At 41.3% G+C, this 72089-nt stretch overlaps 1 protein-coding gene across 2 annotated transcripts; it reads left to right on the plus strand.

The window, feature by feature from the left end:
- Positions 1–41014: 41014 nt before the first annotated feature.
- Positions 41015–46358, plus strand: OEP37 (chloroplast outer envelope protein 37). Of its 2 annotated transcripts, none has more exons than XM_086497056.1 (7): positions 41015–41283; positions 41591–41967; positions 43123–43212; positions 44476–44643; positions 44764–44858; positions 45509–45629; positions 45947–46358. In XM_086497056.1, the coding sequence occupies exons 1-7, from the start codon at positions 41238–41240 to the stop codon at positions 46076–46078; spliced, it is 1029 nt and encodes a 342-aa protein (XP_086353182.1). In that variant the 5' UTR covers positions 41015–41237; the 3' UTR covers positions 46079–46358. The 2 variants fall into 2 exon arrangements, with proteins under 2 accessions (XP_086353182.1, XP_086353183.1); XM_086497057.1 differs by lacking the exon at positions 41015–41283 and adding an exon at positions 41301–41502.
- The last annotated feature ends 25731 nt before the right edge of the window (positions 46359–72089 follow it).

A 72089-nucleotide genomic window follows, 5' to 3' on the forward strand; every position in this document is an offset into this window, starting at 1 on the left:
GATACGCTCTTTTTGAGCTATCACACACTCTAATCCAAAAATCGATCATTAAAAAACATCAAAAAACGAGTGAAAACAAACGCCTAAAAAAGTAAGTGGTTAACCTTCGAGATTATTCGCCAATGCTTGTAGGGTGCCAAAGGCACATGCATCTGCACTCTGGTCGTGTGCTAGAGGCCGAGCAACTAGAGAGCATTTTCACTTACATGAGTTCTCAATATCCACCTACCTTAGGTTCTGGGCCCTTGGCGGGGACCCAAGGTAGTAGAAACCAAGACCCAAACATAGCGGCTAGTACTCTTCCTCTGACTACGATGTCATGGAGGGTTTCCCAATGCCTAATCTCGATAGCTCAAGCCAATATATACATGCCATGGGTCCACAGTCCGGGCCGATCTTGCTTAGCCGCTTGAAGGAAACCTTTAGTAGAGCCACTCGCTCGGAACATGGAGCAAACGATGTAAATGAGGGGGGTGGGGAAGTAAATTCGCCATTCATGACCAACATAGACCCTATGCTCTTAGAGAGTGTGCACGTGAATACTCCATTCACTGCACCCGCTGAATCTTCAGAGTTATTCCCCTCTGAGGTCATATTACCTGACGGTAGAAGCCTTGCCAAAGAGCAAGAGGTTGAGCGGTATATCCTTGCAACGAGGGAAAAGGAAATCGAGAGCTTACGCAAGGCGGAGCAACAAAGAGAGGTAAAAGAGAAAGCTCCTATGTCAATATCCTTTCTAGGAGAGCAATCGAGTGCTCTTGAATTAGCGACCACTAAGGGTCAACCCATAGAGAGCCACATTGCATCTAGTTCAAAGGACACCCTAGCACCTCAAGCTTAGATGGAGTGTTCCTAAATGAGAACTGGGAGTACGAACTACAAACGAAAACTCTAAATGGCCTATACACATTTCATACCTATCACGTGGGTTGGTTAAATGTCCTATAATCCACAACGGGTGCTACTAGTGTGGAGGATCAACAACAAAGAGTTTGTGAGGTCATCCATAGGGTTATTGAGCTAGAGAGACAGAACAAGGGGATCCACATGCCTTCAACCGGTCTCATGAGATTCTTGGATACAGGGAAGGCTAAACAACCAACTTTATCGCAAATGGAGACTCCCTCAGTAAGTCCGATGGATCCTGCATATGTTGTTTTGCCAGGGGTCTCAGTGCAATCTGAGCCCATAAGTGATAGCTTTACTTTTCCAAGTCTAGCTCATCTTTCCCTTGATGACACCACGGCTACCATGTCTACCCCAATGATGGGCATGCCGAGAAACACTCTATGGACCCTATTTGTTAGTAAAGCACTACTACATGGTAGCTTAATGCCTGCAACGGTACCTACAAGTGTGTACCAATTGTATACACCCATGGATTCTCATACTCATGTAATCCCTACCCCTCCCATTGTTTCAACTACCTATGCTCCACAACCACAACACCCGAGCTCTTATTTCCATGGGACCATACCGGCTAGCATTAGCATGTCACATCCGACGTCTGCTATGCCTAGGGCCACACATATGATCTTTGGACCGCCACATGGCACAACACCGTACCAAACGTGGAACCCAAGGGCTTCCTATGCACCAGTCCCAATGCCAATACCTACTCCACATGTAGTCTTTGGAGCACCTCCACCCACGATTCCTGCTCACTTAGGTGACTTGGCAACATTTGATCAAGCTATCGGTCGATCTATTGCTGAGAATATGTGTAATACGCCTAATAGAGAGCCTAGAAGTAAGGCAGTACAAATAGCCAAGCTCACACAACAATTTAGTCCAGACGGGGATGTGAGAAAGCATATCGAAGTGTTTGAACAAATATGCGATTCTCTAGGAGAACACAATGACCTACATAAGAGTAATGCTTTAAGCCTAACCTTAAGTGGGAAGGTAGGGGATTGGAATAAAACCCTAAGGGTGGAAGAAAAAACGATTTACCCTACTCTTAGGAGATTGTTCTTGAAAGAATACATACGAGAGGGAGTACTTTGGGGTGTAGCCTCTCAGCTCCAAAAAGCCCAACGAAAGGAAGGAGATTTGGTGAGAGACCTTATTAGTCGCTTAAAGAATTTGCATTCTCGTTGTAATCCAAAAAGTATGCTTCAACAATAACCAATTGCTTGATAGATTCATTAGGGGATTACAACATGAGGATATCTACAATGGCCTAGTCATTAGAGGTATCACCACTTGGGAAGCAGTCACCACCAATGCGATCCAATTGGAGGATAATTTAATGATTCAAAGAGAAAGAGTGTCTGTTGAAGATTCATTAGGGGATTACAACATGAGGATATCTACAATGGCCTAGTCATTAGAGGTATCACCACTTGGGAAGCAGTCACCACCAATGCGATCCAATTGGAGGATAATTTAATGATTCAAAGAGAAAGAGTGTCTGTTGAACCTAAATCTATTAGCTCGCAAGCATCGGGGCATCAGCCAATGACCCTAAAGCCTATTGCTAAGGAGCCAAAGATATCTGAAATGACTTTAGCAGATCTCACCAAGGCTATTCAAGAGACTCTTAGAGACAATTGTGCTCCGCAAAACAATCATATGTATCCAAGAAGGGAGCAACAATGGTGCTCATTATGCTATGGACCGTATAGTTCCAATGAATGCCCCACTTTTAGAGTAAAATTCAATGGGAACTGCAATGCCTGTGGGAGGTATGGTCATCAATCAAGCTAAGGATTGCATAGTATTTAAGCGCGCGATGGCCAATAGACCAACCTTAGCATGGACAGACACACCTCGAGTGCCTTCATTAATGCCGGCCCCACCTCTTGAACAAAAAGCACAATACATGGTCCATAGGGCCCAAAATGTTGTTCAAACAACACCCTTACCACCTCCAGTGCTAGGACCGCAACCACCACATCCGAAAATCACTTCTATGAATCAAGTGGGTTGTGAGTCATCTATTGTTTGGAAGGCTGTGAGGAAGATATAGATCCTAATATTGCCTATGGGATGGATGTGCTTAAAGAAAGCCCACAATACTACATGGAGGACTATTGTGGACAAGTTCATCGTGTCTATCAAGTAGCTGCTCTTGCTACAAGAGGCCAAATATCAATTACACTTCTAAGAGACCACCTCTTCAAGCTATGAGTGTGGAGGTCCGCATCGTGTGGCAGAGTGTCCTATTAGGCTACAAAATAACGCCACACTAATGCAAACCAATCAAGCGAGCACGTCTACAATGCCGATACTTATGTGTAATCAATGTGGCATAGATCATTTGATTGCCCAATGTCCAAATAATCCAAATGCACCGAAGATCACGCCATTAACTTGATTGAGGTTACCGAGGAGCCATCACAAAGTACACCTATGGTACCAGTGAACGTACTCACACGATCGATGCTCCAAAAACAAAATTATATTCTTGAGGAAAGAGACACGACATCAATTGGGCCAATCTCAGAAAAAGAAGAAAACACGAAGGAAGAGATCGCAAAAAGTAGCGAAGTCAGACCCCAGTTCAAAGACCAACATAGCGACTGGTGAAACCCCGTATATATGAACGACGCTGAAGAGGATTCTAATTCAGGTGAAACCATGGAGACCAAAACGACCACTAAGATAGAAACCAACAAGGAAGATCTTCATGAGCCACAATGGCCAGGATCCAAGAAGAAGATAGGAACTTATCCAAACCCTACAGAGGAGATCAAGCGAGTCAAGCAATTAAGGAGTTTGGTAGAAGATACCCAAAGGGATCTAGAACTAGCACCTAGGCAGATACAGATTACAGACACCAATGTAATATTTAATGGCCTAAAAACTTGTGTTTAGCGGAAATTAGCATGAACATAGTGGGCATTTCATTAGAATAGATTCCTAATGAGAATTACAAGAGTGCTTGGGTGGAGACAGAAACAAAAAGCATAACACCTAGTTAGATAGCATGAACAATACTTTCAAAAGAGAGAGAAATTAAGCTATTGACAACAGTTGAGCACCAAATTTGCATGGAGCCGGTCCCCCCTCCAAAAGGCTTTGTATTATGGTTTCTCCCATCAAGAGAGACATTGTACAATACAATTCTTTGTGTTCCTTCAAGACTAGCTAGTGCAATGAAGATGAAAGCTCCATGCACTAAGCAAAACACTTAGCAAACACAACAATTATCCCCGGTCTCAGACCCAAGACCTCACACACCTTTGAAGATGGTGAGAGCTAGCAGGGTATGAGAGTAGATTGAGAGAAAAAGGAGTATCTTACGAGAAAGATGTACATAATCACTCATATTAGCATAGCTTAGCTTAGTAATTAGCATGGTAGAGGAGATGACCATGCATTGAAGCTTGGCTCTTGGTTGGATTTGTATCCACATGCCAAGAGTGTGTTGATGTAGGCTTCTATCTCACAAGCTTGGAGTAGGTGATGAGCTCTCCATTAAAGCTTGGGAAGAGATAGTCTTTTTCTTGCTTCTCACATAGACTGTGTGAGAGTGTGTGTGTGATAATGCCTTGCAAAATTCAGCCCCCTCTCTCTCTTGGGCGAGCCCTCTTGCTAATTGCTCTTGCTATCCTCCCATTGGACCTTCCCAAGGCTAGCCAATGACTATTAAGAAGCATGAGTGATAGCCTTCTGACATGTGTCCCCCTTTCCCCTTTTGTGAGAGCTTTAGGTAATTTAATAATTCAACTAAACTCTCATTGGACCCCTTTGCCTCCTGGCCAATAGGAATCAGGCAAGCCATTGGGCTGTTGAATGCTCATTGGACCCCTTGGGAGACTGTCCAATAGTCTTCTAGAGGACTTAATTCTCATTGGTTCTTTTATTAAGTGTTTTTTAATTAATTAAACTAGATTTACTCTAGCCTAATTCTCATTGGTCCACCTCCAAGGCCATCCAATAGGAATTGGGTACACCTTGTGGGCATCTGGGCTAGGGAGCTGACATGTGTCCCTCATTCCCTTTGTGTAAAGGGAGCTTGTGTGTGTGTGTGTGTGTGTGTGTGTGTGTGTGTGTGTGTGTGTGTGTGTGGCTTTCTCTCTCATCCCCTACATGCAAGGCTCGCCCCCTCCCAAGTAGGGATTGCAAAGACTTTTTTCTACACACACAAAGCATCCAATTCCCTTAAGGTTGACCTTTGGACACAACCTTTGAATTTTGGAACCTTAGCATTTTGGAAGTCTTAATGGGCTGAACCTTAGGGTCTTTTTAGCCCATTGTTGCACATGGCTCTTTTGCAGATGGCCCCCCCTTTGGCTCCCTATTTTCCCTCCTTTGGATCCCTACTGTGGCCGGTCTGCTAGCTTAACCAATATTCTAGCTTTTTCTCCCCTGGCACTTCCCCATATTAAATGATCAGTTTAACATGAGAAAATCATTTAGGAGAATTATATATTGATTATTATGACACACCGTGCTCCCTACGCAACAACAACCTCACCAACTCCATAGACCCTTAGCCATACCTAGTGTCATCCAAGAAGAAAGTGACTTAAAGTCATGGGAAAGTGGGCGTACTCACTTCTTGATAGAAAGAATGTTTATAGAGGGACTACCTGATCCTATCGAAGAAATGGAGATCCCATCTTCCCCATGTCAAGGGGCTGAAGCCCAAAAGGTGCCGTTAAACATTGCCAAATTGATGGATTTCATGTCTTCAGAAGTTAGAACCACCATCATGTCCAAACTATATAAAGACCCTGAGCTAGTCTCCGCTCTTCGAGCCTTCCTCAATGGAGAACTGAAGTTTGGGCTACCACAATTTGCGCAGATGGATGGAGCTGGGGAGATGCCAATAGAGGAGGAACACTTAGATCCACAACCCAACCTAGATGAGAACCTTGTTACAGAAATACCAGTTAACAAATTGGGACATACTTTGAGGGTGATGAATCCAATGCGACCATACCAATCACTACTGAGGGATTAACTGTGAAGGGAATCCTTGATGGTGGCACTGGGGTTAGCATTGTGACTAAAAATTACTGGGAAACTATGGGAAGACCTCACCTTGCGACCACAACCATAGTAGTGAAGATGGCCAATGAGTCTATTGTTAAACCTATTGGGATGCTAGAAGATCTCAAGATGAAGGTATTTGGACATAAAATAAGAGTTACGTTCATTGTTATGGATTTCTCCAAGCACACTATGGCATCTGAGATTATCTTAGGATGTCCTTTCATGAGGGAAGATATGCTGAAAAGATATGCTTTGAAGACATGCTTGCCAAACATGGAAAATCTTTTGCATTTAAGCCTTATGACATAGGGTGTGTTGATCCATCCATTGTTGCTCTTATGGTGATCTTCACTATCCCTCATGTACCTTGGAACTTGAGGCCTATTCCCGTTCCAAAGGCTCATTTGCCAAAACTCATTGAGTTGCTTAATGAAAAGATCAAGATGGGTATCTTGGAGCCTTCTTGTGCTCCATATTCAAACAGGTGGTTCACTGTTCCGAAGAAAAATGGTTCTTTACGCTTTATTCAGGATATGCAACCTGTAAATAAGGTGACAATCAGAAATGTGGGTATAGGGCCAATTGTCGATGAGTTTGCAGAGGCATTTGAAGGGAGGGAAATATATTCTATGGGAGATTTGTACTCAGGGTATGATCAGTTCCAGCTAGAAATGGAAAGCAGGGACCTGACTACCATGAGGACACCCTTGGGTTTAGTAAGGATGTGCACCTTACCTCAGGGGGCAACTAATTCAGTTGCACATATGATGAATGGTATGAACAAAGTCCTACGTGACTTCATACCTCAAACTACAATGCCTTTCCTTGATGATGTGCCAATCAAAGGATGTGATGTAAGTGATAAAGATGTGGTTCTAGACTCGAGGGGGTGCAAAAAATATGTGGCAACCCATATCAATGATTGTGATAATATCTTGTCAAGGTTGGAAGAGGTGAACCTTACCTTGTCTGGCCAAAAGTCAGTGTTTGGTGTGAATGAAGTTCTTATTGTGGGACATATGTGCGGGCCATATGGTAGAAGGCCTTGTCCTACAAAGATTGATGTAATCCAGAGAATGAAAGAGAAATGTACAAATGTCACTGAGGGTCGAAGGCTCTTGGGTGCATGCACGTTTTATGTTATCTGGATTTCGCATTATGCACATGTAGCAGAGCCTTTGTATCAGCTTTTGAGAAAGAACCAAAAGTTTCAATGGGAAGAAGTGCATACACATGCCATGAGAAAATTAAAGAAGTTGTTGCTTATGTCTCCAACTTTGAGAAAAGCAAACTATGAATGTGGAAGATATGTAATTGTGACAGTGGATACTAGCCCCACAGGAATTGGATGGGCGATTGGGCAAGATGATAATGATGGCAAGCGATATGTGGTGAGGTTTGGAGCAAAAATCCTAAGTGCTCATCAAGGCAACTATCCACAGGTAAAAAGAGAGTTATGGGGAGTAGTCACAGCTTTGAAATGTGACAAAGATTATTTGATAGGAGCAAATGTAATAGTGGAGACTGATTGTCTACCCCTTCTTGGAATGATAACAAGTTGCTCAACTCCCGACATTGCCATGTTGAGATGGATTGCCTACATAAAGTCCTTGAATCCAGAATTTAAGCATATTGCAAGGAAAGATAATCCAGTTGCGGATATGCTTTCAAGAGCAAGGTATGAAAAAGAAGAAGACATGGTTGTCGAGGGCGATGATGTAGGCACACAGTTCTATAGTATCTCTCATGCCAAGGGTGATCATGTTTGCCTGTCAAATGCACTTGAGTCGTTTACAGAGGACCTGTATCAAGGTGACTGGTTGCTCATTGGACGCTATCTGAGCACTTTGACAAGGCAAGAAGGGGTGACTAATCAAGAGTTCAAAAGAATACGAAGAAAGGCCTGTGGATACTTTTTGAAAGATGGGTACTTATGGAAGCGTCCAAAACAAAGAAATGGAATGCCAATGAGAGTTGTGAATGATAAGGACGCTCAAAATGAGCTTATGAAAAAGTTTCATGAGAGTCTTTACCTTGGACATAGAGGTGTATGGGCCACCTTTACTAAAATGAAAGAGAGGTATTGGTGGAAAGGTATGTATAAAGATGTATCTCACTTGATGGAGTTCTGTGAAACCTGTCAAATGTATTCAAATGTACGTCATCGTGATGGGTTGCACCCTACTTACCCATTGGCCATGCATTACAAGTGGGTAGTAGATCTGGTTACGATGCCATTGGGCTTATGGAAAATGAGATACATAGTGCTTGCATGAGAAGACTTTAACCAACCAAGTTGAAGGCCGTGCTCTAAGAACAAAAAGCACAGAAGGGATATGTAAGTTCCTCTTAGATGATGTAATTAGCCGTTATGGCTGTGTTGGGAAAATAACAGCAGACAGGGGTGAGTTGGATGTTGACAAAGCAAGGGAGATTTTCTCTAGGTTGGGCATTAAACTTGCTCTCACTACTGCATATAATCCTGAGGGAAATGGAAAATCAGAGCGTGGGCATCCTCCTATCATTAAAGCTTTGGATAAGGTCTGCAAAGGTAAAATGGGAGAGTGGCCTAGGTTGTTGCCTTATGCTTTATGGGTTGATCGTACAACTCATAGCTCAGTTATTGGTTATATGCCTTTTGAGTTGATGTATGGTCAGAAACCTATAATGCCGATTGAGGATGTAATTCCCACATGGAATGTATTGCCTTGGGAAGATGGAATGAGTATGGAAGACCTTCTTGCTTTGCGCATACAACAGTTAGAAAGAAGGCCCCAAGATATTGAGATTGCAGTGGCACGATTGAAAGATGCAAGGTTAAAGAATAAGGACATATTTGATAAGAGGCATAGGCTTAGACCTAAAGCTATTGAAGAAGGTGATTGGGTGTTGGTGTATGACAGTAGTCTTGAAAACCAACATTCAACAATAAGAAAGCTTTCAAAGAGATGGTTTGGTCCTTATGTGGTTCAACATGTACATGGGAATGCGACTTATACCTTGCATGAATTAGATGGGACAAAAATGAGGATTCCCATTGCAGGGAAAAGAATTAAGTTATTCAAAAGAAGAGGTGATACAGATCCCTTTGATTCACAGGAAGGTCAAAATGAAGACTCTGATGAAAATGGTATGGATGTGGATGAAGAACAAGAGGATGATGCGTTAGAGTTTGTTGCAAGTGACGATGAAATTGATATGTATGTTGACTTAAATGAAGACTGAACCTGCAAAAGATATGTGTGGCACATGCCGGAGGATGTGCAGGTTTAGAGGGGGTGGATGTCGTGCGATGGCACGTTCATAATGTGAAATTAAAGTATCTACCTCACTCTTAATGTTTATGATGTGTGGGACCAAATTCTACAATGTACATAGTGTGATATATGCGAAAAAGAATGTCACAGTTGCAATCGTGTACATACCTTGCCGGGCGGGTGAGGCCCTACACGTGGCACCATGGAATGCTTTTACACATAAATATATGCCTAATTTTCTTTGGGAATGTACAAATGTCAAGTGTTTCGAAGTGACACGCTCGTTTTGCCTAGAAAGTTCAATGAGGGCAATCTCGGCCAAAAATAGCAGGTTTCATGCGCTGGCGTGAAAGACGTATCCAAAGTGCTTACCAAGTGGGAAAATGAGTTTCAACATGTAATTTGAGCCCAATGGGATTTTTCCACAATTTTAGGGATTTTTCTCAGGTCGTTTGGGCTTTTTACGGACAAAAAGTGATATTTTTGGGGTAAAAATGTCTAAAAATGGTCAAAAATAGCCTTAAAAATGCTCAAAATAGCTCAAAATGCCACATCAATGACGCTGGCATTGTTGGTCAAGTTGTGTGGGAGTTTTTAGAGCCAAGAATGAGCTCATTTTGGCACATGATCAAGGAGATACAACCATTCCTCTACAGGGTGCTAGTGTAGTCCCGTGCTGCTTCCACTACATGGTTGAGGCTCTGAGGCCTCCAATTAGGGTTTTCCCTCCTCAAATAACTACTTGGGCTTCTCCAATGAAGTACTGAAGCTTCCATGAAATGGTCACGACGAAGAATCGAAGCGTAAATTTAGGGTTTTTAACAGATCGAATGAGCACTTCATCTGTGCAATTGGGAGCGAGGCTACACCTAATCTTCACACACACGAGAGTTTTGAGTTAGTATTGGTTCTTTTTCAAAGTGGAGCTTTCATGGCTGGAGTTTTTTTCTTTTTTAGTGTGTTTTTGGCTTCAAATCGTCTACGCCTTGCTTGATTTTGCAACGAATCCTCATAGTCAGAGAGGCCCGGCGCTTTCCTAGTCGCATTGCGCACTTCTTGACACCGCTCCAGAGCTAGTTTGCGTACCGAAGAAAGAATGATTTGTTCCACCTAGCTCAGGAAGGGGGGTGTCCAGTGAAGCTTCTAGCTCCTCATGTAATGCATCCATAGAGGTAAAAGCTTCTCCACAGCCTCCACCTACAATAGTGGATCTCCATGAAGCTACAAAGGAATCCACACCTCCTAGTGTTCAAAAATCACATGATGAACCACTTCAAGTTTGATCCTGGAGAGTACCTTACCACCCTTGCAACTCGACGAGGCACCTAAGGTAATAGAAAACTAATGGCAAAAATCCTCACCTAGTACCAACTGGAACAATTGGTTTCAAAGAATGACGAGCACATTTCAAACGGTATGATCTACCCAAGGAAGGGGGGAGTGTTTACTGACAGTCATCATTCACTCACTCCCCTCTCAACCTTCCTCCCTGACCTCTCAACCTCCCAATCTTAGGGAATGTATATATAAAGCCTTATACTCACAAAAAACGAAAATAATAAAGAGGAAGAGCAATTAGCAAACGAGTATGCACAATAAAAGTCAAAACATTGACCAGACCTACACATTCACATCCGGTACACTGAAACAGAAACCTATGTCATCAAACACATTTGATCCTCATCACTAGCGTGATGGAGGGTATGCAAGATTAGTACGATAGGAGTGTTTCTTTTTTAGAGTTAGTGATTAGCAAAGTTCTTTCTTCCCACTGATGTGCCTCTTAGAGATATTCTTTGTGTTTCCTAGTGTGTGTACAAGAACGTGTTGCAGTTGTTAGGATTTGGACCTTCATGGAATCTTTATCTCGACTCACTCTTCAAATCAAGCGCGATCATCAACACAAATAGGTGTTTCTTGTCTATTTAGCATTGCCCCTTATCTCTTTTACATCCATGTTTGTCTGCTTTAATTGTGATTGGTAGCAAATATTCAACGCATTTGTTGATATCAAACATTAAATTCAATGTAATTTTTTGTCATAATCACTAGTCTAGGTTTTAAAAAAAACAAGCAGTCCGACTAAGCTAGTTCAACCAAGCTAGGTGTTAGAGATCTTCTCTTAATACCATGGGGAATGCCTTCCTAATAATCAATGGTTACTTAGGTTCTTAATCCGATTGAAGCAGCATTGTGTGCAATGTACTAGGGCTTTTTAGGTGGCTTAGTCCCTATTGACCTTTAGCTTAAGTATTATAACGGGAGTTTACTAGTGTGATGAGCCTGTGGAAGGTAACAGTGTTATATGAAACCCCAAAGTTACAAAATTAAAATGTTGAAAACGAACAAACAAAAAAATCAAAGTGCCACAATGTAAAATATTGAGTTGGAAGAGAAATCTCAGCTTGATTTGGTACTCCACTCACATGTATCGCCTATGGTACTAGAGCCCTAGAGGTTCACAGTGTGGGCGCTTTTCCTTGAAAAAGAAAAAACCCAAGGCATACAAAATAAGCACACACATCAAAAGTAAATCAATGAGAAAAGACTTTTGGGCGGTCAAAGAAAAGGAAATAAGTCAGGCGATGCTTTCATGAGCAATTCCTTTTATTGTAGCTTAACTACAAGGTCTTCTAGGTATAGCCTCTAGTCAGCCCTCGAACATGAAATACTTGGCTCTCGCGATTAAACAACTTAATTGACTAGAGAAAATTTAGAAGCTTGTCCATGGTATTAATAGTCGATCTTTAGTGCCTTTCGATCATTAAATTAGCGACCCCAGACTTGTCTAATTTTTTACCTTTACAACTGTTTATGCGTTTGATTATATTGCAATTTAATGTTTATTGCTGACAAATGATTTAAAATTCTGTTACCAATCAAATTGTCTGCCTACAACTGCATATCCTTTTTAATTGTATATGAGAATGCAATTACTGTGCCAATGTTGTTTGATTTTGTAGTGACTGAAGAAGGCTAAGGACATTCATCTCAAATGCTCTTCCACCTCGACGAACGAGCTTCAACTCAATAGATTCCGAAGATGGAATCTACATCAGGAAGGGGGGCATGTTAACCCTTACGCACATTCCTATCACCTAAGACGGATGCCGTATTATTTATTTGGTAGAGTCAGGTACCGGGCTTGTCGGTCCAATAGGAAAAGGGTAAGAGTGATCACCGATGAGAGGCGCACTCTAACTGTAACATTCAAGGGATTAGTTGGCTAAGCATGGGCGCCCAAGTGTGAATGGGGCGAGCTCATATAAAAGTCAACTAAACCTAAAATTCACGCGTTCTTTCATTTGTGCAATTGAAGAGTGCTCTTGCTCCATCTCCATCTTCTTCTTCTTCATCTCCTTGTGTATGTGTATGCGTGAGAGAGAGAGAGAGATCGAGCATTGCGATGGCAGCACGACGACGACGAGGCGGTTGAGCGCGCCATACCAGCATCTCCCTCTTCTTCGCGGTGAGGAATCCTCCACGACAACAAACATAGAGCGGTGAGTGACACACCATCGTCATCTTTGAGCTTACTAGTTTAGGCTAGTTGCGTGCTTGGAGCCATTTGTGGCTCGCACACAGTGTATTGGCAAGTTCCTTGCATTGACACGTGCGATAGACGCGCACACCAAAATTAGCACGGCTATTTGTAGAGCATGTATATAGACTCTATGGTCTTCCAGCTAGTATCATTAGTGACAAAGATCAAAATTTTGATAATCGCTTCTGGACAGTTGTGTTTCAAAAGTTGGAAACTAAACTTAATCTAAGTACGACTGATCATCCAAAAATGGATGGTCAAACCGAAAGAGTTAATCAAGTTCTAGAGGATATGCTACGAGCGTACGTTAGCAAGAAGCAAACCAATTGGGAAGACTACTTACCTATATTGGAATTTTCTTATAATAGTTCAAAGCATGTGACTACGGGCTTAGTCCATTTATGATTTTATATGGATTTCAGCCTAGATCACCCGTTATGGTGGGGTTGGCTAAGGAGAAGATACAACAAGCGAAGGATTTTCTCCAAAACCATTTTGATATGCTTCGAGTTGGTAGACAGAATGTTAAGCAAGCTCAAGGTCGATATAAGAAGTACGCATATGAGCATCGTCGTCTTGCTACTTTCAAAGAAGGAGACAAGGTTTTCCTCAAGGTTCCGGAGCATTCAGAAAGTCTGAAGATGGAAAAAGTTGCTAAACTTTTACCACGCTATTGTGGACCGTTTACCATTCTCAAACGTATAGGTCAAGTGACCTATAAGTTAGCTCTTCCAGAGCACTCATGAGTTCATCTTGTTTTTCATGTTAGCCATTTACGAAAACAGCTAGGACATAATATAATGTCATTGACACAAGTGTGTTAATTGACCTTGTTGAATCGCCAAGCATCCTTCATGAGCCCGAAAACATTTCGGATTCTCATGAGCTTCGCACTAGACATCATGTCAGATGATAGGTGTTGGTGAAATGGCTAGATAGACCTGAAGAAGGTTCTACATGGGAAAATGTCTCCGCACTTAAGAAACGTTTTCCTACGTTCGTTTTAGAGGACGAAAACGATTCTCCAAGGAGGGGGGACAATGTAAGGACATGGGTCCTATGGGCAAGGCCACCGGCACGGCCGGGCAGTGTATACGCTAGGGGAAGGCTATAAGATAGCACGGTTAGGTGGAGACTAGCACACACATTACCACCACCCTTTCAAAAAATATGGTATTTATCTTACTCTACGTAGCCATAAAGACTTGTATGACTCATGTGCGCCTTGTGGCTACACGAGTACACATAACAATCCACAAAAAATAAAAAAATTACTATCCAACTGCTAGTGGCAAAGATGAAAGCAATAACAAGACAATAATCAAAATTTTAAAGAAGATACTTGAAGAGAACAGAAAGGATTGGGTTCAAAAATTGGATAAAGTTATGTGTGGTCTTTCAAAACACCTCAAAGTGGCAACATTGCTAAAAACGATTCAAGTGGGTTTTCGAAGAACTACAATGCAATAGTCTCAATGGAGGTTGTAGCTACAAGTTTTGGAATATCAAAGGAGAAAAACTATCTCAAAATTTTTCAATGTTGGAGAGGATGCTCAAGCTAGAGCGAGACAATGTTTCTCATTACTAAATTTTACTTTTGTTGGGTAAGGAGAGTTTCTTCTTTTGTTTCATTGTTGAAGTTAGAGCGTGATATTGTTTTGTTTCATGTCCTTGCACACATTTGAAGTGAGATTAACACAAGCTTGCAGCTTTCACTTGTTTTCTGACGCTTCGAGAAACAATAAAAGAGTACCCTAGGTGGACTCCTTATTGATCAATGCAAAACACTAGCGTACTATTGGTCCTTGCCAACTTAATTAGCAAGAAAATCGAGCAAAATCGTCATGCATCCTCTCCAAAGCCTCCACAGTGAGCATCTAAGCAACTTGTAAAGTGAAACTTATTCATAGTTCGTTGACAAGTCTACCCTATAACTTTTTTTGTAGCAAATCGCACACATCTCGTGCGAATCGATACGAACGTCTTTATGAAGGCACAAGGTCGCTTGGCCGTCTTTGAACCCATGACTCGGATCACTAAAGAACAAAGACTCAGCCAACCAAGCTAGCTACCCTATAACTTCAAGCAATAACATAGTCTTAAGTAAAGGCAATAGACATTGATTCAAGAGGACACATTTCCTCTCAATTGGCAAGTATGATCATTGATCACAATGAAGCAAACTTTAGCTACTTTACTAGTAAAAATTATGTACCTCCCACAGGACCTAGATCAAGTAGGCGTTCCAAATTTTCCTTGAGGTCCTAATTAATGCGAATCAAAGTGCTTGGATTGGATTTGAGGTGAAAAAGGAAGGAGATGGCACGTGAAGAGAGAAAGAGAGACAGAGAGAGAGAGAGAGAGAGAGAGGTCTTATTGCACATCTTTCAACGGAGATTTTTTCAGCTTTGGATGGATTTGCGTCCTGGCCTATCGTGGCCATTTTTCCCTTGCTTGTGTATCGTTGCTCTCTCTCAATGCCATGACCAACTGGCCCTTGCATTACTGGTTACAAGTCGGTGCAGGCAAAAGATGACGGCCTAGTTGAATATGGTATGGATTGCTATGTGGCCATGCTGCAAACAAGTTGGGCTACAGGTCGAGCATAGATGCCCAATTGGAGACACACTTGAGCACAAAGTGGGAAGGCTGCAGATGACAGTGGTGGCGCACGTTGGCGCACGTCACAGATACATGAAAGGGGAAGCGAAAGGGGCAGATGGGAGGCCCGTGTGTACATGTGCAGAGGGGGCTATGGAGAATGAGTGTGCAGATGTAGAGGGGGAAATCACACATGCAAGCACAAGTGCACTTTTGTAACATTTAATGGCCTAATAACTTGTGTGTAGCGGAAATGAGCATGAACATAGTGGGCATTTCATTAGAATAGATTCCTAATGAGAATTACAAGAGTGCTTGGGTGGAGAGAGCAACAAAAAGCATAACACCTAGTTAGATAGCATCGACAATACTTTCAAAAGAGAGAGAAATTAATCTAATGACAACAATTGAGGACCGGATTTGCATGGAGCCGGTCCCCCCTCCAAAAGGCTTTGTATTATGGTTTCTCCCATCAAGAGAGACATGGTACAATACAATTCTTTGTGTTCCTTCAAGACTAGCTAGTGCAATGAAGATGAAAGCTTCATGCACTAAGCAAAACACTTAGTAAACACAACTTGAATTATCCCCGTTCTCAGACCCAAGACCTCACACACCTTCGAAGATGGTGAGAGCTAGCAGGGTATGAGAGTAGATTGAGAGGAAGAAGGAGTATCTTACGAGAAAGATGTACATCTCCTCACATAATCACTCATATTAGCATAGCTTAGCTTAGTAATTATCTTGGTAGAGGAAATGAGCATGCATTGAAGCTTGGCTCTTGGTTGGATTTGCATCCACATGCCAAGAGAGTGTTGATGTAGGCTTCTATCTCACAAGCTTGTAGTAGGTGATGAGCTCTCCATTAAAGCTTGGGAAGAGTTAGTCTTCTTTGCTTCACACATGAGATTGTGTGTGAGTGTGTTATGATAATGCCTGGCAAAAATCAGCCCCCTCTCTCTCTTGGGCGAGCCCCCTTGCTATTTGCTCTTCCTGCAGCCTCATTGGCCCTCCCCAAGTCAAGCCAATCACAATTAAGCAACATAAGTGATAGCCTTCTGACATGTGTCCCCCTTTCCCCTTTTGTGAGAGCTTTAGATAATTAAATAATTAAACTAAACTCTCATTGGACCCCTTTGCCTTTTGCCCAATAGGAATCAGGCAAGCCATGGGGCTCCTGAATGCTCATTGGACCCCTTGGGAGACTGCCCAATAGTCTTCTAGGAGACTTAATTCTCATTGGTTTCTTTTAATAAATGTTTTTAAATTAATTAAACTAGATTTACTCTAGCTTAATTCTCATTGGTCCATTTCAAGGGTCCTCCAATAGGAATTGGGCACACCTTGTGGGCATCTGGCCTAGGGAGCTGACATGTGTCCCTCATTCCATTTGTGTAAAGGGAGCCTGTGTGTGTGTGCGTGTGTGTGTGACTTTCTCTCTCATCCCCTACCTTTCGGGCTCGCCCCCTCCCATGTAGGGATGTGCAAAGACTTTTAGGGCACACACAAAGCATCCAATTTTCCCTAGGGTTGACCTTTGGACACAACCTTTGAATTTTGGAACCTTAGCATTCTGGAAGTCTTAATGGGCTTACTCTTGGGAAGCATTGTAAGCATTGACAAGGTTTATGTTATCCTTTAATTGTATGCCTTGCATCCATCTAGCATCTTCAAAAGGATAATTCTTAAACTTAATAAGATATCATCGGATAGTCTTACCGCCTCTTAGTACCTTGTCTTCATGTCGGAGAATGGACTCAGGCTGCAGCACCTCCTCTTGGTCCTCGATCTCCGGTGGGTCTTCAATAGTTGGTTCTTGAGGTGGCTCTCCTTTGTAAGGCTTTAATAGGCTCACATGGAAAGCATTGTGTATGAGCCAATGATTGGGCAGCTTGAGTTGATAGGCCATCTCATTGATTGGCCTAAGAATCTGAAAGGGACCATAGTACCTTTTTGCTAGTTTAGCATTGTACTTTTGGTGGCCCGTCGGATTCTTGCCCGTCGTGTGCCTTAATCGAGCCTTGGGAAACTTTAACAAGACCCAATCGTTTTCTTTAAAGACTTGGGCTCTTCTGTGCTTGTCAGCAGCAGCCTTTTGCCTTTGCTGTGAGATAGAGATAGCATCCTTAATCTTTTGAAAAGATTCTTGTAGGTCTCGGCTATACTCATCTGCAGCAAAGATCTTCCCATGTACCTTAAGTAGCAAGGGACCTTTTGATCTTCCCTCAATTACCTCGAAAGGTGCTTTTCCCGTGGAAGTATGTACAGTGTTATTGTAAGCATACTCCACTAAGGGTAAGTACTTCTCCCATTGGGATCTTTGATCTACTTCCGTTACATAGGCTTTTAGTAGATCGAGGATGGTTAGGTTAGCTATTTCACTTTGGCCATCCGTTTGTGGATGATAGGCCGAAGAGAAGTTTAGCCTTGTCCCTAAATTCTCAAAGAGACCCTTCCAGAAATTACTGGTCATTCTAGGATCTCTATCCGACACTATGGACATTGGCAAGCCATGGTACTTGAAAATTTGTGAAATGAAGAGGGTTTCCATTTGATGGGCTTTGATAGTCTTTTTGACAGGTATAAAATGAGCTTGTTTACTAAACCTGTCTACTATCGTCCATATTCTCGTATTGCCATGGATAGACTTAGGCAATCCAAAGATAAATCCATGGATATGCTCTCCCATGGTGAATTAGGGATTGGCAAGGGTTGAAGCAATCCAAGTTGCTTCCCTCTATCAAATTTTGTCTTTTGGCATACCACACATTTGGAAACATACTCTTGTATGTTCACTTTCATGGTAGGCCAATAGAAATATGTTTCAATTCCCTTTAAGGTAGATTGAATCCCTCTATGCCCCGCATAAGGTGGAGCATGAGATTCATACATTACTTTCTCACGTAGTGAGTTAGTAACGCATAGTCTATTGCCATAGAGAAGATAACCATCTTGTAAAGTAAATGGTTCTTCTTTCTTCCCTAATGCAAGGGCTAAAATCACATCTGTAAAATCGGGATCAATAGCATACTCATCTATCATTGAAGATAGATCATTGTGAGTTGCTATGGAAACCGCATTCACTCTCGGCCATCTTGAGAGTGCATCAGCTACTTGAATATGCTTGCCAGCAATGTGAGCAATATGAAAATGAAATTGCGAAAGGAAATTTGCCCACCTCATTTGTTTGTCGGAGAGCTTGGTCTGCGTCATGAAGTACTTAAGACTTTGGTGATCCGTTCGCTGAATGAAAGGAGTCCCCAATAAATAGTGCTTCCATGAGTCTAAGGCATGTAGAACTGCAAGGAGTTCCTTTTCGTATATGCCTAGAGCTTGCTCAACAGGGTCGAGCCTTTGACTCTCGTAGCCTATGGCATGCCCTTCTTGGAGCAAAATAGCTCCAAGGCAATCACCACAAGCATCACATTGGACCTCAAATGGTTTTGAGAGGTCCGGTAGTGTAAGCACAGGTTGAGAGATAAGATTTTCTTTAAGCTTTTCGAAAGCATTGTTCTCCTTAGCAGACCATGTGTACCTAACGCTTTTCTTTGTTAGGTCATGTAATGGTCCCGCAATTTGTGAGAACTTTTCTATGAAGCGTCTATAGTATGCACACATACCTATAAAGCTTCTTAGTTCATGAAGATTCCTTGGTTTAGGCCATCCTTTTATTACCTCTATCTTGGATGGATCCATTTGGATGCCATCTTGAGAGATAATATGACCTAAATACTGAATCTCTTGCAAGAAAAATTCACTTTTCTTTCGATTTACATAAGTTTATTCTCTCTCAAAACTTGAAATATTACCTGAAGGTGTTGCTTGTGTTCCTCCAATGAATTAGAGTAGATGATAATATCATCAAAGAACACTCCAGTGAAGGTTCGATGAGGCCTGAACAGCTTCTCCATCAAGCGGTTGAATGTGGCTGGTGCATTGGTCAAGCCAAAAGGCATCATAATGTATTCGTAAAGACCAAATGTGGTGCGAAATGCGGTCTTTACAATGTCTTGATCAATTATCCTTATTTGATGATAGCCACTTTTTAGGTCAATCCTACTGAAGTAGGTCGATCCTTGTAGCTTATCAAATAGGTCTTCTACCCGTGGAACGGGAAACCTATTTTTGATAGTGGTCCTATTTAGTGCTCTATAGTCGACACACATACGATATGTGTCGTCTTTCTTTTGCACTAGTAGCAGAGGTGAGCAAAATGGAGATGAGCTTGCCCTAACCATACCCTTCTCGACTAACTCATGCACTTGCCGCATAATCTCCTCTTGTTGAGCTTGAGAAACCCTATAAGGAGGGATGTTAGGCGGTGAACTTCCAGGAAGAGGTTCAATTGCATGGTCATCATTACCGTTTAGGAGGTAGCTCACAAGGGATGTCATCAATAAAAACATCTTGAAACCCCTTGAGAAAATTGGATAACTCTAATTCCTTTTGGTTTCTTTTATTTTCTTTTGTTAAAGCATGAGGTTCATTTTGAGAATCTTTAACAAAAATCAGGTACACGGAAATAGAGCTCTTTATTGACTTGTTGAAAGCTGGTGTATGAACAATGGGAATAGTGTTACCCATTTCCTTAACATCTATATACATGTCTTTTTCCCTGAACTTATGTAACATTTAATGGCCTAATAACTTATGTGTAGCGGAAATTAGCATGAACATAGTGGGCATTTCATTAGAATAGATTCCTAATGAGAATTACAAGAGTGCTTGGGTGGAGAGAGCAACAAAAAGCATAACACCTAGTTAGATAGCATCAGCAATACTTTCAATAGAGAGAGAAATTAAGCTAATGACAACAGTTGAGGACCGGATTTGCATGGAGCCGGTCCCCCCTCCAAAAGGCTTTGTATTATGGTTTCTCCCATCAAGAGAGACATGGTACAATACAATTCTTTGTGTTCCTTCAAGACTAGCTAGTGCAATGAAGATGGAAACTTCATGCACTAAGCAAAACACTTAATAAACACAACTTGAATTATCCCCGTTCTCAGACCCAAGACCTCACACACCTTCGAAGATGGTGAGAGCTAGCAGGGTATGAGAGTAGATTGAGAGGAAGAAGGAGTATCTTACGAGAAAGATGTACATCTCCTCACATAATCACTCATATTATCATAGCTTAGCTTAGTAATTAGCTTGGTAGAGGAGATGAGCATGCAGTGAAGCTTGGCTCTTGGTGGATTTGCATCCACATGCCAAGAGAGTGTTGATGTAGGCTTCTATCTCACAAGCTTGGAGTAGGTGATGAGTTCTCTATTAAAGCTTGGGAAGAGATAGTCTTCTCTTTCTTCACACATGAGATTGTGTGAGTGTGTGGGTGATAATTCCTTGCAAAAATCAGCCCCCTCTCTCTCTTGGGCGAGCCCTCTTGCTAATTGCTCTATCCGAAGCCTCATTGGCCCTCCCCAAGTTAAGCCAATTACAATGAAGTAGCATAAGTGATAGCCTTCTGACATGTGTCCCCCTTTACCCTTTTGTGAGAGCTTTAGGTAATTAAATAATTAAACTAAACTCTCATTGGACCCCTTTGCCTCCTGGCCAATAGGAATCAGGCAAGCCATGGGGCTCCTGAATGCTCATTGGACCTCTTGGGAGACCGCCCAACAGTCTTCTAGGAGACTTAATTCTCATTGGTTTCTTTTAATAAATGTTTTTAAATTAATTAAACTAGATTTACTCTAGCTTAATTCTCATTGGTCCACTTCAAGGGTCATCCAATAGAAATTGGGCACACCTTATGGGCATCTGGCCTAGGGAGGTGACATGTGTCCCTCATTCCCTTTGTGTAAAGGGAGCCTGTGTGTGTGTATGGCTTTCTCTCTCATCCCTACCTTTAGGGCTTGCCCCCTCCCATGTAGGGATGTGCAAAGACTTTTAGGGCACACACAAAGCATCCAATTTTCCCTAGGGTTGACCTTTGGACACAACCTTTGAATTTTGGAACCTTAGCATTTTGGAAGTCTTAATGGGCTGAACCTTAGGGTCTTTTTAGCCCATTGTTGCACATGGCTCTTTTGCAGATGGCCCCCCCTTTGGATCCCTATTTTCCCTCCTTTGGATCCCTATTGTGGCCGGTCTGCTAGCTTAACCAATATTCTAGCTTTTTCTCCCCTGGCACTTCCCTACGTTAAATGATCACTTTAATATGAGAAAATCATTTAGGAGAATTAGATATTGATTATTATGACATTACCTCTCTCTTGAAATCATAGTCGTCCTCGACTATGGTGTAGAGAAGATAAAGCATATTCATGAGTCCTTTTCTTAGCGGGTAGAGGATCCCTATGTTACCCTACGACATCATTCCACAATGGATGACTAGTCCATTTGGCGCTTGAGAGCCTGAGGGTACCGCAAGCATGTCTGCACATTAGTCCTATCAGTCTTCCATAGTAGAGTGACAAGCTCTACTTGGTGTTTGGGAGACGTCGTCTCCGCAAACTTGATCTAAGCATGCATACTACTTCATCTTTGTGCACAAATAAAGAAAAAGAGAGTCTTATAAGACAAAAACTTTGTTCATTTTTAACATTTTGTACATTTGCTTACTCTTGGGAAGCATTGTAAGCATTGACAAGGTTTAGGTTATCCTTTAATTGTATGCCTTGCATCCATATAGCATCTTCAAAAGGATACGTGTTAAACTTAATAAGATATCGTCGGATAGTCTTACCGCCTCTTAGTACCTTGTCTTCATGTCGGAGAATGGACTCAGGCTGCAGCACCTCCTCTTGGTCCTCGATCTCTGGTGGGTCTTCAATAGTTGGTTCTTGAGGTGGCTCTCCTTTGTAAGGCTTTAATAGGCTCACATGGAAAGCATTGTGTATGAGCCAATGATTGGGCAGCTTGAGTTGATAGGCCATCTCATTGATTGGCCTAAGAATCTGAAAGGGACCATAGTACCTTTTTGCTAGTTTAGCATTGTACTTTTGGTGGCCCGTCGGATTCTTGCCCGTCGTGTGCCTTAATCGAGCCTTGGGAAACTTTAACAAGACCCAATCGTTTTCTTTAAAGACTTGGGCTCTTCTGTGCTTGTCAGCAACAGCCTTTTGCCTTTGCTATGAGATAGAGATAGCATCCTTAATCTTTTGAAAAGATTCTTGTAGGTCTCGGCTATACTCATCTGCAGCAAAGATCTTCCCATGTACCTTAAGTAGCAAGGGACTTTTTGATCTTCCCTCAATTACCTCGAAAGGTGCTTTTCCCGTGGAAGTATGTACAATGTTATTGTAAGCATACTCCACTAAGGGTAAGTACTTCTCCCATTGGGATCTTTGATCTACTTCCGTTACATAGGCTTTTAGTAGATCGAGGATGGTTAGGTTAGCTATTTCACTTTGGCCATCCGTTTGTGGATGATAGGCCGAAGAGAAGTTTAGCCTTGTCCCTAAATTCTCAAAGAGACCCTTCCAGAAATTACTGGTCATTCTAGGATCTCTATCCGACACTATGGACATTGGCAAGCCATGGTACTTGAAAATTTGTGAAATGAAGAGGGTTGCCATTTGATGGGCTTTGATAGTCTTTTTGACAGGTATAAAATGAGCTTGTTTACTAAACCTGTCTACTATCGTCCATATTCCCGTATTCCCATGGATAGACTTAGGCAATCCAAAGATAAAATCCATGGATATGCTCTCCCATGGTGAATTAGGGATTGGCAAGGGTTGAAGCAATCCAAGTTGCTTCCCTCTATCAAATTTTGTCTTTTGGCATACCACACATTTGGAAACATACTCTTGTATGTTCACTTTCATGGTAGGCCAATAGAAATATGTTTCAATTCCCTTTAAGGTAGATTGAATCCCTCTATGCCCCGCATAAGGTGGAGCATGAGATTCATACATTACTTTCTCACGTAGTGAGTTAGTAACGCATAGTCTATTGCCATAGAGAAGATAACCATCTTGTAAAGTAAATGGTTCTTCTTTCTTCCCTAATGCAAGGGCTGAAATCACATCTCTAAAATCGGGATCAATAGCATACTCATCTATCATTGAAGATAGATCATTGTGAGTTGCTATGGAAACCGCATTCACTCTCGGCCGTCTTGAGAGTGCATCAGCTACTTGATTATGCTTGCCAGCAATGTGAGCAATATGAAAATGAAATTGCGAAAGGAAATTTTCCCACCTCATTTGTTTGTCGGAGAGCTTGGTCTGTGTCATGAAGTACTTAAGACTTTGGTGATCCGTTTGCAGAATGAAGGGAGTCCCCAATAAATAGTGCTTCCATGAGTCTAAGGCATGTAGAACTGCAAGGAGTTCCTTTTCGTATATGCCTAGAGCTTGCTCAACAGGTCGAGCCTTCGACTCTCATAGCCTATGGCATGCCCTTCTTGGACCAAAACAGCTCCAAGGCAATCACCACAAGCATCACATTGGACCTCAAATGGTTTTGAGAGGTCCGGTAGTGTAAGCACAGGTTGAGAGATGAGCTTTTCTTTAAGCTTTTCGAAAGCATTGTTCTCCTTAGCAGACCATGTATACCTAACGCTTTTCTTTGTTAAGTCATGTATTGGTCCCACAATTTGTGAGAAATTTTCTATGAAGCGTCTATAGTATGCACACATACCTATAAAGCTTCTTAGTTCATGAAGATTCCTTGGTTTAGGCCATCCTTTTATTACCTCTAACTTGGATGGATCCATTTGGATGCCATCTTGAGAGATAATATGACCTAAATACTGAATCTCTTGCAAGAAAAATTCACTTTTCTTTCGATTAACATAAAGTTTATTCTCTCTAAAAACTTGAAATATTACCTGGAGATGTTGCTTGTGTTCCTCCAATGAATTAGAGTAGATGATAATATCATCAAAGAACACTCCAGTGAAGGTTCGATGAGGCCTGAACAGCTTCTCCATCAAGCGGTTGAATGTGGCTGGTGCATTGGTCAAGCCAAAAGGCATGACAATGTATTCGTAAAGACCAAATGTGGTGCGAAATGCGGTCTTTACAATGTCTTGATCAACTATCCTTATTTGATGATAGCCACTTTTTAGGTCAATCCTACTGAAGTAGGTCGATCCTTGTAGCTTATCAAATAGGTCTTCTACCCGTGGAACGGGAAACCTATTCTTGATAGTAATCCTATTTAGTGCTCTATAGTCGACACACATACGATATGTGCCGTCTTTCTTTTCCACTAATAGCACAGGTGAGCAAAATGGAGATGAGCTAGGCATAACCATGCCCTTCTCAACTAACTCATGCACTTGCCCCATAATCTCCTCTTGTTGAGCTTGAGAAACTCTAGAAGGAGGTTTGTTAGGCGGTGAACTTCCTAGAAGAAGTTCAATTGCATGGTCATCATTACCTCGTTTAGGAGGTAGCTCACAAGGGATGTCGTCAATAAAAACATCTTGAAACCCCTTGAGAAAATTGGATAACTCTAATTCCTTTTGGTTGCTTTTATTTTCTTTTGTTAAAGCATTAGGTTCATTTTGAGAATCTTTAACAAAAATCATGTACACGGAAATAGAGCTCTTTATTGACTTGTTGAAAGCTGGTGTATGTACAATGGGGATGGTGTTACCCATTTCTTAAGCATCTATATACATGTCTTTTTCCCTGAACTTAAAGGAGATTCTCCTTTCAAGAAATTTAACATCGGCAGCTAGGCGGTCAAACCATGGTGCCCCTAGGATTACATCCTCATGCTTGAGAGGAGAGATAAAGAAGTCCTCTTTGTCCACATAGCCTTGGACATGAAGCCTCAATTTCCCAATTAAGGGAGTGACTGAAGCTTCTTGCCCCTTGAAGGCACTGTCTGCGGGTAGGACATCTCCCATCTCGTAGGATTGTATGCCTAGCCTGGTGGCTAACTCCATAGATATAAAATTGTGAGTAGAACCAGGGTCAAAGAGAATAAAAGCATCATGTTCTCTTACCTTTCCCCTAGCATGGCATAGAGGAGATCCTTTGGGGTGAGTTTGGTGAGTCTCCTCCTCTTGGATTTCAACCAAGGAAGCTCTAGGTGGATCTTGGCGGTTGTTCTTTTGGGGACAAGCACGGTACGCATGCCCTTGTTCGCCGCACTTGAAACACCGGTTAGCCTTACGATAACGCTCAAGCTCTTCAGGAGAGAGTTTATTCTTACCTTTGTAAACTCCCTTCTCTTTAGCTTTGTTGGAGTTGCCCTTAGGAGACTTTTGGACATTTTCCTTCCCCTTAGGCTCATTGGAACCCTTGTTTTCCGAGGGCTTATTATTTCTTTTAACCCCCGTTTGGAAATTGATTCGAGAGGCCACCATAGTATGGTGTATTACTACTGATATGGTACGTGGCCTTTGGGAGTTGACATAATCCGCCATTTCTTTGGTTAAGCCCGCACAAAATTGTTGCTTTTGCTCTCCAAAATCCAACTTTTTGAAGACGGTGGCTTTGAGTTGTAAGTCCCAAAACTTGTCTACATATTTGTGGATGGATTCATTGGGAGAGAGTTTTAAGCTTCACCATTTGGTGAGTACTTTGTCTTTGGCATCGGTGGCCAAAAACTGCTTCATAATGGAGGCTCTTAAAGCCTTCCATGTTCGTGGAGTTTCACCGTTGGCTCGTAGGCTAGACCACCATTGTCTGGCGGACTTTTGAAAGTGCATAGCTACGTGGCGTAGCTTAGAGGACTCCGTGAAGCCCTCATCTCCAAACGCCGCATCAAATTGCTTGATAAAGGCCAAGACTTTGTCCGTGGCACCAAAGGTACTATCATAGGTAAGGAAAGAGATGCTCTTCACTCCCTCTTTGAATTTCTTCAGCTTGGACAACCTCTTCCATGCTGCATAGGATTTCCTATGGCCTCTTCTTTTTGATGGTTCAAAAGTTGCACCATCACTTTCTTCAGAAGGTGAATAATTTGAAGAAGGTGGAGAAGAGGGTGACCTCTTTCTCGCCTTTTTCTTGTCCTGATCTTTGTCGTCTTCACCATAGCTTTCATAAGAGGAAGAGGATGAAGAAGATGGAGAAGAGGGTGTACTCTTTCTCGCCTTTTTCTTCTCTTGCTTTTTATCATCCCTCTTTGAGTTGTGGTGAGGAGAAGAATACGATGGTCTTCTCCGCTTTGGTGGTGATAGAGAGCGTTTAGCCCACCGTCTTCGTGGAGCCATCTCCGTCGAGGTGGCGGGAGACTCGCTTCTTTCTCGTTCCTTCGGTGGAGGCTCTTGAGTTCTCCTTTGGGAAGGAGATACATCATCAAGAAGTAAATTCTGGAGCCCTTCATAAGGATTCTCTTCTTCTTCCCGAATCGGAAAAAGACCTCTTTTGGTAGTCTCACAAGGAGGCTTCCTAGGTGTTCTCTGGTCATGGTGATTAGCTTGAAGAATCCCATGAGCACGGAGCTGCCCTTGCACTTCACTTTGGAGAGATAGATTGCCCATGGCTTGTTGAAGCCTAGAAACAAGATAGTTAACAAGCATTGAAGCATCATTAGTAGCTTGCTCATGAGCAAAATCAAAGTTATCAACATTAATTTCACTCTCTTTACTTTGGGTGTATTTTGGCACTTCAAGCCTTAGTTGCTACTCCTCTTTACCCCTTTACAAAAAGCACTCAAGCAATTGTATCCGCGGCTCGAATACCGATAATTGCAAGGAATAGAAGAGAGGGTCTTTCAACACCAAAACAACATCGGCTCGTGTCAAGCTTCTAATAGCTCAATAGTGGTTAAGCCGTAGGCAAACCCCGTAGGACTCCACTATTAAGACCATAGCTCTCGACGGTGATGCCCCGTTAACTGCACAAAGGCAGGCACACTGCAAGGCTGAAAAATCCCTATTCTACTTACTCACAAGCAATTAATAATACCAACCATTTGTAGCTAGCTTGAGGACCTCCCTTCTTGAGCAAGAAAAGAGAAACCTTGAGCTCTGATACCAATGTAACATTTAATGGCCTAATAACTTATGTGTAGCGGAAATTAGAATGAACATAGTGGGCATTTCATTAGAATAGATTCCTAATGAGAATTACAAGAGTGCTTGGGTGGAGAGAGCAACAAAAAGCATAACACCTAGTTAGATAGCATCAACAATACTTTCAAAAGAGAGAGAAATTAAGCTAATGACAACAGTTGACGACCGAATTTGCATGGAGCCGGTCCCCCCTCCAAAAGGCTTTGTATTATGGTTTCTCCCATCAAGAGAGACATGGTACAATACAATTCTTTGTGTTCCTTCAAGACTAGCTAGTGCAATGAAGATGGAAACTTCATGCACAAAGCAAAACACTTAGTAAACACAACTTGAATTATCCCCGTTTTCAGACCCAAGACCTCACACACCTTCGAAGATGGTGAGAGCTAGAAGGGTATGAGAGTAGATTGAGAGGAAGAAGGAGTATCTTACGAGAAAGATGTACATCTCCTCACATAATCACTCATATTATCATAGCTTAGCTTAGTAATTAGCTTGGTAGAGGAGATGAGCATGCACTGAAGCTTGGCTCTTGGTTGGATTTGCATCCACATGCCAAGAGAGTGTTGATGTAGGCTTCTATTTCACAAGTTTGGAGTAGGTGATGAGTTCTCCATTAAAGCTTGGGAAGAGATAGTCTTCTCTTTCTTCACACATGAGATTGTGTGAGTGTCTGGGTTATAATGCCTTGCAAAAATCAGCCCCCTCTCTCTCTTGGGCGAGCCCTCTTGCTAATTGCTCTTGCCGAAGCCTCATTGGCCCTCCCCAAGTTAAGCCAGTTACAATTAAGTAGCATAAGTGATAGCCTTCTGCTATGTGTCCCCCTTTCCCCTTTTGTGAGAGCTTTAGGTAATTAAATAATTAAACTAAACTCTCATTGGACCCCTTTGCCTCCTGGTCAATAGGAATCAGGCAAGCCATGGGGCTCTTGAATTCTCATTGGACCTCTTGGGAGACCGCCCAATAGTCTTCTAGGAGACTTAATTCTCATTTGTTTCTTTTATTAAATGTTTTTAAATTAATTAAACTAGATTTACTCTCGCTTAATTCTCATTGGTCCACTTCAAGGGTCATCCAATAGAAATTGGGCACACCTTGTGGGCATCTGGCCTAGGCAGCTGACATGTGTCCTTCATTCCCTTTGTGTAAAGGGAGCCTGTGTGTGTGTGTGTGTGTGTATGGCTTTCTCTCTCATCCCCTACCTTTAGGGCTCGCCCCCTCCCATGTAGGGATGTGGAAAGACTTTTAGGGCACACACAAAGGATCCAATTTTCCCTAGGGTTGACCTTTGGACACAACCTTTGAATTTTGGAACCTTAGCATTTTTGAAGTCTTAATGGGCTGAACCTTAGGGTCTTTTTAGCCCATTGTTGCACATGGCTCTTTTGCAGATGGCCCCCCCTTTCGATCCCTACTGTGGCCGGTCTGCTAGCTTAACCAATATTCTAGCTTTTTCTCCCCTGGCACTTCCCCACATTAAATGATCAGTTTAATATGAGAAAATCATTTAGGAGAATTAGGTATTGATTATTATGACATTACCTCTCTCTTGAAATCATAGTCGTCCTCGACTATGGTGTAGAGCAGATAAAGCATATTCATGAGTCCTTTTCTTAGCGGGGAGTGAATCCCTATGTTACCCTACGACATCATTCCACAATGGATGACTAGTCCATTTGGCGCTTGAGAGCCTGAGGCTGCCGCAAGCATGTCTGCACATTAGTCCTATCAGTCTTCCATAGTAGAGTGACAAGCTCTACTTGGTGTTTGGGAGACGTCGTCTCCGCAAACTTGATCTAAGCATGCATACTACTTCATCTTTGTACACAAATAAAGAAAAAGAGAGTCTTATAAGACAAAAACTTTGTTCATTTTAAACATTTTGTACATTTGCTTACTCTTGGGAAGCATTGTAAGCATTGACAAGGTTTAGGTTATCCTTTAATTGTATACCTTGCATCCATCTAGCATCTTCAAAAGGATAATTCTTAAACTTAATAAGATATCGTCGGATAGTCTTACCGCCTCTTAGTACCTTGTCTTCATGTCGGAGAATGGACTCAGGCTGCAGCACCTCCTCTTGGTCCTCGATCTCCGGTGGGTCTTCAATAGTTGGTTCTTGAGGTGGCTCTCCTTTGTAAGGCTTTAATAGGCTCACATGGAAAGCATTGTGTATGAGCCAATGATTGGGCAGCTTGAGTTGATAGGCCATCTCATTGATTGGCCTAAGAATCTGAAAGGGACCATAGTACCTTTTTGCTAGTTTAGCATTGTACTTTTGGTGGCCCGTCGGATTCTTGCCCGTCGTGTGCCTTAATCGAGCCTTGGGAAACTTTAACAAGACCCAATCGTTTTCTTTAAAGACTTGGGCTCTTCTGTGCTTGTCAACAGCAGCCTTTTGCCTTTGCTATGAGATAGAGATAGCATCCTTAATCTTTTGAAAAGATTCTTGTAGGTCTCGGCTATACTCATCTGCAGCGAAGATCTTCCCATGTACCTTAAGTAGCAAGGGACTTTTTGATCTTCCCTCAATTACCTCGAAAGGTGCTTTTCCCGTGGAAGTATGTACAGTGTTATTGTAAGCATACTCCACTAAGGGTAAGTACTTCTCCCATTGGGATCTTTGATCTACTTCCGTTACATAGGCTTTTAGTAGATCGAGGATGGTTAGGTTAGCTATTTCACTTTGGCCATCCGTTTGTGGATGATAGGCCGAAGAGAAGTTTAGCCTTGTCCCTAAATTCTCAAAGAGACCCTTCCAGAAATTACTGGTCATTCTAGGATCTCTATCCGACACTATGGACATTGGCAAGCCATGGTACTTGAAAATTTGTGAAATGAAGAGGGTTGCCATTTGATGGGCTTTGATAGTCTTTTTGACAGGTATAAAATGAGCTTGTTTACTAAACCTGTCTACTATCGTCCATATTCCCGTATTCCCATGGATAGACTTAGGCAATCCAAAGATAAAATCCATGGATATGCTCTCCCATGGTGAATTAGGGATTGGCAAGGGTTGAAGCAATCCAAGTTGCTTCCCTCTATCAAATTTTGTCTTTTGGCATACCACACATTTGGAAACATACTCTTGTATGTTCACTTTCATGGTAGGCCAATAGAAATATGTTTCAATTCCCTTTAAGGTAGATTGAATCCCTCTATACCCCGCATAAGGTGGAGCATGAGATTCATACATTACTTTCTCACGTAGTGAGTTAGTAACGCATAGTCTATTGCCATAGAGAAGATAACCATCTTGTAAAGTAAATGGTTCTTCTTTCTTCCCTAATGCAAGCGCTGAAATCACATCTCTAAAATCGGGATCAATAGCATACTCATCTATCATTGAAGATAGATCATTGTGAGTTGCTATGGAAACCGCATTCACTCTCGGCCGTCTTGAGAGTGCATTAGCTACTTGATTATGCTTGCCAGCAATGTGAGCAATATCAAAATGAAATTGCGAAAGGAAATTTGCCCACCTCATTTGTTTGTCGGAGAGCTTGGTCTGTGTCATGAAGTACTTAAGACTTTGGTGATCCGTTCGCAGAATGAAAGGAGTCCCCAATAAATAGTGCATCCATGAGTCTAAGGCATGTAGAACTGCAAGGAGTTCCTTTTCGTATATGCCTAGAGCTTGCTCAACAGGGTCGAGCCTTCGACTCTCATAGCCTATGGCATGCCCTTCTTGGAGCAAAACAGCTCCGAGGCAATCACCACAAGCATCACATTGGACCTCAAATGGTTTTGAGAGGTCCGGTAGTGTAAGCACAGGTTGAAAGATAAGCTTTTCTTTAAGCTTTTCGAAAGCATTGTTCTCCTTAGTAGACCATGTATACCTAACGCTTTTCTTTGTTAGGTCATGTATTGGTCCCACAATTTGTGAGAACTTTTCTACGAAGCGTCTATAGTATGCACACATACCTATAAAGCTTCTTAGTTCATGAAGATTCCTTGGTTTAGGCCATCCTTTTATTACCTCTAACTTGGATGGATCCATTTGGATGCCATCTTGAGAGATAATATGACCTAAATACATAATCTCTTGCAAAAAAAATTCACTTTTCTTTCGATTAACATAAGGTTTATTCTCTCTTAAAACTTGAAATATTACCTGGAGATGTTGCTTATGTTCCTCCAATGAATTAGAGTAGATGATAATATCATCAAATAACACTCCAGTGAAGGTTCGATGAGGCCTGAACAGCTTCTCCATCAAGCGGTTGAATGTGGCTGGTGCATTGGTCAAGCCAAAAGGCATGGCAATGTATTCGTAAAGACCAAATGTGGTGCGAAATGCGGTCTTTACAATGTCTTGATCAACTATCCTTATTTGATGATAGCCACTTTTTAGGTCAATCCTACTGAAGTAGGTCGATCCTTGTAGCTTATCAAATAGGTCTTCTACCCGTGGAACGGGAAACCTATTCTTGATAGTAATCCTATTTAGTGCTCTATAGTCGACACACATACGATATGTGCCGTCTTTCTTTTGCACTAATAGCACAGGTGAGCAAAATGGAGATGAGCTGGGCCTAACCATGCCCTTCTCAACTAACTCATGCACTTGCCGCATAATCTCCTCTTGTTGAGCTTGACAAACTCTATAAGGAGGTTTGTTAGGCGGTGAACTTCCCAGAAGAAGTTCAATTGCATGGTCATCATTACCTCGTTTAGGAGGTAGCTCACAAGGGATGTCGTCAATAAAAACATCTTGAAACCCATTGAGAAAATTGGATAACTCTAATTCCTTTTGGTTGCTTTTATTTTCTTTTGTTAAAGCATTAGGTTCATTTTGAGAATCTTTAACAAAAATCATGTACACGGAAATAGAGCTCTTTATTGACTTGTTGAAAGCTGGTGTATGTACAATGGGGATGGTGTTACCCATTTCCTTAGCATCTATATACATGTCTTTTTCCCTGAACTTAAAGGAGATTCTCCTTTCAGGAAATTTAACATCGGCAGCCAGGCGGTCAAACCATGGTGCCCCTAGGATTACATCCTCATGCTTGAGAGGAGAGATAAAGAAGTCCTCTTTGTCCACATAGCCTTGGACATGAAGCCTCAATTTACCAATTAAGGGAGTGACTGAAGCTTCTTGCCCCTTGAAGGCACTGTCTGCGGGTAGGACATCTCCCATCTCGTAGGATTGTATGCCTAGCCTGGTGGCTAACTCCATAGATATAAAATTGTGAGTAGAACCAGGGTCAAAGAGAATAAAAGCATCATGTTCTCTTACCTTTCCCCGAGCATGGCATAGAGGAGATCCTTTGTGGTGAGTTTGGTGAGTCTCCTCCTCTTGGATTTCAACCAAGGAAGCTCTAGGAGGATCTTGGCGGTTGTTCTTTTGGGGACAAGCGCGGTACGCATGCCCTTGTTCGCCGCACTTGAAACACCGGTTAGCCTTACGATAACGCTCAAGCTCTTCAGGAGAGAGTTTATTCTTACCTTTGTAAACTCCCTTCTCTTTAGCTTTGTTGGAGTTACCCTTAGGAGACTTTTGGACATTGTCCTTCCCCTTAGGCTCATTGGAACCCTTGTTTTCCGAGGGCTTATTATTTCTTTTAACCCCCGTTTGGAAATTGATTCGAGAGGCCACCATAGTATGGTGTATTACTGCTGATATGGTACGTGGCCTTTGGGAGTTGACATACTCCGCCATTTCTTCGGTTAAGCCCGCACAAAATTGTTGATTTTGCTCTCCAAAATCCAACTTTTTGAAGACAGTGGCTTTGAGTTGTAAGTCCCAAAACTTGTCTACATATTTGTGGATGGATTCATTGGGAGAGAGTTTTAAGCTTCACCATTCGGTGAGTACTTTGTCTTTGGGATCGGTGGCCAAAAACTCCTTCATAATGGAGGCTCTTAAAGCCTTCCACCTTCGTGGAGCTTCACCGTTGGCTCGTAGGCTAGACCACCATTGTCTGGCGGACTTTTGAAAGTGCATAGCTACGTGGCATAGCTTAGAGGACTCCGTGAAGCCCTCATCTCCAAACGCCGCATCAAATTGCTGGATAAAGGCCAAGACTTTGTCCGTGGCACCAAAGGTACCATCATAGGTAAGGAAAGAGATGCTCTTCCCCCCCTCTTTGAATTTCTTCAGCTTGGACGACCTCTTCCATGCGGCATAGGATTTCTTATGGCCTCTTCTTTTTGATGGTTCAAAAGTTGCACCATCACTTTCTTCAGAAGAGGTGAAGAATTTGAAGAAGGTGGAGAAGAGGGTGACCTCTTTCTCGCGTTTTTCTTGTCCTGATCTTTGTCGTCTTCACCATAGCTTTCATAAGAGGAAGAGGATGAAGAAGATGGAGAAGAGGGTGTCCTCTTTCTCGCCTTTTTCTTCTCTTGCTTTTTATCATCCCTCTTTGAGTTGTGGTGAGGAGAAGAATACGATGGTCTTCTCCGCTTTGGTGGTGATGGAGAGCGTTTAGCCCGCCGTCTTCGTGGCACCATCTCCCCCGAGGTGGCGGGAGACTCGCTTCTTTCTCGTTCCTTCGGTGTAGGCTCTTGAGTTCTCCTTTGGGAAGGAGATACATCATCAAGAAGTAAATTCTTGAGCCCTTCATAAGGATTCTCTTCTTCTTCCCGAATCGGAGAAAGACCTCTTTTGGTAGTCTCACAAGGAGGCTTCCTAGGTGTTCTCTCGTCATGGTGATTAGCTTGAAGAATCCCGTGAGCAAGGAGCTACCGTTGCACTTCACTTTGGAGAGATGGATTGCCCATGGCTTGTTGAAGCCTAGAAACAAGATAGTTAACAAGCATTGAAGCATCATTAGTAGCTTGCTCATGAGCAAAATCAAAGTTATCAACATTAATTTCACTCTCTTTACTATTGTCAGCCATTCTAACAATTTTAGGTGTACTTTGGCACTTCAAGCCTTAGTTGCTATTCCTCTTTACCCCTTTACAAAAAGCACTCAAGCTACTGTACCCGCGGCTCGAATACCATTAATTGCAAGGAATAGAAGATAGGGTCTTTCAACACCAAAACAACACCGGCTCCTGTGAAGCTTCTAATAGCTCAATAGTGGTTAAGCCGTAGGCAAGCCCCGTAGGACTCCACTATTAAGACCATAGCTCTCGACGGTGATGCCCCGTTAACTGCACAAAGGCAGGCGCACTGCAAGGCTGAAAAATCCCTATTCTACTTACTCACAGGCAATTAATAATACCAACCATTTGTAGCTAGCTTGAGGACCTCCCTTCTTGAGCAAGAAAAGAGAAACCTTGAGCTCTGATACCAATGTAACATTTAATGGCCTAATAACTTATGTGTAGCGGAAATTAGAATGAACATAGTGGGCATTTCATTAGAATAGATTCCTAATGAGAATTACAAGAGTGCTTGGGTGGAGAGAGCAACAAAAAGCATAACACCTAGTTAGATAGCATCAACAATACTTTCAAAAGAGAGAGAAATTAAGCTATTGACAACAGTTGAGGACCGGATTTGCATGGAGCCGGTCCCCCCTCCAAAAGGCTTTGTATTATGGTTTCTCCCATCAAGAGAGACATGGTACAATACAATTCTTTGTGTTCCTTCAAGACTAGCTAGAGCAATGAAGATGGAAACTTCATGCACTAAGCAAAACACTTAATAAACACAACTTGAATTATCCCCGTTCTCAGACCCAAGACCTCACACACCTTCGAAGATGGTGAGAGCTAGAAGGGTATGAGAGTAGATTGAGAGGAAGAAGGAGTATCTTACGAGAAAGATGTACATCTCCTCACATAATCACTCATATTAGCATAGCTTAGCTTAGTAATTAGCTTGGTAGAGGAGATGAGCATGGATTGAAGCTTGGCTCTTGGTTGGATTTGCATCCACATGCCAAGAGAGTGTTGATGTAGGCTTCTATCTCACAAGCTTGGAGTAGGTGATGAGTTCTCCATTAAAGCTTGGGAAGAGATAGTCTTCTCTTTCTTCACACATGAGATTGTGTGAGTGTGTGGGTGATAATGCCTTGCAAAAATCAGCCCCCTCTCTCTCTTGGGTGAGCCCTCTTGCTAATTGCTCTCGCCGAAGCCTCATTGGCCCTCCCCAAGTTAAGCCAGTTACAATTAAGTAGCATAAGTGATAGCCTTCTGCTATGTGTCCCCCTTTCCCCTTTTGTGAGAGCTTTAGATAATTAAATAATTAAACTAAACGCTCATTGGACCCCTTTGCCTCCTGGCCAATAGGAATAAGGCAAGCCATGGGGCTCCTGAATGCTCATTGGACCTCTTGGGAGACTGCCCAATAGTCTTCTAGGAGACTTAATTCTCATTGGTTTCTTTTATTAAATGTTTTTAAATTAATTAAACTAGATTTACTCTAGCTACATCTCATTGGTCCACTTCAAGGGTCATCCAATAGAAATTGGGCACACCTTGTGGGCATCTGGCCCAGGGAGCTGACAAGTGTCCTTCATTCCCTTTGTGTAAAGGGAGCCTGTGTGTGTGTGTGTGTGTGTGTGTGTGTGTGTGTGTGTGTGTGTGTGTGGCTTTCTCTCTCATCCCCTACCTTTAGGGCTCGCCCCCTCCCATGTAGGGATGTGAAAAGACTTTTAGGGCACACACAAAGCATCCAATTTTCCCTAGGGTTGACCTTTGGACACAACCTTTGAATCTTGGAACCTTAGCATTTTGGAAGTCTTAATGGGCTGAACCTTAGGGTCTTTTTAGCCCATTGTTGCACATGGCTCTTTTGCAGATGGCCCCCCCTTTGGATCCCTATTTTCCCTCCTTTGGATCCCTACTGTGGCCGGTCTGCTAGCTTAACCAATATTCTAGCTTTTTCTTCCCTGGCACTTCCCCACATTAAATGATCAGTTTAATATGAGAAAATCATTTAGGAGAATTAGATATTGATTATTATGACAACTTAACGGAGATTCTCCTTTCAGGAAATTTAACATCGGCAGCCAGGCGGTCAAACCATGGTGCCCCTAGGATTACATCCTGATGCTTGAGAGGAGAGATAAAGAAGTCCTCTTTGTCCACATAGCCTTCGACATGAAGCCTCAATTTCCCAATTAAGGGAGTGACTGAAGCTTCTTGCCCCTTGAAGGCACTGTCTGCGGGTAGGACATCTCCCATCTCGTAGGATTGTATGCCTAGCTTGGTGGCTAACTCCATAGATATAAAATTGTGAGTAGAACCAGGGTCAAAGAGAATAAAAGCATCATGTTCTCTTACCTTTCCCCAAGCATGGCATAGAGGAGATCCTTTGTGGTGAGTTTGGTGAGTCTCCTCCTCTTGGATTTCAACCAAGGAAGCTCTAGGAGGATCTTGGCGGTTGTTCTTTTGGGGACAAGCGCGGTACGCATGCCCTTGTTCGCCGCACTTGAAACACCGGTTAGCCTTACGATAACGCTCAAGCTCTTCAGGAGAGAGTTTATTCTTACCTTTGTAAACTCCCTTCTCTTTAGCTTTGTTGGAGTTGCACTTAGGAGACTTTTGGATATTGTCCTTCCCCTTAGGCTCATTGGAACCCTTGTTTTCCGAGGCCTTATTATTTCTTTTAACCCCCGTTTGGAAATTGATTCGAGAGGCCACCATAGTATGGTGTATTACTGCTGATATGGTACGTGGCCTTTGGGAGTTGACATACTCCGCCATTTCTTCGGTTAAGCCCGCACAAAATTGTTGCTTTTGCTCTCCAAAATCCAACTTTTTGAAGACGGTGGCTTTGAGTTGTAAGTCCCAAAACTTGTCTACATATTTGTGGATGGATTCATTGGGAGAGAGTTTTAAGCTTCACCATTCGGTGAGTACTTTGTCTTTGGCATCGGTGGCCAAAAACTGCTTCATAATGGAGGCTCTTAAAGCCTTCCACCTTCGTGGAGCTTCACCGTTGGCTCGTAGGCTAGACCACCATTGTCTGGCGGACTTTTGAAAGTGCATAGCTACGTGGCATAGCTTAGAGGACTCCGTGAAGCCCTCATCTCCAAACGCCGCATCAAATTGCTGGATAAAGGCCAAGACTTTGTCCGTGGCACCAAAGGTACCATCATAGGTAAGGAAAGAGATGCTCTTCCCCCCCTCTTTGAATTTCTTCAGCTTGGACGACCTCTTCCATGCGGCATAGGATTTCTTATGGCCTCTTCTTTTTGATGGTTCAAAAGTTGCACCATCACTTTCTTCAGAAGAGGTGAAGAATTTGAAGAAGGTGGAGAAGAGTGTGACCTCTTTCTCGCCTTTTTCTTGTCCTGATCTTTGTCGTCTTCACCATAGCTTTCATAAGAGGAAGAGGATGAAGAAGATGGAGAAGAGGGTGTCCTCTTTCTCGCCTTTTTCTTCTCTTGCTTTTTATCATCCCTCTTTGAGTTGTGGTGAGGAGAAGAATACGATGGTCTTCTCCTCTTTGGTGGTGATGGAGAGCGTTTATCCCGCCATCTTCGTGGAACCATCTCCGCCGAGGTGGCGGGAGACTCGCTTCTTTCTCGTTCCTTCGGTGTAGGCTCTTGAGTTCTCCTTTGGGAAGGAGATACATCATCAAGAAGTAAATTCTTGAGCCCTTCATAAGGATTCTCTTCTTCTTCCCGAATCGGAGAAAGACTTCTTTTGGTAGTCTCACAAGAAAGCTTCCTAGGTGTTCTCTCGCCATGGTGATTAGCTTGAAGAATCATGTGAGCACGAAGCTGCCGTTGCACTTCACTTTGGAGAGATGGATTGCCCATGGCTTGTTGAAGCCTAGAAACAAGATAGTTAACAAGCATTGAAGCATCATTAGTAGCTTGCTCATGAGCAAAATCGAAGTTATCAACATTAATTTCACTCTCTTTACTATTGTCAGCCATTCTAACAACTTTTAGCTGTAAACTTTTTAGGTGTACTTTGGCACTTCAAGCCTTAGTTGCTATTCCTCTTTACCCCTTTACAAAAAGCACTCAAGCTACTGTACCCGCGGCTCGAATACCATTAATTGCAAGGAATAGAAGATAGGGTCTTTCAACACCAAAACAACACCAGCTCCTATGAAGCTTCTAATAGCTCAATAGTGGTTAAGCCGTAGGCAAGCCCCGTAGGACTCCACTATTAAGACCATAGCTCTCGACGGTGATGCCCCGTTAACTGCACAAAGGCAGGCGCACTGCAAGGCTGAAAAATCCCTATTCTACTTACTCACAGGCAATTAATAATACCAACCATTTGTAGCTAGCTTGAGGACCTCCCTTCTTGAGCAAGAAAAGAGAAACCTTGAGCTCTGATACCAATGTAACATTTAATGGCCTAATGACTTGTGTGTAGCGGAAATGAGCATGAACATAGTGGGCATTTCATTAGAATAGATTCCTAATGAGAATTACAAGAGTGCTTGGGTGGAGAGAGCAACAAAAAGCATAACACCTAGTTAGATAGTATCGACAATACTTTCAAAAGAGAGAGAAATTAAGCTATTGACAACAGTTGAGGACCGGATTTGCATGGAGCCGATCGCCCCTCCAAAAGGCTTTGTATTATGGTTTCTCCCATCAAGAGAGACATGGTACAATACAATTCTTTGTGTTCCTTCAAGACTAGCTAGTGCAATGAAGATGAAAGCTTCATGCACTAAGCAAAACACTTAGTAAACACAACTTGAATTATCCCCGTTCTCAGACCCAAGACCTCACACACCTTCGAAGATGGTGAGAGCTAGAAGGGTATGAGAGTAGATTGAGAGGAAGAAGGAGTATCTTACGAGAAAGATGTACATCTCCTCATATAATCACTCATATTAGCATAGATTAGCTTAGTAATTAGCTTGGTAGAGGAGATGAACATGCATTGAAGCTTGGCTCTTGGTTGGATTTGCATCCACATGCCAAGAGAGTGTTGATGTAGGCTTCTATCTCACAAGCTTGGAGTAGGTGATGAGCTCTCCATTAAAGCTTGGGAAGAGATAGTCTTCTTTGCTTCACACATGAGATTGTGTGTGAGTGTGTTGTGATAATGCCTTGCAAAAATCAGCCCCCTCTCTCTCTTGGGCGAGCCCCCTTGCTATTTGCTCTTCCTGCAGCCTCATTGGCCCTCCCCAAGTCAAGCCAATCACAATTAAGCAGCATAAGTGATAGCCTTCTGACATGTGTCCCCCTTTCCCCTTTTGTGAGAGCTTTAGATAATTAAATAATTAAACTAAACTCTCATTGGACCCCTTTGCCTCCTGGCCAATAGGAATCAGGCAAGCCATGGGGCTCCTGAATGCTCATTGGACCCCTTGGGAGACTGCCCAATAGTCTTCTAGGAGACTTAATTCTCATTGGTTTCTTTTAATAAATGTTTTTAAATTAATTAAACTAGATTTACTCTAGCTTAATTCTCATTGGTCCACTTCAAGGGTCATCCAATAGGAATTGGTCACACCTTGTGGGCATCTGGCCTAGGGAGCTGACATGTGTCCCTCATTCCCTTTGTGTAAAGGGAGCCTGTGTGTGTGTGTGTGTGTGTGTGTGTGTGACTTTCTCTCTCATCCCCTACCTTTAGGGCTTGCCCCCTCCCATGTAGGGATGCGCAAAGACTTTTAGGGCACACACAAAGCATCCAATTTTCCCTAGGGTTGACCTTTGGACACAACCTTTGAATTTTGGAACCTTAGCATTCTGGAAGTCTTAATGGGCTGAACCTTAGGGTCTTTTTAGCCCATTGTTGCACATGGCTCTTTTGCAGATGGCCCCCCCTTTGGATCCCTATTTTCCCTCCTTTGGATCCCTATTGTGGTCGGTCTGCTAGCTTAACCAATATTCTAGCCTTTTCTCCCCTGGCACTTCCCCACATTAAATGATCAGTTTAATATGAGAAAATCATTTAGGAGAATTAGATATTGATTATTATGACAACTTTCGCTTGGCTATTGCGAGATTGTGTAACATTGTTGAAGCACAAAATATCTCTTTCTCTGTGTGTGTGTGTCGTTTATTTGCAGCTCCAATAGTGCAACCTCCTGGAGCTGATCATGATAGGGGTAGCTGAATGTGTGGAGGAGGAGGGTTACTAGTGATTGAGGTGTGGTGGGGATAGAATCTAGGTTGGAAAGGGTTGTTGGGATAGTGGACATGCTACACATAGCAAGAGAGAAGGGGGAGGTGATGCTACATCGAAGTGTTCATGCTAGCCAAGTTGGGTCGCGCACGAGAGAGAGAGAGAGAGAGAGAGAGAGAGAGAGAGAGAGAGAGAGAGAGAGAGAGAGAGAGAGATTGGTCCATACCAACCAAGCTGGGTCGTAGGTGGAGGAGAGATAGAGAATGAGACAGAGAGACGACGCAATTTTCTTAAGGAATGGAAGGATCCTTTTCTTGCCGTGCCTCAACACGAGAATGCATACAAATGAAGATGGGCCACTTGATCGCATTTGAACCGATGACCCTAGTCACCAAGGATAAATGCTCAAACAACCAAGCTAACTCCTTTGGACGCATTTATGCTTGTCTTAAAGCAAGAAAGGCTCACTAAAGAAAAAATACCTATAGTGGATTTTCTCGGGGTCTTAATTTTGAGTTGTTGCCTATTGATAATACACATAGAAAAGTGTAAACAAAGAAAAATGTGAGACATTTCTCCTTGAATGATATTCAAACAACATGTCCTAGCCTGGTGGTTTAAGTGTTTGTGTGGGTGTGAAAAAGCCCTAAATTTGATGCCAACGTACTCCGTCAAAAACATTAGAGCCAAAATCTTTCCACTAAAGAGCAGAATGAAGAATACAAGCTCCTAAAACATTCCTTTAGTTACAAATGGACAACGAGTACACAAGCAATTTCTAGGCTATGGAAGGAATCCAAATGCTTTAATGAGAAGTTTGTGTGTACCTAGGACAACTAATGGGACAGCAAAAAGAGCGTGGAAAGGTGGGCTCTGGGCAGCGAAGGCAAAGCGGGGAGAAAAAAACATCATTCGTAGCTGAAAGCTGGATGGAAGAAAATGGAGTTGTAATGTCTTTGTCGTCATCTTCTAAACCTTAATCTGAGGGACAAGAAGCAACAACGACGAGAGCGAGATGGGGGGCTCATCCCTGCCTCCACCTGCAGCCCCGCCATCGCCAGGCAAGTCACCTTTCTGTTCTTCTCTTTCTTTTCTCTTCAGCTCAACTGCATTGTTCTTTCCGATCTCCCGTCCTTGTTATTTTGCCCACAACTTCGCCATTGAGCCACATGCATCTTCAGCAACATTACCCATCGCTGATTCATGTACATGCATCTTGACTGTCCACAAACCCGTCTTTGATTGCATGCAATACGCTCCCGGCGATAATTTCTGCTGTTGTAAGCGCATTCTTCTTCCTGTGGTTTCGATCGTGCTTCTTTGTGCTTTCTGTCTCACATCTGTTGTCTTGTTTTGATGGGAGCTCAGAAGAGAGCGGTGCTTCCACTCCTTCTCTTCAGATGGGTGACTCTCTTCATCAAAGTCCTCAGGTCTTGAACAGCATAAAGAAAGGGCCTCTGGAAGGAGGAAATTGGCGAAAGTATGCAGCCCTCAAGGTCTCCACAGAGTATGACAGTGAGGAAAGCATCTTTGTGAACAAGATTTCTGCACGCCTCCTTGATGGTCTTGCCAAGATCAAGGCCTCCTTCCAACGAGAGCAGGCAGGTGAAATTCGATCCCCCATCGTTGGTTTCTCTTCAAAGCACCTCTCCATCTTGTATGATCATGAGGATCGCAATGCCCTCGTCACTGCTGTTGGAAACCTCGGTTCACGCGTCCAGATGAAGTATTTGCGAGACATCAGGGTAATTTTCCCTATCCCTGTTTGCTATGGTTTTTTTGGAATGGAGCCGAGTTGAGTTGTGGTAAGGGCCAGACCATATGGTTATATGATGCATGTGTATTTTCTGTATAGAGTTGAGTTGTGGTAGGGCCAGACCATATGACTATATGATGCATGTGTATTTTCTGTATAGTGGAGAATTTATTCTATTCATCGGAATGGGAATTTGAGCCAAGTTGAGTTGTGGTAGGGCCAGACCATATGGCTATATGATGCATGTGTATTTTCTGCATAGTGGAGAATCTATTCTATGTATGGGAATGGAAGGATATATTCCATGATGAGCAGTTCAATAGATCGCCTCCTCTCCTCAAGAAGAAAGGCTTGCATTTTTAGCTTTCCATTTTGCTGATAGGACAACATGGTGCGCCTGGTACCGTTCTCATCCAAAGCTGTGATAGGATAACTTTTAACTCCTTTTAACTCAGCAACTGTGTCGGCATTGGCTATGACTTAAATGTGAAATGCCTTGTGTATGTTTGCGAATTGATGCAGCCTCTAGCTCAATTTAGTTGAGCTTTTATATTGATTCACATTGCGTATAAGTCAAAAACTAAAGGTTGCGCTTCCCAAAATAGCCCTTCTTTTTCGCTTTTGTATTGGTACAAAATCAAGCGTTTCAGAATTATGAGCCAGTGGACTTGCACCTATCCTTTGCTGAAGATGGTGTGCAATTGCAGCTTCTTATTGTGGCTCCACTATAATTCTTACTATTTAATGGGACTATCACTATTTCCATGCCAGCTGTGAGTTTTGATGATTTAGACTACACTATCTTAGCTATAGAGTTTGCAATCGAGATTTTTCCAGATGTGGCTCTATTTGAAGTTTGAACTTCTTTGCTACCTGCAGTATTTTGCCACCCGTTGGCTCTATATAGCCATGTTTCACATGAACCTGTACACTGATGGACTACTAGAGTTTTCACATTTTTCATGCTCAATACAATGAGAGAAAACTTTTCTTTTCGCACTTTTGATAAATGAAGCCTGTAATTGAAATTTGGTGTGTCGCATGCACGCTCACCATAGGTAGACACAACTATGGGTAATGATATGCTGCGAAACTGTTGTACCTTCAATGTATTTGTGGGTAATATTCCAACTTCTGTTAATAGGCGCAGCAAGGAGAGGTGAAACTCATAGCGCGCTCTGCGGATGCCAGCTATCAAGCTGAAATCGGCTACGATGTGCCGGCAGCAGGGCTGGTATTCGTCTTTCTGCTTGGTTTAATTCAAGTATCTTTTTGTTCTTATCTCATAATTGTCTTCATGTGCTCATGTTAAGATTACCGCCCCAATGAATTCTCACAGACGAGGCAGCTAGTCAATTACACTAGAATAGAAGCAGGAAAGCCACTCTGCTATGCTGTGTTTCTGAAATTTAGGAATGGAATTGACTAGCTGAGTTTTGAAAAGATCATGGTGGTGTTTATATGTTCTATGCATAGAATGGACATCCTTGATGCTTTGGGGATGATGTCAAACTGAAAGAGTTGCAGGAAAAACATCAGTCTTAGAGCACACAAAGTCAAGCCTTTGCACTAAGCGAGAAAACAGACATTTATCATCAACTTCTCTTTACGCAGTCTTGAAAGTCTCTTCAGTCCTAAGTGCTTCCTATCAAAGAAGAATTTTGAAATTTTGAGAGGGCTCTTTTGCCATCCCTAGTAATTCTGATTTGTGCCAGCTTGATGGGGCTTCATGTTAAGTTCTTGCATGGAAACAGTTTTTTTTTGTGAAATTTCCATCTTTGAATGTGGGTTGTCTTTAATGTGAAACCGGCAAACAGTTGTTTGACTGTCTCTATTGAGAAAGGTAATACATTCGCAATGGAACATATGTGGGTTGTCTTTAATGTGAAACCGGCAAACACTTGTTTGACTGTCTCTATTGAGAAAGGTAATACATTCGCAATGGAACATATTGAAAGGCTAAAAGATTCTGACACATATTTAAGGATCCATTAAGTAAGGAAAGCTATTGTCTGACATATTGGCTTGAAGGATGGAGAGTGGCATTTCACTGCAAACAACGAATTAACGTCAAGTGATACTTGGGGAAAGATTGGACTTCAGGGCATATACCGATCTTGAACAAAATATGTGCTATATAGATATGGTTGTTTGTTATATTGCAGATGCTATTATTAGGTTAACTCATCAGGCTGAGACTTGAGTTGTATTGGATCAAACTCATGCATTTGACATACAGCCATGACAGAAAGTAAGCATACAGACCTTATATGAATAATGTATGCTCGTGTGTGTGTGTGTGTGTGTGTGTGTGTTTATTCGGATACATGCATATCTTGTTCTGCACCTCACTGTTGGGTGCTGATGATGGTGTGGTTGTCTGGTAGTATGTTGTATTTTCTGTAAAGAGACTGGAACCTAACTTGGCAGCTTGCGTCTTCTGCTGAATGTTTACTCACCAGCCATACGATGTACTGACGTGTGCTTTGGACTGCAGCCAAGAGTGTCCTTAATCTTTCCTTTGGGCGAGGTCAAGGTGGAGGAGGAACAGAGAGAAGAGGGGAGGGGCGTCTCTATAAATGGCTTCGTTGGTGGAAAGATTCTCAACGGATTCGCTGTGGCTGATTATCGCGATGAGACAGTGGGCTTGAAATACAAATATAAGGTGTGCTTTCAAGTGTCCCAAGGAACAGCCATGTAATTCCAGGAACAATACCTAGCAACAACGTATCGCAGATTTATGAAGTTTGTAATTCTAAGAGCAGCCATTTTAGCATGTTCACAGGACTCAGAGATGACCATTGCACCATCAATATCGGTGCCCACAAAAACAGTGACTCTTGCCTTCAAGCGGCAGTTTGATAGTGCCAACAAGTTGAGGTATGACGACTTTTTTTTGTACTGTTCCTGATGATCTCTAGGCAATTGTGTAAAAGCAGAGCCTCAAAATTGTGTTGATCCCCATGACTGCCTTTTTCTTTTTCTTCGTTTGTGTTGTGTTCTCTTTAAGGAGGGTTGTGCACGTTCAGTCTTGGGAAATTTCAATTTTCCCAACGCAACATCATTTTCTTTAGGAAACGAGGGGAGTTTGCGTTTGCTGTTTTTCCTGGTCTGTTGTTTTAGTTTCTTTTTGTTTTATATTTTGGGTTTATTATCATATAGTTTTACTTAGATAATATCAGTGCATATTGTTTCTTGCTTAGAGTAGGTAAGGTGTTATTTTAAAATGAAGAGTTTCTGAAAAATTGTGTGCTATATTGGTACTTAGTTCCAGACCCACTATTGGGCACTGACGACGCTAGTGGGGATGTAGTAGTATTTAGTCAATACTATGCATGTTGGAGTTGATGGTTATGTTGTCTTGTGGATGACCAGTATGAGTCTATAAGTTGCACTTTTTTTGTAAAGGTGAATCTGGGCTTATCCTAGATTCATCTAGGTATATTCTTTTTGTGTTTTTCTAAGCTTAAATGACCTCGTGAGGGTGTACATTTATTGCCTCACTTAATGCAACCTTTGTCCTATTTCAGTTATCTGTACAACTTTGATTCTACTGCTTGGAGTACTGTTTTCAAGCACAAGCCGAACGAGAATTTTAAGCTTAAAGCTGGTTACGACTCAGAGGCACGGATTGGTTGGGCATCAGCATGGGTATGTTAAAAGTCGCTTTTTCTTGTATGTCACTTTCCCTTATCAAAGGAAAATGTACTTTCCTCACGATCTTTAACAATTCGGAAAGGCAAGAGGAAGATTAAAGTCTGTGTGCATGCTTGCACAAGGATAGCTACTCCCGTTGGGGATGGTCTCACCGCTTCCATGGATATTTCTTACCTTAGTGATTTGCTGAATGATCTCACACAATTCGGAAAGGCAAGAGGAAAATTAAAGTATGTGTGCGTGCTTGCACAAGGATTGCTATTCCTGTTCTGGATGGTCTCTTATTACCTAAGTGATATGTTTGTGCTCAGGTTGGCAAAGAAGAGTCTGGTGCCAAACAAGCACCGAGGAAAATTAAGCTTCAAGTTATGCTTCAAGTACCTCAAGATGATTTGAACTCGGCAGCTATTCTCTTCAAAGTGAAGAAGAGATGGGACTTGTGATTTGGAGAATTCTTCACTTTGAAATTTTTAGGATCCCAGAGCTGTGCATTAGACGGCGTAATTTGTAAGAATACTTTGAAGGCGTTTTCAACCGCCACAATTTTTCTGAGCAATCATGTGACACTTGTATGCTTGAGTAGTTTTACCGTGTTCTTGTTGAAACAAAGGGTGTAGTTATACTTTGTCCAGGCATTTAGAAAGGAGCCCTTTTTCACCAATTGATTGTACAAGAGCCCTTAAAAGGAAGAAAAAAGCAATGGAAGCCTTGATGTTTGAGTTATGGTTCCTTGATATTGCTGTGATAAACTCAGAAGGTTGAGTCAGTTTAAGAGCTTGATTGTGGTTGAGTTGGGATGTTAGTCCCTTTTCAGCTTTGAGGGGAAATGCATCTCTGTTTTACCGACTTGGTCTGTTCTGTGAAGTTTGTGAGAGTACATCAGGCGTGAGTCAATAAGCAGGCATGGATGTCACAAACGGGACAGCAAACAAACAATCAATAAGCTGAAAATAAATAAATTCTCACCCTGAAGAGATTGAGGGAGAAGATCGTCACATCATTGGGGACCAGATGGCTTGGGGACCAGATGGTTGGTCCCCCCCTTGAAGAGAATCATTATTGGGGAGGATCTTTTTACAAGCACAAGAATTAGAGAAACCCCTCTGTTCGATTTCTTAGATTCGATGGTTGATTCCTTCTCTTGCGGGAAATTTTGAGAGAAAAAAATTTTGAGAGACGAACTCGCAATTCCTTTTCCGTCTTTACTCGGAATGCGAAACTCCATAGACCATTCTAGATTCCGCTTCCTTGTGCGGGAAATTTCGAGAGACGAACTCTCAATTCCTTTTCCGTCTGTACTTGGAATGTGAAACTCCTCCATGATGGAGTTTTTGTAAAAAGCATGAACACGAAACAACTCGTAGAGTGTTTTCACAGTCGCTCCAAGTACGGACAAGCGATCTTTGAACGATGGCTTCGTAGATTCTTTGTTGTACGAGCTCCTTGTGCTAGCGTTAGCAGAATTGGGGGAAGAGGGAGGGCATTGGTTGCTCAAATAGACTCTGATGGATAGTAGGAATAGCTAGAGTGGGTCCTCCCACAATGGCAGCAAAGAGGTAGCGTTGAAATAACAGAGTGAAGAGAGAAGGTTGGTGTTGGTTTAGAGGAGAGAGATCGTTGTTATTTCAATTGGAAGGGTAGTGTCGGTGTTTTTTTTACAAGTCTTGCTTCTAGTTCTGTTAAGTGGTTGCCAACTTATTGAGTGGAAGGTTGGTCGTTTGATAAAATATGTGAAGTTGTTGAAAACTCAATAAAAACTCAAATGAGTTGAAAACCAATACTACACCATACTTCCAGGCATCCTTGGATGCAATTCTCAAGCACAGATGCTATGCAAACATAGATATCTTGTAGGCAAGCATTTGCTTTTGCGAAAAACACTTGAAATTATTTTGTTTTTTGGGAAAATCTTATAAAAACTCATCTTTCAACTTATGCTTGCATCTTTATGCGTATTTCTTTTTCTAGTTCGGATTTCCTCCCAAATAAATGGAATATTTATATGTGGTGCATTGGGAATACCCTCTTTCCGGTCTCTTCCACTGAATTAACGTTACAACTCCTTTGTGACGCTTAATGTCACCCATCATATGACACATCAGAGTTGTCCATTCTTGATAGCTTTTATAGTTTAAGTGTACACATTTAAACGTATTAATTTCATAAATAGATTCTTTTTAAAAAGAAAAAGAAAATAGTTCATTTAGCAACATCCGCTTCTAACAATTGTCCTCAATTGTTGTGCCTGTACATATTGTTTCAGAATCTCGAGATGAGATGCTAGTTCTAGCTCGGTCATCCACTGACTGTCTAAAGTAAAATAATTCTTGAACTTTACCAAATACTTTCGTGTAATCTTTCCCGACTTTAGTAGCCGCTCTTGATGATGAATGATCTGCTCCGGTTGTAGTATTTCTTCTGGTTGGAGCAATAGGCTGACTTCGAGGCGGTCCCACATATGGCCAGAGTAAACTAACACGGAAAGCATTATGGATCCTCCAATTAGGCGGTAGCTCTAATCGGGATGTCACATCGTTTTTGGTCAATTAAATGGCCCATAATAACAACTAGAAAGTTATATTACGAGTTGCTTGTTTCTTAAGTCTTGCTTTCTCAAACTTGAATATGACCAATTGATCGACTGTTAAGTCCAAATTCCTTTTGTGTTTGTCTGCAACTTTCTTATGTTTTTCCAAAGAGCGTATTGCTCTTTTAACTTGCCCATAGGCAATTTCCATATACCGAACCAACTCATCCGTTGCAAATATCTTATCCTTAGTTAAAAAGATCGATGCAAGCAAAGGAGTACCATAAAGAATTTCAAAGGGTGCCTTCCTTGTAGATGCACACGGTGCATTCGTGAGCTAGTAACTCATCACACATGTCGAACATGTGCTCATCCTCTACCTCAAAGTGCAATTGAGACGTTAAAGGAGGAGCTGTTGAAGTAGAGCTAATGGGAGGATCACCATACGGTGCACCCAATTTGTCCAATAGCTCTTGTCTATGTCATTTGGCCTTGCGTGTCGGCGCATCACCACCGAACACAGACCAATGGGATACCTCCTCAAGCCAGGGAAGAGTGGCTCTTTCATCTCTTCGAGTGATTTTTGAGGATTCCAAAGCCCTTTGTTCTCCACGTGCTCCAATGCAATGCGCCTTAAGCAAGGGATTACCCTTTTGCATTTCAACATATCCAATGCTATGAAATTGACGATCTCACTTCGCCCATTTGTTTGGGGATGATATATGCAGAAGAAAAATTCAACTTTGTGCCAAGGTTATCAAGCAAAGCATGCAAAAATCTCCTATCATGCGAGGACTCGATCATGCACAATAGACTTGCACATCCCATGATGCTTGATCACCTTTGATTGGAATAAAGTGACCTTGCTTGCTAAATCTGTCTTGAATGGCTCAGACGTCATTTCTAGTATGAGCCTTTGGGAGATCCATAATAAAATCCATGGAAATACTCTCCCAAGTTGCAGAAAAAGGTTAGTGTAACCCAGGCGTCTTATGCCGACCATACTTGACTTTTTGGAAAACCACAATGTCTTCTTTTAGGCTCGACCAAAGTAAATATCTTTCCAATGATAAGGTCGTCGAGAGAATACTCCGGTGCCCTGCATAAGGCAAAGCATATGCTTCATCCATGATTTTCTTCCTCAATGACACTGCCACACAAATTGCTTGGTGGTGGTAGAGGTAACCATCGCGAATGGAATAGGGATATTCATTCTATTCCAGTTCTTAGTGATAAACAGAAGTAATTGCATGCACCCTTGGTCATCCAGACAATGCATCCGTAGCCACATTCTTACTCCCAGCCCTATGAAGGTTCTTACTCCCAATTATATGAAGGTTTTGGAAGTGAAACATGGATAAAAAGTTGGGCCATCTCATCTGCTTCTCAAATAGTTTTTGTTGCGTAAGGAAGTACTACAAACTCTAATGATCGGTTTTGATCACAAAATCCGCTCCTAGAAGATAATGCTTTTAGATAGACAAGGCGTGAATCACAGTCATAAGTTTCTTCTTGTAGATCGAGGAATGCAATTCTGCATCCTTAAGTCGTCTACTTTCATAAGCCCCATTGCATGGGCTTCTTGGTTAAGCGTTGCACCGATGCAATCACCTAAAGCATCACAATGAACCTCAAATGGTTTCCTAAAGTCTAATATTATTGAAATAGGACCATGGCTTAATAAATACTTGAGCCTATAAAATGCTCCCTGTTGTTTTGATCCCCATTGAAAGGAAATCTTCTTCCTTGTTAGGTCATGAAGTGGTCCTACTACATGAGCGAACCCTCATATAAACCTCCGATAGTAGGAAGACAATCCCAAAAATCTACAAATATCATGTACCGTAGTGGGAGTTGGCATTCTTGTATCAATACCCAATTGGTTGTGAGAGACTATATGACTGAGATAGTGTATCTTTGAGAAAGAACTCGCTTTTCTTTCGCAGTTCCTGAAACACTATCCAAGTGCTTCCGATCTTACTCCTCAGACAAAGTCAAGTATGTCATCAAAGAACATTCCTGTAAAAGCTCAATGTGGGTTAAAAATGCGATCCATCTTTGATTGAATGAGGCAGGAGCATTGGTCAAGCCGAAAGGCATTACCAAAAATTCATAAAGTCCAAAGGTAGTGCGAAAGGCAGTCTTATGGACATCCTCAGGGGCTATGTGTAACTTATGATACTTGCTCTTTAAGACAATGCGACTAAAGATTCTTGCACTTTGTAACTTAGCAAGATTATTATCAATCCAAGGAATTGAAAAGCAATTCTTGATAGTGATCTTGTTTAAAGATCGATAGTCTATGCACATTCAAAACATGCCATCTTTCTTCTACACCAATAAAATTGGAGAGCAGTAGGGCAAAGTACTTGGTCGATGTAGACCTTTTTCTAGAAGCTCATTGACTTGCTTAAAAGTTTTCTCTTGCTGAACTTAAGACTTAGCCTATGGGATTTGGTTTGGAGGAGAGCTCGATGATCTTTGAGACGTTTCGGAGGTATCATATTTGGAAGAGTGTCCGTAGAATACTTCTTATACCTTTCAATAAATTGAAATTGAAATTGTATAATGTCCAGACTAGAGAGCGAACCCTCGTTAGTTTTATCCTTTTCTCGTGCAAAAACCAAGTAAGCAGAAACACACTTCATCCTTTTTAATGGAGATATGGCTTACAGTATGGAATGGCCAATCCTCAACATCAACAAAAATTTTGATGTTTTTTCTCTCATGCTCAAAAGTGAGGGTCTTTTCTACACAGTCTGGGGCCAGTTTCATATGGATGTCATGGCATACCCAAGATGATATTACATCCCTCGATAGGTGCCATCAAAATTATTTCCCTTGCTTGTAATCGCCAATCCGAAGATTGAGCTATCCTAACATGGGAATTGAACTGGTAGTCAACCCCTCATGTCAATCTAGAAGTGACCGGAGTTCCAAGCTGAGTTGATGTGAAGCCTAAGCGTTCTGCAGTATCCAATGAGGTAAAGTTTTCTACTGATCTAGGATCATAGAGGATTGATACCCACTGGTTATTCACAGATCCCCAACCCTTTAGAAGTTGATGCTTCCATTTTTTTGTTTCCATATTCCCTTGAACATCAGGAATAGAATTCGGGTTCAGTGGAGTGGCTTCCTTCTTCGAAGATGCTTATTCCTATGGTTACTGCCAAACAGAGTAGTCGGTCTTCATGTGTCCTTTCTCACCACAAACACCTTCCTTTGTCTTTGAAGATTTGTACTTGGTTCGGCGTGAGATACTTGAGGCTACTTAGGCTGATCCGGGTCCTCAAGGGGACGCCTTTTTGCCTTAATTGCCATGGTCATCATAGACCACTCTTTGCCTTGCATAGTACGTGTTATGTTCCATCCGTTTGGAAGTACTAGTGGAATGTAGATCTTCGATAATGATTGCCAACTCTATCATTCGTTGAAGGGTATTGTGGAGATACACCTTCATACTCTTTCAAAGTAGAGGTTGAGGGTCTGCTTCAAATTTTTGCATCTTTTTCTCATCGGAAATCTTCATGGAAGGCATCCTTTTAGAAGAATAGACCAATACTTGTGAACATAAGCTACGACTTTTTCATGTTTCTTTTGAATGAGCCAGTCCCATTCCTTCTAAATGTCCTTTTTAAAGTCATGCCCAATTGTTCATAAAATTTAGATTTGAAATGAGTCCATGTTCTAGCTTGTGTATCTTCTAGAATCTTGGCTAACCACCCGATGCTTTGCGCCAAAGATGGTGTAACTTGGATTGTTTAGTGAAGTTTCCATTGGCAAAACCAACTTCAAACTGTCTGATGAATTAGAGTGCCTTGGAGATGTCTCTCTGTCTTCTGTAATTGTCAAACTTGACGTCCTTGTCACGAATTTGAAAACCCGCATCTTGTGTTGATGTTTGTGGTTATCCTTCTTGAACTTGAGCTTCTCTTTAGTATTGTGTAGGGAAGTAGTAGGATTTCTCTTCTTTGAAGAAGGCTTAGATACTGTATGAGAAGTGGAAGTAGTAGTATAATCAAGAGAGTATGATGGAGAAGAGATAGAGACATCCTTGATTTCATTCATAGTAGAGAGTTTTCTTTTTCTTGGCCCTTGCTCTTTGGAGGCCATTTGTTCCAATCCGGAGATCACTTATGCGCTTTGGCACCTCTTTCTGCGTTTTCCTCTTGCAGGTTGTTACCACCGATAAGATTTTCTTGACGCGGATCAGCGTATGCTCCTTGAAACTTCTTGATTCTGTGAGTTGAACTCGTACTTGTCAAATGTCATCTTCAGTGGTTCTTCCATAGCTCATCATGGTTCTTCTTGTTCCTTCCCAGAATCGTCCTCCTTTCTAGAAAAGGAGAGGTGATCAAGCTCTGATACCACTTTCACAAACAAGAGCGCACACGAATAATCAATAAGCTAAAAGTAAATAAATTCTCAACCAAAAGAGAGGAGGGAGAAGATCGATGCAGCATTGGGGACCAAATGATGGGTTGGTCCCCCCACCCCCTAAAGAGAATCTTTATTAGGGAGAATCTTTTTACAAGCACAAGAATTGGATGCATTCTCTATAACCATGGGTGACTAGAGATCATACTTATATTTCAAGTTCCACTCTCTAGATTACCAGACTAATACGGCATAGAGAGAGTAGAAAGCACTCTCTTAAACCATAGATGACTGGAGATCATACTTATATTTCAAGTTTTGTTCTCTAGATTACCAGACTAATATGGCATAGAGAGAGTAGAAAACACTCTCTTTAACCATAGGTGACTAGAGATCATACTTATATTAAAATAGCATGCATGTTGAATGATGCTTAATATCTATAAATACCCTTAAACCTCCACCAAAAATTTCTTTTCTCACATAATCACGATAAGTATTGATTTTTTTTGGAATTAACCATTCTATTCAAAGTGACATTATAATTTACCGTAAAAATAATGCTCTTATGAAAGGTTCACAAGTTTTTCTTTAAATTTGCAATCAAGTTAATCGAAGAAATATGATTTTTCTTCTTTCAAAGGCAAAAAAGAGCATGTGTGTAAGATTTGTTTAGTGATACAAATAAGTTAATACTAATTCTCTCAAGGAAAGTTAAGTTTTGAAGGGTAACTTTATCATAATCAAAGGAGTTTTTCTTGGAAAGAGGAATTTTATTCCAATTAAGGTTATCCCTCATCTTATCAATTGGAAAGTCCCGAAGCCATAAACCTCTTCTAGCTACGTGATTAATCCTCTCCACAAAAACAAAGGTAAACCTAAATCCCATTGTAAAAAAAAGACTTGTTAATCTTTTATAACATGAACATTTTTTCCACCTACACAAGCATGCCCACTGCTAGGAATGTCGCATTTTGTTGTCTTACAATGGCACTCATAAAAAGGATCCTGCTCAAGCATAAACACTCACCGTCTCTTGCATAATCTATCAAAAAGAGTTTAAGATTATTTGCCTTGAGAATTGAAACCATGCATTCTATAGTCGAGTATCAACGACTCAGGAAAGGGCAAGTGTAGAAACCATGCATTGCTCATCTCAAGTTTCTTTACTTTCAAGTTTGCTTTGCAATTGGGAAGGGAGGGAGTAAGGGGATAGCTTCATGAAAGTGATGATCGTGTTGCTTGAACATAAAACTCCACGGCTTTTATGGAGATGCCCCATGGATTGCAAATTATGCAAAGAAAACCAGTGGGACTTGTCCAAAATGGGGTTAACTTGAAACTTATGTCGAGACAAAACTCTAACTCCCAAGAGACTCGTTGTTTTTTCATGTCATGTTTGAGTAGACATTAAAAGGATATAGGAACCAAAGAATTTTAATGCAAAGAACCTAGTCTAAATTTCACCTATGACTAAAAATTTATCGAGAAAGTTGGAGGTGGATAGCCCTAGCATAACATAGTAGTTTAAGTGTATAATTGTCTCCTATTGGTTGGTAAAAGGCCAACACATGTGTTTACCTGTGGGACACAATGGGAAATGGTCCTTTTCGACTAGGACTGAGAACTTTTGGTCTATATTTTGAGCTTAAGATCATTCAATGCCGTGGAATTGGGAATGAATGGGAGTGAGTCCCTCTTGGGTGTAGGGATCCGCGGATACGTCTGAAAATCAGCTTAGTTCGAGTAGGCCTGATGCCGACAAGAAAAAGGAGGAAGGAAAATGGATCCTTGAGGATCGGATAAGGAAATAAGGAAAGGATCTTGGGAATGGATTGGATAAGAAAGGGAGTTATGATTAATTAAAGAGCACTTGTTTTTCAAATTGTTTGGTAAAAATGAACCTTGGAAAGGCTAGGAACCTAAATGGGGCTGTTGTCCACATCAGTCGGACAACACCTACTTCTCGAATATTTTTTTAAAAAGGAACCTAAAGTAGATTGTTTTAAAGCCTTTCCCAAACAAAAGAACCAAATGGAAATTGTGTGAAGGTGTTGTCTCAACAAGTAGCAGAGGAGATAGGATACCCGAGTCCTGGGACGAGGATTGGGATATTTATTCCTCAGAAAGTATATGTGATTGGTCATTGTATATGTGAAACTATATGGGATGAGGATCGGGATATTCTTGGGAAAGTATATGTGATTGCTTGAAAAATAACTACATATCTTTAGTATTACTAAAGGAAGAAGGAAATAAAATATGTTAAAGGGTAAAAAGGTGGAAACAACCTGATAAATGCACACTTGCAAGGATATGCAATAGTTTGTATGCTTCTTTCCAATGCTTGAAATGTATTCTTGGATTGACATGATTGGGATATTGGTTTTTAGTATCATAGTACTACCTTCAAAAGGTGCATCTATCAAATGGCTCAGTGGGTGGGTGGATTCCAGAGGGATAATTTGTTGGCCAAAAAGTTGAACCCAATTTTATGTTGTCCAGTAACTTGAGTCAAGCATGGGGAAAGGGAATATGTATAGAGCGGGAACCAAACTTGGGAACGAGGGATTTGTGTAGCCAGTAATTCCACTCATCTTAGGGAAACGCACTGATGGTTGTGCTCGGCCCTAATCGGGAAAAAAATGTCAGTGACCTTGAGCCAAGGGTGAATTAGAGAACTCCCATCAGTGGATCCTGGAAGGTTGATGTTCTAATTTAGTTTGATGACTTTGAATGGTAAGTGGAACTGATGAGGAAAGGTGTTTTTGGGTTAAGGGTCCCAAATGACAAAAGTGAATGTTAAGAATAGTGACTTTATTTTTGAGTTCTATGGCTGAATATCCGACAAACCTTGCTGTCAAACTGATGATCATTGGCCCAAAAATCTTTGTACGCCATGTGAAGAATCCTATGTAAAAATCCTCTTTGAATGCCAACATTGATGGCAAGAATACATCTGGCATATAATCCATAGAGGACTTCTTCTGAAGGTTGTCCACTCAAATCATAGCACAAGCCTTTGTTACCTTATAAAAAGGACATCCATGGGGCTCTTGCTTGCTCAGGCTCATGAAAATCTTGGATGCATGTGATCAGAATTCTACAGATTTTATATAGCATCGCACATGAGAGGGCAGGGAGGCTCTTGAAGAAGTTCATGGAGCCTATTAGGGTTTTCACTAGGTATTCCTCAATTGCTGGTCCTTGCTCTAGACCTTGCAGTTTTGGGCAGTTGAGCCAAGCCGGCCTTTTCTTCTTTAATGCTTCGTGTGCTTGCCATGTCTTACTCTTGGTATAGGACAGAATGTCGGGTCTTTTTGGATTGATGTAGGTGCTCTTGTAAAAAAAAAAGAGGTACCTTGAGTTTTTGTTGAGCCAGTTCTTCCTCCATTTGGAGTGGAGAGCATTTGACCCTTCTTCTTGCATATCCTTGTAAAGTCTTTCTTTTACTTATAGTAGCTCCACCTTTATCAAAGGGTAAGGCAATGACTGTTGATGCCATCGAGAGTTGATTTGGTTGAAAGTGAGATGTGTTACATTGACAGAGTGAAGAACTCTCAACTCCCAATCCATTTCCGCTTTCCATTTAGCATCCACCTCATGAACAATCTGCTCCTTAAGTGCATCTTCTTCAGCTTTAGAGAACTGGACCATTGGCACTTGTTGTTCGTCGGTGATTGATACTCAGAATTCAAAACTTTCTGTCTTTCCTTCTGTTGGCTGTGTTTCGATTTTTTCAAAGGAGACTGATGGTATGTCTAGATTTGGTTGTTTAGATGTACCTACCCCCTTCTGAGCTTCCATATTCCCTTCTCTCAACAGCTGGTTGGCTCTCTTTAAATCCTCTATCTCTTTAAGAAACTGCTCTTCTCTTTGTACCCGCATTAGGGTGAGGTCCCGTCTTTGTGTCTATTCCAGCTTCAACTCAAGTTCCAGGCCTTTGTTTCTCTTTTCCAAGATCTTGTAAACTTCATATGTTCCCTTGAGTGAAGCTACGGCTGGGTTTTCCCTAATCTGCTTTAGGAATACCACTTGGTCGTTGATTCTCACTCTGAGTATTGTAAAGAGGCATTTGCTACATTTAATTGTACTTGGAGCTTTTGTACTGACTGAGTAGTGCTCAAAAGTTCATTTGTTACTTCAGTCACAATTTGGTGTTGCTCTGCTTCATTTTTGAGCTCTTTGATCTAGCCTTGAAGATTTTTAATGATGCTCTGTACTTGGAGCTTTTGTACTGACTGAGTAGTGCTCAAAAGTTCATTTGTTACTTCAGTCACAATTTGGTGTTGCTCTGCTTCATTTTTGAGCTCTTTGATCTAGCCTTGAAGAGTTTATCCTTCTTCAAGCTCGCCATAGAGAGCATCAATTACTTGTTCCAACTCTCAAGCTTTAGCATTGTGGCTAAGAGTTGTTGTTCACGTCTTCTCCGTCATCATCTGCATTTGCTCTGCATGTTCATTAACCTAGATGATAACTTCATCCGTTGTTTCCCATTCTTCAGATTCTACTTGAGGCTACTTAGAAGGTCAAACAGATTCAGCATGCGGCTATTTAGACGGTTCAACGGATTTTGCTTGAGGTTTTGTAGATGCTTCAACTGATTCTGCTTGTGGTGTTGCCAAGAAGGTCCAGCCTCATCTTTGTCTTTTTCCTTGGACTATTCATGACTGGCTTTCTCCTCTTGTTTCTCTTTTTCTTTTGTTTCCTCGCCTTCATTGGATTTGTCATTTGGTGAAGGGCTTGGACTAGGACATGGTTGATCTTCTTATTCGGTAGCGGGTGAAGGTGGTCTTGGAGACATCTCTCCTTGTTTATGTTGTGGTTCAGTTTGTTGTGCAGTTTTTGCTTGCCTTTGTTGCGCAAACGACTCTTCTCTTGCTTTTTTTTGTGCTTCTAAATCCTCTTGTACTTTAGGGCTTCAGCTTCCGCATACATTCTCTCGAGCGATCCTTCGGATCTTCTTGGATCTTCTTCTGGGGGGGTTCTTGGTCCTAGGACCCTTGATTTCCCTTGGATTCCATGATTTCGGGTTCTCTCGTGCAACTTGGCGACTTCTTTCATAAAATTCTTTTTCTCTTTTGAACCTTGATTTTTTTTTGTTTAGGTTCTTCCTGATGGGCTTCCACTACTTTTCTCTCCTTGCCCTTTTTTCTTCATTGTCAAAGCTCTCTTCACTGCTATGGGCTTCATGTGAGCTTTCTGCTGATTCTTCATATGATTTATAGATTCTTTTCTTCTTTGATCTAGTGGCTCATGGGGAGGGTTGAGTTGTGACTATCCATGTATTTTGATATGTGGTTGGAAGCAAGTTATTGGCCAGGCCATCCGAATGGCATGGTATGTAATCCAAGTTAGAACTTTTGGAGTTCCCAGGTATGTTACTCTTCCTTCTTTCTTTGTGCACTTGAGTGTTGTAAGCACATACTGAGTATGATCTATTGTTTGTCTTGTTGTTGACTTCAACACCTACGTGAAGGTAGTTGCAACCACATGATTTGGAGTAGTGTATCTTGGTGGTCTCTTTGAGAGAAAATGAAAGTGCTGGTGAGAGAGACGGGCCAGATTCTCCACTTGCTTTAGAATAAGGTTAAAGAAGGTGGCTGCAGCTGTATCCTTTGTGAATGTACCAGCTGCCTTCATATCTCTGGCCCTCATTGTCATACCTTCAGTTGGCAGGTTTAGTGTTTCAGCCACTATGTCTTTGTTAATGACCACTTTGACTTTCTATCCTTGCTAATCTGTGATCTGAGTAGATCCATCCTTTTTGATTGTTGATAATAGTTCATAAGATCTATGGAAATCTACTCCATATGGATCTTGATCATAGAATTCTCAAAGTCCTAACCTTTCGTTGGCTTCTTTTGTTGCTGGCTTTGTGGCTACATCATAAACTTCCTTGGGTAGCATCTGCAACTCTACTTGACTTCCATCTTCACTCTTGAATCTACTGGTGAAGACTATGGTGTTGTGTTCTTCAAGCTGCTCTTTTGATAGGTAGGTTACCTTGGCCGTTTTCACTGAACTCGGCTCCAACTGTTATGGTGGCAATTCTTGTAGCTTTTCTTTCTGGGTCATCCTCTTCTTTGCTTTCTGAGCCGCATGCATTGCACCTATTAGGAGAATACAGTTCGTAGTTAGAAAATCTATGAATTTCACTTTGAAATGCCCTGTGTTTGAATTGTTGGCAAATGATGTCCATTTTGCTTCAAATCAATTTTGGAGCATGCATAGATGCATAAAAACATGTAAAGATCAAAATCATTCAATCCGAGCAAAAATTGCAACCAAAGTAAATTATCGTGATTATTAACAAATAGGAAAAATTTTCAAATTTTTTGTAATTTTGACTTCATAGGCTTGAAAAATACGTGATTTAGATACTCACCAGATTTAGTCTTCAGAGTGTCTAAAACAGTAGATATGAAGGGATTTTGGGTTTTTGTGATCCAAATGTGATCAAACTTGATTGGTGGGATTGTCACATCAAGTACTTTGGTCCCATAAGGTCAAAGTTGAAATTTGAACTCATTTTGGTGAAAAAGTAAATAATCGTGATTATTAACTTTATATCAAATTGGATATTTTTTTGTTGCAAGTGGTTCTAGACATGATATAGAGCCTTTGTTTGAGATATGGGATCTTTTGGATCAAAAAATGTGACAATTAACTCAAAATTTGGACAGAAGAGCCTTTAGTGCATTTTTTGACAAAAGCTAAGCTTTTATTGATCTTTTGGGCTCAAATTTGAGATAGATGTGTACAAGTGATAGATGAAGCATAATGATGATTTTCAAACCAATTATGCATAAAATTGAATAATTGCGATCAATCAAATTTTTTGCTTGAAAATATAATTTTGTGACCTACACATCTTCATTACATCTTAAAAAAATCCTAAAATGAGTTTGGTAAGATTTGGTCGTGTCGGCATCACTTCGTGCTCTTGTTGACTTTGAAATCATCGGTTTTTGTTACTACTTGGTGTGTAGAGTTGTTTGGTTATGTTTGAAGCCATGGACTTGTTCGCTACATAGTTATGATGCTGCTCATCCAGTTTGGGCTCATTCGGAGTCAGTTTGACTTCATATATCAAAATTGACACTTTGTAGTCTTTGAGATGTTTCCTGCTATTAGAGAGCTTGCCTTGATTGTTTTCTTGAAACCATCTAGGTACATTGTGTATAGACCTTGTCTATAAGGTCGTGGAGTCAGAATTCAATTCTGGCATGTGACCAAAACCTAGATTATATACTTGGGGACCCCCTCCACCCCTGCCGAATGGTCATCTAATGATATGAAAGTGTTCTACTATCTAGGGACATGCTACAGTTCAAGTCTCATACAATTTGGTTGACTTGACAGGCCGTTATGGTCGTTTTTGTGCCGTAGGAATTCGTACACAATGCTACCCGAATGTATAGGAACGTTCTTTGATGAGTTTATAACTTATCTCTCATGTCTCGAGTGAAACGACACTGAAAATGGGCGACTGTGGACTCCGGAAATCGCGTGCGAAGAAGGTAGAGAGCTCTCTTTCCAAGAGTGACTAGTGGAAATGAGGTGATTTTGGGCTACCTTGGATATCTATACTTGGACTTTCCAAACTACTTTCCCCCAGATTCCCCTGTTAATCCTAATAGTCCGTGAAATCTATGTTTGACTTGAAAATTTCCTCAATTGGACTCCGTTAGCTCATATTGCAAGAATTTGCCAAAACAAGTCCTAGCGGCCTAATTTAGGCCTCCCGCTTCCGTCTGTCGTTTTGGTTGAAAATTCTTGTGCCTGTCCGTCTTGTTCTTTTGATCATCAACGTATCTTCAATTTTTCCATCTGAGCTCATTTGCTATTTATTAATAATTTTTGACCTATTTATTTAAAAAATCAAAGAAAATAATAAAATGCACTAAGAAAGAAAATTGAAAGCTCAACAATCAAGAAAATCCATTGGAATATACTATTTTGTTACTTTTTGGTGGATTTTTCCATTTTTAAGCTCCAATATCAATAAAAATTAATAAAAATAAGCGAAAAGGCCATTTATTGATGTACTTACACTATTTACACTCATTGGGGATATGTTATCAGCTGAAATTTTCCCGTTGATGATTTTTAAGGGCATTATTAGGTAATTTTGCAAAAAACCACACGTTAATATCCAACTTTTTTCCTCCCTCTTCAAACATTGCCCTTAACTAATGAAGTTTCATTCCACCCTTCCTAGTAGATGGAGTACTTCGGGACGACTGAGTGCATGGGTTGAACAATTTTGTCTATGCATAGCAGTGGTTGTCTCTATCATGATTTGAAGGTCAATGCAATTCAAACCACTATCCGGTGCAAGAGTTGGGTCTTGAGTAGTTAAATTAAGGGTTTTCGTGGTCGAGGTTTCTTGTTGATGTTTTCTAAATAGCAGATTTTGTAATTTGTGTGCTCTTTGTCTGATTGTACCATTTGGATGCTTTAGTACACTGATTTCTTGAGCTGTAGGTATCAATGACGACGGTTGCTGAGATTTAACTCTCCATTGGTATTTTGGTTTTTCGTTTGGTGAACTGTTGTGGTTGAGTTTTTTGAGATTTAACTTTCTACTGATTCATCGGCTTTACAGTTTGTGGAGAAGATAAATTCTCCTTTGGTTTCCAAACCCACCTAGTGCTAATCTCTTCTGAAAGATGTTTTTCTCTGAGTTGTTAGATGTGAAACTTTCTTCAGTATGGTAGATGAGTTTTTGTGCACCCAAATTTGAGACAGATTGTCCTTGATTTGTGCTTTTGGTACCCAAATCTGTCTAACTCCTTGCATGTTGCTTGTAGAATTTGATTGTCTAGGGGTTGAAGTAGATTGATTATTCCCTGGTTTGTTTTGTGGGTGACCTCTTTTCCATTCCTTTTTGCTCGGTGCAATTGGAACTAAGAGTTGACCTCCTTTAAGTGATAGTTTGAGTTGTTTGGTGTCCTGATCTAGTACTACCTTGTATGTTCGCATCCATGAGATTCCAAGAATCATACTTTCATTCATATGTTCATCTGGTATGCATACAAATTGATGAGGACATGAAAATCCATTTACTATCACATTCAATGCGGATGTTGGGTTTTTGCTGCATCCTTTGATAGCAGATATTCTCGATGCTAAAGATTGATTCATAGCTTTCTTGTAAGTGAAATAATTGACTGCATTCATTTGAGATCCGGTATCTACTAATGCATTTGTGCTATGATTGTTCATTTGTACCGTGATGTGAAGGTCAATTCTATCCAACCATACATCATCCATTGACACTACATCAATCTGTGATTCCCATAGTCTTTCATCTGGTTCCAAAGTGTTGATGGGAATAGGTGTTTGTTGATTTTTGAAGCAGTTTTTCTCTTGAGTACTCGAAGTCAAGCTTCCTCTTGAGCTTCATCAATAACATGCTGTCATTTAATCTTTCTCTACTTTGCTGCATGAATTTTCTCTAGCAAATCATTGGTTAGTTGAAAATGGTACTTCTTTAAGCGGCATCCACTAATCCAGTTAGCCATTGGTTCTATAGTGGACAACTTAACTGCTCCACTTGGAGATATGTCTTCCATGATAAACGGTCCATTTCACTTTTTCTTGAACTTGGGAATGTGTTGCTTAAGGGAATAAACTAAAACTAGGCCCCCTTTTTTGAAGATTTTTATGACTAGATGTGAATCAAAATAAATAAATTTCTTCCATTTTTGTGCATAGATGTGAGCTACAGCTGTTAACCTTTGTTCATCAAGCTTTTCTAAATCTTCAAGCCTCTTTGACAATTCATGTCCGGTCCACTCAAGATCTTTAGGTACCCTTAGTGTCGGCAATAGAAATTATATCGGTAGTATTGCATCAAGACCATAAACAAGATTAAAGGGTGTAGCATTTAAAGCTGTCTCGAATGAAACTCTATAAGCCTATACAGCAGCATGTAGATTCATTTCCCAATCAGTTCGTCCTGAACTAACCACTTTAGTCAATACCGAGCTAGGAATTTTATTTGTGTGCTCAGCTTGTCCATTTGCTTGTGGATGATATGGAGCAGATTTGTTATATATGACCATAAGTTCATTCAACAGATGCTCAATTACCTCATTGAGAAAATGAGTTCCTCTATCACTGACAATTTCTATAGACCATAAGTTCATTGTGCAGATACTCACTTACCTCATTGAGGAAATGAGTTCCTCTATCACTGACAATTTCTATTGGAAGTCCATATCTGGTGAATACATTTTCATACAAGAACGCGTCTGTGGTTCTAGCATCATTCTTCCTGGTTGTGTCATAATAATAAATATCTAATTCTCCTAAATGATTTTCTCATATTAAACTGATCATTTAATGTGGGGAAGTGCCAGGGGAGAAAAAGCTAGAATATTGGTTAAGCTAGCAGACCGACCACAGTAGGGATCCAAAGGAGGGAAAATAGGGATCCAAAGGGGGTTCCATCTGCAAAAGATCCATGTGCAACAGTGGGCTAAAAAGACCCTAAGGTTCAGCCCATTAAGACTTCCAAAATGCTAAGGTTCCAAAATTCAAAGGTTGTGTCCAAAGGTCAACCCTAGGGGAAATTGGATGCTTTGTGTGTAACTAAAAAGTCTTTGCATATACCTACATGGGAGGGGGCGAGCCCTTCTTCTAGGGGATGAGAGAGAAAGTCACACACACACACACACACACACACACACACACACACACACACACACACACACACACACACACACACACACACACACAGGCTCCCTTTACACAAAGGGAATTAGGGACACATGTCAGCTCCCTAGCCCAGATGCCCACAAGGTGTGCCCAATTCCTATTGGATGGCCTGGGAGGTGGACCAATGAGAATTAGGCTAGAGTAAATCTAGTTTAATTAACTTAAAAACACTTAATAAAAGAACCAATGATAATTAAGTCTCCTAAAAGACTATTGGACAGTCTCCCAAGAGGTCCAATGAGCATTCAGGAGCCCAATGGCTTGCCTGATTCCTATTGGCCAGGAGGCAAAGGGGTCCAATGAGAGTTTAGTTTAATTATTAAATTACCTAAAGCTCTCACAAAAGGGTAAAGGGGGATACATGTCAATAGGCTATCACTTATGCTGCTTAATAATCATTGGCTTGACTTGGGGAGGGCCAATGGGGAGATAGCAAGAGCAAATAGCAAGAGGGCTCGCCCAAGAGAGAGAGGGGGACTGATTTTTGCAAGGCATTATCACACACACACACACTCACACAGTCTATGTGTGAAGAAAAGAAGACTATCTCTTCCCAAGCTTTAATGGAGAGCTCATCACCTACTCCAAGCTTGTGAGATAGAAGCCTACATCAACACACTCTTGGCATGTGGATGCAAATCCAACCAAGATCCAAGCTTCAATGCATGCTCATCTCCTCTACCAAGCTAATTACTAAGCTAAAGTTATGCTAATATGAGTGATTATGTGAGGAGATGTACATCTTTCTCGTAAGATACTCCTTCTTCCTCTCAATCTACTCTCATACCCTGCTAGCTCTCACCATCTTCGAAGGTGTGTGAGGTCTTGGGTCTGAGAATGGGGATAATTCAAGTTGTGTTTGCTAAGTGTTTTACTTAGTGCATGAAGCTTTCATCTTCATTGCACTAGCTAGTCTTGAAGGAACACAAAGAATTGTATTGTACAATGTCTCTCTTGATGGGAGAAACCATAATACAAAGCCTTTTGGAGGGGGGACCGGCTCCATGCAAATCCGGTCCTCAACTGTTGTCAATAGCTTAATTTCTCTCTCTTTTGAAAGTATTGTTGATGCTACCTAACTAGGTGTTATGCTTTTTGTTACTCTCTCCACCCAAGCACTCTTGTAATTCTCATTAAGAATCTATTCTAATGAAATGACCACTATACTCATGCTAATTTCCACTACACTCAAGTTATTAGGACATTCAATGTTTCAGTGGTATCAGAGCACAAGGTTTCTCTTTTCTTGCTCAAGAAGGGAGGTCCTCAAGCTAGCTATAAATGGTTGGTATTATTAATTGCCTGTGAGTAAGTAGAATAGAGATTTTTCAGCCTTGCAGTGCGCCTGTCTTTGTGCGGTTACCGGGGCATCATCGTCGAGAGCTATGGTCTTAATAGTGGAGTCCTATGGGGCTTGCCTACGGCTTAACCACTATTGAGCTATTAGAAGCTTGACAGGAGCCGGTGCTGTTTTGATGTCGAACGTCCCTCTCTTCTATTCCTTGCAATTAATGGTATTCGAGGCACGGGTACAGTAGCTTGAGTGCTTTTTGTAAAGGGGTAAAGAGGAGTAGCAACTAGGGCTTGAAGTGCAAAGTACACCTAAACAGTTTACACCTAAAAGTTGTTAGAATGGCTGACAATAGTAAAGAGAGTGAAATTAATGTTGATAACTTTGATTTTGCTAATGAGCAAGCTACTAATGATGCTTCGATGCTTGTTAACTATCTTGTTTCTAGGCTTCAACAAGCCATGGACAATCAATCTCTCCAAAGCGAAGTGCAACGGCAGCTCCGTGCTTACGGGATTCTCCAAGCTCATCACCATGATGAGAGAACACCTAGGAAGCCTCCTTGTGAGACTACCAAAAGAGGTCTCTCTCCGATTCGGGAAGAAGAAGAGAATCCGTACGAAGGGCTCAAGAATTTACTTCTTAATGATGCATCTCCTTCCCAAAGGAGAACTCAAGAGCCTCCATCGAAGGAACGAGAAAGAAGTGAGTCTCCCGCCACCTCGGCGGAGATGGCTCCACGAAGACGGCGGGCTAAACGCTCTCCATCACCACCAAAGCGGAGAAGACCATCACACTCTTCTCCACATCATAATTCAAAGAGGGATGATAAAAAGCAAGAGAAGAAAAAGGCGAGAAAGAGGACACCCTCTTCTCCATCTTTTTCGTCCTCTTCCTCTTATGAAAGTGATGCTGAAGACGATGAAGATCAAGACAAGAAAAAGGCGAGAAAGAGGTCACCCTCTTCTCCACCTTCTTCAAATTCTTCACCTTCTGAAGAAAGTGATGGTGCAACCTTTGAACCATAAAAAATAAGAGGCCATAGGAAATCCTATGCCCCATGGAAGAGGTCGTCCAAGTTGAAGAAATTCAAAGAGGGAGGGAAGAGCATCTCTTTCCTTACCTATGATGGTACCTTTGGTGCTACAGACAAAGTATTGGCCTTTACCCAGCAATTTGATGCGGCGTTTGGAGATGAGGGCTTCACGGAGTCCTCTAAGCTACGCCATGTAGCTATGCACTTTCAAAATTCCGCCAGACAATGGTGGTCTAGCCTACGAGCCAACGGTGAAGCTCCACGAACATGGAAAGCTTTAAGAGCTTCCATTATGAAGCAATTTTTGGCCACCGATGCCAAAGACAAAGTACTCACTGAATGGCGAAGCTTAAAGCTCTCTCCCAATGAATCCATCCACAAATATGTAGACAAGTTTTGGGACCTACAACTCAAAGCCACTGTCTTTAAAAAGTTGGATTTTGGAGAGCAAAAGCAACAATCTTGTGCGGGTTTAACCGAAGAAATGGCGGAGTATGTCAACTCCCAAAGGCCACGTACCATATCGGTGGTAATACACCATACTATGGTGGCCTCACGAATCAATTTCCAAACGGGGGCTAAAAGAAAAAATAAGCCCCCGGAAAACAAGAGTTCCAATGAGCCTAAGGGGAAGGACAATGTCCAAAAGTCTCCTAAGGGCAACTCCAACAAGCTAAAGAGAAGGGAGTTTACAAAGGTAAGAACAAACTCTCTCCTGAAGAGCTTGAGCGTTATCGCAAGGATAACCGGTGTTTCAAGTGCGGCGAACAAGGGCATGCGTACTGTGCTTGTCCCCAAAAGAACAACCGCCAAGATCCTCCTAGAGCTTCCTTGGTTGAAATCCAAGAGGAGGAGACTCACCAAATTCATCACAAAGGATCTCCTCTATGCCATGCTTGGGGAAAGGTAAGAGAACATGATGCTTTTATTCTCTTTGACCTTGGTTCTACTCACAATTTTGTATCTATAGAGTTGGCCACCAAGCTAGGCATACAATCCTACAAGATGGGAGATGTCCTACCCGCAGACAGTGCCTTCAAGGGGCAAGAAGCTTCAGTCACACCCTTAATCGGGAAATTGAGGCTTCATGTCCAAGGCTATGTGGACAAAGAGGACTTCTTTATCTCTCCTCTCAAGCATGAGGATGTAATCCTAGGGGCACCATGGTTTGACTGGTTGGCTGCCGATGTTAAATTCCCTGAAAGGAGAATCTCCTTTAAGTTCAGGGAAAAAGACATGTATATAGATGCTAAGGAAATGGGTAACACTATCCCCATTGTACAGACACCAGCTTTCAACAAGTCAATAAAGAGCTCTATTTCCGTGTATATGATTTTTGTTAAAGATTCTCAAAATGAACCTAATGCTTTAGCAAAAGAAAATAAAAGCAACCAAAAGGAATTAGAGTTATCCAATTTTCTCAAGGGGTTTCAATATGTTTTTATTGACGACATCCCTTGTGAGCTACCTTCTAAAGGAGTTAATGATGACCAGGCAATTGAACTTCTTCTAGGAAGTTCACCGCCTAACAAACCTCCTTATAGAGTTTCTCAAGCTCAACAAGAGGAGATTATGCGGCAAGTGCATGAGTTAGTTGAGAAGGGCATGGTTAGTCCTAGCTCATTTCCATTTTGCTCACCTGTGCTATTAGTGCAAAAGAAAGACGGCACATATCGTATGTGTGTCGACTATAGAGCACTAAATAGGATCACTATCAATAATAGGTTTCCCGTTCCATGGGTAGAAGACCTATTTGATAAGCTACAAGGATCGACCTACTTCAGTAGGATTGACCTAAAAAGTGGCTATCATCAAATAAGGATAGTTGATCAAGACATTGTAAAGACCGCATTTCGCACCACATTTGGTCTTTACGAATACATTGTCATACCTTTTGGCTTGACTAATGCACCAACCACATTCAACTGCTTGATGGAGAAGCTGTTCAGGCCTCATCGAACCTTCACTGGAGTGTTTTTTGATGATATTATCATCTACTCTAATTCATTAGACGAACACAAGCAACACCTCCAGGTAATATTTCAAGTTTTGAGAGAGAATAAACTTTATGTCAATCGAGAGAAAAGTGAATTTTTCTTCCAAGAGATTCAGTATTTAGGTCACATTATCTCTCAAGATGGCATCCAAATGGATCCATCCAAGTTGGAGGTAATAAAAGGATGGCCTAAACCAAGGAATCTTCATGAACTAAGAAGCTTTAGAGGTATGTGTGCATACTATAGACGCTTCATAGAAAAGTTCTCACAAATTGCGGGACCATTACATGACCTAACAAAGAAAAGCGTTAGGTATACATGGTCTGCTAAGGACAACAATGATTTCAAAAAGCTTATCTCTCAACCTGTGCTTACACTATCGGATCTCTCAAAACCATTTGAGGTCCAATGTGATGCTTGTGGTGATTGCCTTGGAGCTGTTTTGCTCCAAGAAGGGCATGCCATAGGCTATGAGAGTCGAAGGCTCGACCCTGTTGAGCAAGATCTAGGCATATATGAAAAGGAACTCCTTGCAGTTCTACATGACTTAGACTCATGGAAGCACTATTTATTGGGGACTCCTTTCATTATGCGAACGGATCACCAAAGTCTTAAGTACTTCATGATGCAGACCAAGCTCTCCGACAAACAAATGAGGTGGGAAAATTTCCTTTCGCAATTTCATTTTCATATTGCTCGCATTGCTGGCAAGCATAATCAAGTAGCTGATGCACTCTGAAGACGACCGAGAGTGAATGCGGTTTCCATAGCAACTCACAATTATCTATCTTCAATGATAGATGAGTACACTATTGATCCCGATTTTAGAGATGTGATTTCAGCCCTTGCATTAGGGAAGAAAGAAGAACCATTTACTTTACAAGATGGTTATCTTCTCTAGGGCAATAGACTATGTGTTACTAACTCACTACGTGAGAAAGTAATGTATGAATCTCATGCTCCACCTTATGCGGGGCATAGGGGGATTCAGTCTACCTTAAAGGGAATTGAAACATATTTCTATTGGCCTACCATGAAAGTGAACATACAAGAGTATGTTTCTAAATGTGTGGTATGCCAAAAGACAAAATTTGATAGAGGGAAGCAACTTGGATTGCTTCAACCCTTGCCAATCCCTAATTCACCATGCGAGAGCATATCCATGGATTTTATCTTTGGATTGCCTAAGTCTATCCATGGGAATACGGGAATATGGATGATAGTAGACAGGTTCAATAAACAAGCTCATTTTATACCTGTCAAAAAGACTATCAAAGCCCATCAAATGGCAACCCTCTTCATTTCACAAATTTTCAAGTGCCATGGCTTGCCAATGTCTATAGTGTCGGATAGAGATCCTAGAATGACTTGTAATTTCTGGAAGGGTCTCTTTGAGAATTTAGGAACAAGGCTAAATGTCTCTTCGGCCTATCATCCACAAACGGATGGCCAAAGTGAAATAGCTAACCTAACAATTCTCGATCTACTAAAAGTCTATGTAACGGAAGTAGATCAAAGATCCCAATGGGAGAAGTACTTACCCTTAGTGGAGTATGCATACAATAACACTGTACATACTTCCACGGGAAAAGAACCTTTCGAGGTAAGTGAGGGAAGATCAAAAAGTCCCTTTCTACTTAAGGTACATGGGAAGATCTTCGCTGCAGATGAGTATAGCCGAGACCTACAAGAATCTTTTCAAAAGATTAAGGATGCTATCTCTATCTCATAGCAAAGGCAAAAGGTTGCTGCTGACAAGCATAGAAGAGCCCAAGCCTTTAAAGAAAACGATTGGGTCTTGTTAAAGTTTCCCAAGGCTCGATTAAGGCACACGACGGGCAAGAATCCTACGAGCCACCAAAAGTACTATGCTAAACTAGCAAAAAGGTACCCTGGTTGGCATTTTTGCTCGTTGACATGCATCACACCTTTGAAAATATTCTTTGGCATCTGCAAAAAGTGTTAGCCACCATATGCTTGCCATTAAAATTGCTCTAGTGGTGGTTTCACTAGAAAAGTGACCTCCAGCTAATCCACCATGTGCTTGTTCTAGAGTGGGTATATATTCTTCTTCATTTACACAGAGACACAAATGTTGATCCTTTCCTCTCCGATACATTTGGTTTCCAATAAGAGCATAGTCTCTTGCTTTAGTTTCAATAGCTCTTTGGCGGCATTTACTCATATCCTCTAGAAATATTCTGTTTGATAAGTAAGTAACTAGATAGTTACTCTGCTTAGGAATGAGTGATAGTTGAAATAATGTCACATGAGGTATGGTGTTTGTTTCTGGCATTGAAGAAAATTTTTCACAAATGAGTAAACATCACTCCTCATGGTTGGCCAAAATACTCCAAGTCTCAAGATCCGTTGCATAGTTTGGTCTTCTGCAAAGCGAAGTCCTACTATGGTGCTGTGTGCTTGATTTAGGCATTGGGTATTCTCCTCAGGATTAATACACAACAATAATATTTTATCTCGATTTATTTTGTATAGCCTTTCAGCTAGTAATTGATACATAGCGAATTGCCTAATTAATCTTGGTGTAATAAGAAGTGGTATTTGAGAGTCCACTTGAGCTATAGTCATCAATGAAACCATATTTTCTTACCAATAGGGTATCATTTCAACAGAGAATAGATATGCATTTGGTAGATCATTGTCTACCCCTTTTGGTGGTTCTCTTAAAATAATCCTTGATAAATAATTTTCTCTTTGGTGTGTGGTGCCCTTTTTTACAACTACAATGAAGTCAAATTCTAAAAGAATGATGAACCATCTCACAAATCTCCCTATGTTGCATGGTTTGTTGACCAAGTACAATAAAGCTTGATGGTCTACAAAGAACAAAAATTTGTTGGCTAATAGGCAATGCCTATAATTTTTTACGGAATAGATCATCTTTAATCCTTCTCTTTCGGTGATTGTATAATTTTTTTCTGCCACATTTAGCTGTCTACTAGCATAAGAAATGGGAAAATCAAATTTTTCGTCTCCTAGTTGAGCTAATATACACCCAATGGCAAAATTGGAAGCATCAACATGTATATGGAATATCTTATTCCAATCCGGTGCTTTCAATATTGGGGCTGAAGTGAGAGCTTGTTTAAGCTTCATGAAGGATTCTTCACACTCATCAGTCCATACAAAGAGTGTAATCATGCCATACATGGGTTTTGCGATTATAGCATTACATGTAAATGAATCGTCTGTAATATCCACAATGTCCCATGAAAAATTAAACCCCTTTGAATGTTGTTGGTCTAGGTAATTCAACAATAACATGAATTTTGTCCATATCAGTCGCTATGCCGTTTTTAGACACTATATGTCCAAGAATTTTTCCTTGCCTGGCCAAAAAGGTGCACTTTTCAAGATTTAAGAAAATCCTATGAAGTCTACATTTTTTGAATACCTTTTTGAGATGTTCAAAATGATCAGCCCGAATTGATGAATGTACATATAAATCATCCATATATACTTCCAAGAAATTCCTAAGGTATTCTTTGAAAGCATGGCTCATCAATCTTTGAAAGGTGGCACGAGAATTTGTTAACCCAAAATGTATAAGCTTGTAGGCAAAAATACCCTATTCAGTTGCAAAGGCAGTTTTATGTTGATCTTTGGGATCAACCAAAAGTTGATTGTACCGCAAAAATCCATCTAAAAATTTGTAATCTTCTTTTCCTGCAGCTCGTTCTAAAACATGCTCATGATTGAAAGAGGGTGTTTATCTCTAATGGTGGCTGCATTCACTTTTTTGAGATTGAAACATACTCTTTATGTTTCATTTTTCTTGGGTACCACCACAATTGGAGACACCCAATCTGTGTGTTCAATATCATAAATGAATTTGGCTTCCTTGAGATTTTCTATCTCTTCCTTGATCTTTTTGCCAAATGTTTCATTATAAGTATATGGCCGTTGTCTAGTTGGTTTTGCATCATCTCTCATAGGTATGGTATGTTGACAAATTTTTGGATCAACACCCTTGAGATCTTTATAAGACCAAGCAAAAATATCTCGGTATTCTTTTAGTAAGCTTAGCAAAAGCTCTTCTTCTTCTTCAGTCAAGTCATTTTCAATGTAGGTAGGTCTAGGCTCTTCTCCTGGTTCAGGTAAATCTATTTTCTTTGCATTTTCAGGTCCTTCATATGACTCATCCTGCTTTCTTAATTCCCTTACAGGTTGTTTGACTATGATCTTTCGGTCTTGGGGAGTATATTTCTTAAAATGGATGGAACGCTCATTACATCTTTATCCTCTTCCTCGATTGTTTCCATTTCAATGGTATACATCTGCTTTAGAGTTTTCTTCAACCCTTGATATTTTTTCTTCCGTTCAACTCGTGTCATGAATGATTCATCATCCTGATGCTTAGGTTTTGATCGAGTTTCCTTTCTCATTTTCCTTGATGTTCCTTATTTGTTGTCTAAAGGATATCTACCCGTGACTTTGTCTTTGACACAATCATGTGCATCTATCTGCATCAAAAACT

This window comes from Adiantum capillus-veneris, chromosome 23 (genome assembly GCF_014529385.1).
Source record: "Adiantum capillus-veneris isolate H3 chromosome 23, ASM1452938v2, whole genome shotgun sequence".
In the NCBI taxonomy this organism is placed as follows: domain Eukaryota; kingdom Viridiplantae; phylum Streptophyta; class Polypodiopsida; order Polypodiales; family Pteridaceae; genus Adiantum; species Adiantum capillus-veneris.

Bases quoted from the DNA above. Each gene is read 5' to 3' on its own strand.
- OEP37 (XM_086497056.1), top strand. From the start codon at position 41,238: ATGGGGGGCTCATCCCTGCCTCCACCTGCAGCCCCGCCATCGCCAG. The intron at 41,284-41,590 runs GCAAGTCACCTT...ATGGGAGCTCAG, and splicing joins TGCAGCCCCGCCATCGCCAG to AAGAGAGCGGTGCTTCCACT. The intron at 43,213-44,475 runs GTATTCGTCTTT...TTTGGACTGCAG, and splicing joins ATGTGCCGGCAGCAGGGCTG to CCAAGAGTGTCCTTAATCTT.